Below are 71,530 nucleotides of genomic sequence, written 5' to 3'. Positions count from 1 at the left end.
TATCGGGCTTTATCACCTGAACATCTTTCGTATCAGGTCCTCCGTGGGTAGCTTTGGTGTTTCACGAGGTTTATTTCCCAGTTCCCCAAGGACATCCTTCCCTCCTTAACTGCTCTTTTCCCGTGCATGATTTGAAAGCATGGCTGCCGAGGGCTGAAAGTGCTGCTGAATGGCTCTTAGATGCTCAGGACACGAATTCCCAAGTTTCCCAGGCACAAGGCATTATGATACCAAGCAAGGCAGTACTTTAATGATCCAGATTTAAGTGACTTAGCTACATGTATATAAAAAAATCAGTGGTGGAGCATGAGACTGAAATAGGATCTATTAAAGCCCCTTTAGCCCCTGAACCACCTTCCCCTGGTCAAACTGGTGCTTTAGAGCTGAAGGAAAACGCCACAAGCTTAGTTCTAGGGTTCGCATTGGAGACACCTCTAAGTAGAAAGCAGACCTGATAGATATTTCGTGTCCCTTAAAGGGTACATTCTGCTTTTGCAGCACTTTCTGAAGGTCAGGAAATCAGCTGCTCAGAGCCTGTTCTGAACAGTTTGCAGACTGGGAGCTTCAGCGTCTTGGCCAGTGGGGCTGTGTTTCAAAGGGAAGTCGTGTGGAGGGAGGCCTATATCGCAAAATTAGGCTCCCAGTCTACATCCATGGGTACTTAGTGCCTATTATTGCAAATTGCTGTTGTATTTCCTACCAGAGTAACTGCTGAAACACTGCATCCAGCTGCTAACAGCTGGGGTGCTGGGGAATATAATGCATGTGCTAAGCCATTTTCTTGGAAACGTTTTAGCTATCTAAATACAGTCTGAAAAGGCAAATCATTTTCACTGAAGACACCTTCCTTTTGTTAGCTTCCTCTCCCAACAGTGTTCTTCTGATGTCTCGCTTTGTGGAAGGAAGCAGAAAGGCTGATTGCAAACAGTTAGGATACTGCTTTACCACAAAAGATCTGGCAAAATGTTCTGTGGGTTTAGTTTCATTGTGAGCGGTACAGGATCAAAAGACCAGCTTCTTTCTTTTCCTGAATCAAAATAAGGAAAGCAGAGGAAGCTAACTATTTCCATACCCATAAGGCTAGAGCTGAATGAACATAACAAAATCTTATCAAACAGAAAAGGTTAATTCACTCGGTTGTTATTGGCACGAGTAAGACCATTAATTGGCTGAGTACCGGAATGGTTGAACATTGATTTCCGGAAAAGTTTATGATTCCTCACGAAGTTACAAACAGTATTTTCTCAGAAAATTCACATAGGGAAAAAAGCATATTCCAATTCGCTCTTTCTGTATTCTAACACTTCGAAATGTATTCGAAAGGCATAGCGTAGAATCCGTTTGCCCCAAATATTGTAACGCAAATAGTGGAAATGAACATTTTCAGAAACTCATAGGCTGAACTTCGCCTTATAGTATTATTACTCTAACAATTATGTCGATATAAAACACAATCAACTGGCGAGCCAGACATTGACAGAAAAGGGAAAATATAACTAATATTGCTGGATAGTTTATTTTGTGTCTCACAGTCCTGTCGGCACCATTAAGGCTCGGTTAGCTTAGCATGGCTAATTTGTTTTTGAAAGAATCTCCATCTGTGTAACATGTTTTGTTAAATCTAAGCCAAATTTGGTAGAAAGGAATTGTATTTTTGCATGCCAGAAAAGCATGTATTTCCTGTTAATTTTGCAGACTTGCCTTTTAATTTTCTGCCCAGAGAACTGAGCTCAGATCCGTTAAAAGACAGTCAATTACTGAAACCTCCTCTAAGTCGTCAGTAAAGTGAGAAACAAAAGCTATTTATTAGAGGTGATCCTTCAATAAAAGGGAATTGAGAACTGGATGTAGCTGACTCAGGGGATACTTCTTAGTTCTTTCTTTTGCCAAGAGGTTACCAAAGAAGGAAAAGTTTTTATTGTATTTTGGTACTGTTTCACTAGCAATACATATCACAGGACAGTAAGAACAGGCAAAGAGGAGAAGGGTACTGGAACTGCTCCTTTATTTTTGTTGGCTCTACTCTTCCTTTGCACAGCTAACTGATAATCTTTGTGATGATATTTTTTACCGTTGAATAACCTAGAGTCGATAGGTTAAAATCAAGCTTTTCTTTTCGCAGTCATCCTTTCTTTTCTTTTGGCCGACAGCAGAAGCTTTGTTCAAAAGATGCCCCTATTTATTAAATCCTGTCTATCTTGCTGCTCTTGTCGAAGGTTGTGTGAAATTTGCTGTCTCTTGCTAAAACACTCTGAAAGCATTTCTAAAACAAACTAAAAGCATTCAATCTCTTCTCGGATATGTTTTCTCAAGTGCTGAGTAACGCGATAGAGTAAGAATTGCAAGGTAAGAAAAGCTAAAGTCTTCAGAAGCTAAATTTGTGAAGGGCAGGTCCTACCAGTCTAGATCATCTGGGAGACCTCTTGTATAGAAAACTGAAATACTTCATCATTTTTTGTTTTCAAGTGTGAGCTGAGAAGTGAGAGAAGGGCTCGTGGTTGGGACAGAGACATGACAGGGGCTCCATGCTCAGCATCACACACTGCCTCTGGCTTCTCCGGGGCCTTTGGCAAGTCCTTTACCCCATGAGCAGGAATAAGAGTATTTATCGCTTTATTTATCTCCTCTGCAGATGCTTTGCCCTGTTAAAACCAAATACAAATGTTGAATTGTAGGTGCTGTGAATAATCCCTCCTACATAAATCTCCGCACATGAAAAGCCACGTGCACAGATTTGAGATGACAGCCTATAAAGGACAGCCCTTGCCCCACGCTACGAAGCGTCCATACTGCCCCCAGCATTGCGCTTCTATGCTTTGAAGCTTCTAGCAATAAAAACTTGCTTTCTTAGGAATTTTACTAGCAGCTGATTGCCTATCTAAGGAAAATGGACAGATATGGGTGTAAAAAGATGCACAAGTACTGGATGCAAATTATCAGTGGGCAGGGACTCCCTGAGGCCAAGAGTTAAGTAAGTGACCACCTGGCTCGGAGCTGATAGGAAGAAATAAAACCCAAGAAAGGAAGAAATAGGCTCCAGCTTCACCCTCACCTGTTTTAACTCAAGGGACGATACGCAAGATAACCCTGGGGCAGATCCCACTGGCTGCAAAGCAAAACCAGGTGGTCGGTGCCACAGCATACAACATAGGCCACTGCTTATCTTGAACGTATCCATGAGAGCTGCTCAATTTTGAATCAGTTTACAGAAGGGTGGTTTTTGGACGAGCCTGATGGATGCAACGTTCACAAACATAACTCATGCTTCTGAAAGCTCAGCTCTCATCCTGAGTCCTTAAGCCATCTGTATGGAAAATGGAACTAAGGTTCCCAAAGCAGCTGTGTGTTTGGGTTTTTTTCCTTGAAAAGCTTATAGTCTCCATCTGTGAATTAACTCAGCTGCCCTCAGCTGGTGAAGATCATGTAAATTACTCTGTTATGGGGCTGAACTTTTACTCATGGGTGACCCTTGGCTATATTTAAGGGCTGTAGTCTTTACCAGTCATACCCCCTAAATTGTATCTGACTGGTTATGCTCACAAAGGAGAAGTGGTTTGATTGATTGATTGATTGATTGATTGATTGATTGATTGATTGATTGATTGTTTTTGTGTGGGTTTTTTTTGTTTGTTTGGTTGGTTTTTTTATCATTTGGATCTATCTATTTAAAGGATAAGGAGGAAACTTAAGTTGGTTTGGTATCAGCAGCCAAATGGGGACCTACAGGCTCAAGGCAATGGATAAGCTGTAGTTTACATCATTACCAGAGTAGGGAGAGGAAGACTAGGATTGGGTTTTGGATTTTGTTAGTCTGTAAAATAACTGAAGTAGTACTTATTCCTGTTCATGGAAACTTCTAGGAGCTCTGTCCTTGGGAGGAAAGATGTGCTCATCTTCAGCTGTGTTCTTCCGCAGCCTATCTGGAAAAAATACACGCAGGTAGGCTGGAACAATTGAAGCACAAACTATGCCTTGCTGGGTATTTCTGACTTGGGGTATTTGACAGGCTCTGTGTTAAATATGTGGTTTAGTTTCTAAATGCCTATCTCAATGTCTCTCTTTTTCCTGTGCCTGACTAAAAGAAAGACTGTAAGAAAGGAAGTGAGGAAACTTGAAAGTTAAAAAGCATTCTAGGGGGTTTCCCCAGAGAACAGAGGAGGATGTACGAAGCCTTCCAAAGAGTCAGCTCTCCTTGCCCTCTTATTAGTACATTGAAATTGCTATGTTAACTCTATTTATTAATTAGTTTGTGTTTCTTTAAAAAATTGTAAATGCACCTCGGACTTTTTAAGGAAGAAGTTGCACTTAGGGATAGAGCTTTCAAAGATACCAGAATCAGACTTTGCTAAAACTTTTTGTCTCACAATATTTGCCTCTACGGTTGTTTCCTGGGCTGAAGGTAAGAAGCAATCACTCCAACTGTATGCGTCCAAAGAAAGTTTTACTTAAAAACCACCTTCCAGAGGCAAAAGATAAGACACCTGTCCTGCTCAAGAAGAGCATCAGGCTGCCTGGGGTGATTTGCCATGGGAAGCCATGTGTTGCTGGTTCAGGCTGGTGTCTTTGCTGTCCTGTCTCAGTGCTGATGCCCTTGCCCTGAAACAATGCCCAATGTGTGACCGGGAACCCTGTGCTGCTGGAGCCGGTGTCTGTGGGTAAGGCATAGAAAGGTGGTCTTGATCCTCTCAAAGTGACTAAAGAGCCTATACTGTTTTTCAAAAGAGGAAAGGGTTTAGTGCTAGTGCTTTAATCATTAGGTTCTTTGCATCAAACGAGTGGGATGGGGGGTGATGGCTGCTGCCCTTGCAGAGGGTGCTCCATGGTGTCAGCAGCACATTCAGGTGAGCAAACCAACTGCACAGTGACAGTCATTAGCAGCCTGTAGATGGATGTCACTGGCAGCCTAAGAGCTAGACACAAGAATTCATCTGGTTGTTTGCAATGCTAATGCAATGATTTGGTTTGAGAGACGCCATAAGCTCAATGCATACTGCCTCTTTGGGAGCTGCTGGGCTGCCCAGGTACAACGGGAGAGACTGAGCTGTTAACATCGTTCATGTGCAGCATCCCAACTCCTGCTTCCCAGGTTGGATGTTAGACGCCCCGGTAGTGTGCTTTGCTGTCCACTGGTTCTTTCTCATAAGACTGTGGGAAACCAATGAAGATGGGCCAACCCATGTTACCTGTCTGCCCAGCGTGATCAGCGTAATATTGCTGGTTTCTGCAAAGGTAAAGGTAGCGATAAAGCCTTGCATTAAACCTATTGGCTTTCTCTAATGTACTTCAATCAGCCTGCAAGTTTGGGGGTGTAGAAACACAAGTAACTAATGTCTTGTTGCCCTTCATACAGCTGTGCTCGGTTGTTGACAACATGACTTGGGAGAAAGCAGATGGTTTTGCAGTCCAGAAGTCTGGAATTCATTAGTGGAAATTTTCAGGCGTGGGTTGGTTTTGGGTTGTGTGGTGGTGTTTTTGGTTTTTTTTGTGTGTGTGTTTGTTTTTTTTTTTTATTCCTTGGCTTCACTACAAGAAGTCAAAGCAAACAGAGCTGAAAATTCATAATGAGGGGTGTGAAAGAGTTTCTTTGCTCTCTTTCACCAAAGAAGTGACTAGGCAGAAAAATCAAACACTTGTGAATTTCTTTTTCCTAGTTTGTTTTATCTGTGAGAGCAAACCTTTACTGAGAAGAGGAGCTCTTAAGAGCTTCTCTGGAATTCAGGTTTATTTGGAGAACACCAACATGGTACTTGCTTCCAAAGACTGCAGTTGTGCTAACCTCATAAAGGAAAGGGGAGGAGACTGGAGAAGTGATGTTAATTTATTCACTGAAGAGTTCAAACTATGTCGTTTTTCTCTGCAAGGACCTCTTTCTCCTACCAAAAAGCACACAGGAACCTGCACAGAAATAAAAGCTGCACAAGGAATGCTAACCTGTGACATCCTGACTCCAGGCAGGAGCAAAGCTCTTCAATAAGGTGGTGCTGTGTCTTGGAAAAGTGCAGTTTTGTGCTTGCACACTTTTGGATGAGTTTGTTTTCTAGGTACTTAGCGAGAGTAGACTGCAGCATTTCAATAATGCCTGGAAGAAGTTGGAGGTGGAATTGGGGGGAGTGAAAAATTCTTTGCACGAGTAAAAGTCCAGGAGTGCTGCAGCCCTGCTGAGCCGGGCACCAGCCCCGCTGCCAGCCTGCCGCTGGGGCACAGGGCTTTTACTGGGTTCTGCTTCGGGGTCTCCCTTCACAGAGTCTCATACCTGTTTCTTCCACTTTGCAGGTTTTTCATCCATTCCCACCACCTAGATTTGTTGCTCCAGGCTCCCCCTGTTTGGGTGGGGGGGCAATGGTGTTGTCCCAGCTCCTGGCAACTTGTTTCTAGAGTGTTTTCCTTGAGGACCCATACCCCGAGGCTGCCCCAGGAGCCACCCTTCCCTGCCATGTTAATTCCCTGTGTCCTTTGGACAACAAATATTTCCTATCCTGTTACACTCCTCTGATGCTAAGCTGCAGGAGAGTCTGGGCTCTGCTCCAGGGCCAACAGCTTTCTGACAAGCACAAGCGACACAGTGACAAATAACCAGGCTTTGGAGAGCCGCCTTTTCACTAACTAATGGGAGGTGGAGAGAGAAAATGTGCATGTGAAACCTCTATGGCTGAATTTGTTCAGCATACGCTATGGATCTGCTACAAAGGACATTTCAACATGAGCTTCTGGAAGCGGTGTTGCTTGTGAATGACGAGGTGGTTTACGCTCACCTACAGTCTGGGAAATCCTTTAAGCCTTATGTAAATACAAGCTAACAAAACTACTTTGCCTGGGACTTTAAAAGTGTTAGGTAAACTTCTCTGGGATTGGGAGATTCGGTTGCTTGAAAAAAACCTCCCTGTTTCTGCTTTTCATTCTTAGTCCTCTTGGATTCCAAGCTGAATTAGGTTTTATCCTACTTTACAGACATGGAGGGAGCAGATTCAATGTGTAATAGCAGCCACAAAGCAGGAGTCCTGTCACAAGAAAGCTTTGGCCACATCCAGACAGGATGATGACTCTTACCAGTTGGGGCTCCGGACTAGCTAACCCCTCGGCAGCCCTCATCTCCCATCCATACTGCAGGGAAGGTGCTGTGGCTTCTTACTTCACTTAACATCTGTGCTCCTCGCTCCAAGGCAGCCAGTAAATGATGTGACTCAGAACGAAATTGGATTTTTTTTTCTGTAAACTGGAATGTGTAATTATGGCAGACGATAATCCTCCATTTCTTGGAAAAGGCGAAGACTCTTAGCTGGGATTTCCTTAGCATGACCCAGTTCAAAAAGCAAATGACGCTTCACAGGAATCACTGCAAAGCTAAAGTAATAAATTGCCGGTCCTTAGTGCCAAGGGTGCTGGTGCTTGCTCGGTGAGCTGACAGTCTTCCCTGAAGAGCATTGCCTTTGGTTCCCAGCATGGAAATTCTTGTTCAGACTCCAGTGGCAGATGCAAGACAGACTGTGAAGCTGTTCCTTCTGCCTTCTTTTGGTGCTGCTTGTTGTAAATGAACTGAGAAGTTACATGATCTAAAATAGAATGGTTCCTTATTTGAAAATTTCTCATGAACTTACCATGTTTTTAGCACATGTAAGGTAAAACAGCATTCATTTAGGTTGCTTAGAAGTGACTTCAATTTTTCATCCCAGGCGGATTTATAAATATGTATACTCCTGTTCAGTGTTGGCCATTTCATGCCTTTAATTCAACACCTATCTATGCTTAATTTGATGTAATCAAACTGTATTATTACATATCTGAGGCCAAGCTCTGAACCTGAATTGACTGTATTGCATTCAGATGCCCTCTTAGGCCACGGCAATGCCATGTGTATAGCTGCAGAGGCACCACTTTAAACATTGCTATGGTTAAAAGACTTTAGCACTACTTCCCTCAAAAACATGGGCAGACCCTTTGTAGCTTGTAAAGCCAGAAGAGACTTGTGATCATGCCGTCTCTCTGCTGCAGGACCCCACGTTAACTGTCCTGATGTGGAGCTGATGTCCTGCAGCACCATCATTTACAGGGGGTGGAGGAGAGTCTGGTGCACACAGCTGTACAAATAAGGGATTTGGCTGTTTTGGTTTCAAGTTTGCCAGGCAGTTTTGGTCAATTGAATGGAAAACTGCCTGCCTCTGTCAAAATGTACAGGTTAAATAAAAGCTTCTGGGTCTGACTTGAAATTAAATGTTATGATTGGAGGAGAATATTTTTCTGAGTGAACCCACTTAATTTTAAGATGTAACTAACATACAGAAAACCTAAAGATCTTCTCCTCTTTGGTTTCCTGGCAACTCTCTCCTCCCCCCCCCATCTCCCCAAATTCTTCTCTAATTGTTGTCCAGGTTATAGTGACCATCATTTTGTCTGCTACTTGCCCAGGTACAATGATGGGGTAAGTTGAGGATAAGCTTTTGCTTCAAAACTGAATTTCCTGCTTTTAGTCAACCTACAGCCTACCTCAGCTGGTATGTTCACACCAAAATAATCACAGCCCAACGACAATACCACAGGCAACTTTGATTGCCAAAGGCAACTTTAAGGTGCAACAGCATAAACATCCCCACGGGGATGTCATCCTTTCATGCATCTCATGGGACACCCTAAGCATGAGGTTCTAAATCCATCTAGTAACTGGAGCTATCAAGAGTAGATAGAGTCCAGCTGAGTGAGTGAACCCCAAAGCAGATTTTTAATTTTATTGTAATACAAAAAGCCTACGCTTAATAGGAGGGAAAGCTATATTTGGAAAAAAAAAAATAATAAAAAAAAGGAAAAATACAAGGAATTTTTACTGGCAGTAAAACAGTGCAATTCATACCTTAGTCATAACAGTTGTTTAACTGTGTAGTTTGCAGAAGTTGTCAGGGGACAGATTTACAGCTGGACATGAGCCTGCCTGAGGGGCAGTAGCGGCAGCGGTGGGTTGGTGCGGGACAGGCACTTGAGGTGGTGACACAGTGGGGGAGCTGCCATATCGCAGCACAACTTTTCCTACATTTTATGCCGACTTAAGGTTAACATCCTGCACGCTTGTTGTGGGTTGTAAAGCACTCTGTTTCTGTTAATTTATCAACACGTAACTTCTACTCAGCAGTCTCTATCGCCCTGTCCTAGAGCAATGCTATGTACGTAGTGAACACGCTGATGCCCTGCGTTATTTCTTCTTAGGTGCTTCCCAATCCCTGGTACAGAGGAACTGCCCGAGAACTGAACTGCTTTTGCATATGGCTGGTGATAGAAAATTTACCTTGAAACCCCCTATGTGCAATGTCTTTATTTCTAGCAATGCAAATGTGCCCCAAACTGATTTTGATGATTCTTATGTAGATTATGGCAAGCAGTTCTAATAACCCCAAATCTCTAGAAACAAAGATATAGAGGGGTCATTAATTGGCAGTGAAAGAAAATGAGTGCTTCTATTTAAGTATATTTGATGCCATTTTTCTTTGATTAAGCTGCCGAAAGAAAAAGATCATAGGCTGTTAGAAAAACAACTTTAAGAAGCTGTAGCTGTGATTTGTGTTAAGCATTCAAAAAGGAAAAATATAGAAATTGTAGGCAAGAACAGATAGTGGGGCAATAGCTGTGACTCCAGGACTGAAAATAACCCACCTGTGAGATGAGTTTCCTCCAATCATTTATCAGTTGCTAAACAAATAGCTTCGCCTATCTACCATAACTGTTAACGTATTTATTAAAGCTGGGGAATCTCTGGTCACCTATGGGCATTTAGTGGTGCTCAGGTATGAGGTGCTTTACTTTCAGCCTATTCTTAAATAAATAGTAACACAGCAGTGCAATGTTAAATACACTGGACCTAAAAATTACTGCTGTATCTTGCATCTGGCTCCCCCCATTTATTTACTTTAATCACAAATGGAAGAAAATGGGAAGAGGGGTAGTGTTTATGTTCCCAGTATGTAATCTTTTGATGCCTATCTACAATCGTAGAAGGAAGTGATAGGGACAGTAGATCTGAATGTGTGAGGTAAAGCCAGATGCATCTTGTTATATGGGGCTGCTTTTAGAACTGTGGAGTTGTTTGCTTTGAGTCTAGAACTGCTGATAACTGGAGTAGGGAAGCAAGTCGTAGTCCCAGCACCTTGCTTCCCTCCCGCTCCTTCCAGTTGCTGCTGTAGCAGCTTCTTGCTGGGCAGCGGTGGCACAAGCAATGTTGGGGGGTGAGATGGTGGAGAAACTTGGACTGTTATTTAGCATCCCCTTGCCTTGCTATGTGGATACTACAGGTATGTGTTCTGCAAAACAGCAGGTTTTGATTTGCAAAATCAGAAGCTTCTTGCCAGAGAACTGTCTAAAGGGCAAACTGGAGGGCAGCCAGCAGCAAAACTATTTTCTAGCTTCAAAGGTGTTCCTTTCGAAGGCCAGTTTAAATCCTTGAAGTATTAAAGCTGTGAAAACAAATCCAGAGAAGAATGGAATGAAATTGTTCTTACCAAAATAGCAAGCCAGGTTCATACGCTTAGAAAAAAAATTAACCAGAGCAGCGCAGAAGTTGCACTTCACCCTGCTCTGTGGTGTTGAGTGAGCCAGTGCAGCTTGGGAAGTGCCGAATTATTCCACATGGAGGGCGGCTGCTGCCAGGAGGGATCTACGGGGAACTGGGAAAGGACCGCAAGGCTTTCCTGTAGTGGAGAAGAAAGAGGTGATGCTGCGACCGGTCCCGTGGTGTGATATAGCTATATGAGCCGGATGGAGTAGCTGTGATACCTTTTTAATTTCATAATCAGCTCCTTGTTCAAACACTTTCAGTGAAGCCATAATTTGGTGTATACTGGAAATAATTAAGGATTTCTTTTAATGCTTTCTTTCTCTTTAGAATTTAGGCTTTTTGACTTCTTACATGGGCGTGCTTTCCCCAGCTATTATAAGTAACTACCTTTGCTCCCTCCAACCCCACGTAACCTGTGAGAATCTTGTATTTATGAAAAATACTGAGCGGATGGTCCTGATCCCCAGAAATGGGGCAAGGGAGGGCAGGTATACAGATATCTGTATTGCTCTGTCAGCATTTCTCACTCTGGACCTGAAGGACCACACAACAGGCTGAGAAAATTAATCCAGCAGCAAAAGCTAGCTTGCTTGAAAAAATCTACAGACTTTTCCAAACATTTCTTTTTCTCCCTGACACTTCCCATTAACTTATTTGCAGCTCCTGTTATGAGGAATTTACATCAAAAACTCAGGAAACCACTTAATGCTATTTAAAACATAATGCTGTAGATGAATTATTACTAAATGTGCCTTTGTGTTTTTAAAGTATTTCAAATCGAGTTAATTAGCCAGGTTGGTTTTACATTACATAGGCTCATCATGAAAATTCTGCTGAAAAGCCATCATTGAATTAAATCATGGTTACTTAATTCTCAATCACAGGTATGACGTTGATTCACATTTACACGTAACTCCTCCTGACACGCATAATTTTTAGCATTTCAAAGACAGCTGTCTGACAGTGTCGAATGATGATTCTCAAATGAAAAGCTGTTAATTACTATTACGCACTCTTAAACTGAAAATACCAACTCCTTAGTCCTCGGCAGATCCTAGGTGACTTGCTAGTTGACACCTCTGCTGAGAGAACCATCAATATAACAAACATGTTTTCCTCTCCTTTGAACTTCTCAGCAGAAGAAAGGTGTTGCTGTCTTCACTTCAAAGGCACTTGCCGATCACCTTCAAAACTGGCTGTGGAGCTGAGATGGATGCAGAGGGCCTTTCCTACATAGCTGTGTCCTGTCCTGAAGCACACGGGCATGACGCCGTGCACAGCCCAACCTCCTTCAAACGCCAGCCAGGTCAGCTCCTTACATTTGTTTTTTCTATCGGTGAAATTCAGCTTCACTGGAGTGACTCCTGGTTAATAGCAGCCACCGTTATCAGACTGGGAAGAAATGGGAGAGAAATCCAGATCAAGCTAGCAGCCCAAATATTCTTGAGAGCCCTGGTAGGGAATAAGTCTGTCCCATTTTTTAAAATTAAAGTGATGGTGATGGGAGTGCTGAGCTTTTCTCAGTGTTCTAAATATTGTTATTGGGAGTAATACATAAAAATTGCAGAAGTGCAGGAGTCTAGTTGAGGAGGAGGAGGAGGATCTGTAAGGTACAATAGCTGCTTTTGGTCTCTCAACTTTCACATTTTGAAGCAAGAGAAACTCTTCAAAGGAATCCTTCCTACTATTCCTTTTCTCCAGTTTGTGATATTCTTTCTTTTTTTATATATCTATATAAAACTGAAATAATGAATGGTCATTGTTAATATAAGGACTTGTGCTGTGTACTCTAGTATGAATCCAGCAACAGGCTATTACTTCTCAGAAAATGTAGTAGCCACTCAACCAGCAGTCCAAAAAGGGTCATTTAAAAGGAGTTTTATAACCCAGCTATAATCACAGAAGGTGCTGGAGTTGGAAGAGACTTCCATTTGGTCACCCACCACCCTTCGCACCGCACACTGATCATTCACACCAGTGACGCTCCAGCAGTGTCACCAGTGAAAGGGCCGTAACTCAGCCTTTGCAGCCAGTTCTACTGCGTAACTGCTCCTCCTGACTTTTTCCTGATATTTATCACAGCTCTTCCTTTTTGCAGTTCACATCCACTACTACTTTTTTCCTGCCCCTGTTTACTCATGAGAGTGAGTACTCCCTGGGACAACTGAATTGCCCAAAACTCCTCAATAGGAAAATCAGTCCCCTTTGGTGTCTAGCATGGAACAGAATGAGGTATTTAGATATGTATCGGAGTCTCTTGAACATGCAATTGCAGCTTGACATAGCTGTCCTTAAAATGCTGCTGACTGCTTTTCAGGGCAGATCATAAATACCGTAAGAACTAGTATCTGCATTAGGCTCAGAGAAAGCCTACGCATAAATCCCTCTTCTTTCCAACCACATCCTGAACGATTTTCATTGCTCCTCACCTTTGCCTAATGGGTTCCCCAGGCAACTTCCTTGTTACCTGATGCTAAAACAGTGATACAATATTCTCCATACTGTACCCTGCTATCCTCTACTCCTATTTTTGATCACTTGTGTGAAGGCAGAAAAAAGAAAGTAGCTGGGCAAAAATTCCTCATCCCTAGAGTATCACTCAGATTTGAGTTCAGGCTTCCACGGGAAGTTGCATCAGTTGATCTTCTTGTTGCTTCTTAGATTCCTGTCTCTATAGCATGAAAATGGCAAGCCTCAGTTTACAAACTCTTTGTCAAAAGTGCTATCTGTTTTGGTTTTGTTAATCATCTTCTGAGAAGAGCACTTCCAGACAACAGCTATATCCTTCTTGTGCTGAATATGGTAGATGATGTTTTCACGTATTTCGGCTTTTAGACTTCAATGAGTTTTAAGGTGCGGTGGGATCAGTTTGATCGACTCATCTGAGTGCTGTAAAATCTGCCCCTTCAAGCCAAATACACCCACCAGTAGATACAATTAGTGTATTCTCTAGTATAATTCTAAAAAGTCATGAAAAAGCCAAATGGCATCAGACAGATGACTCTGGGATGTGTTAAATGACAAGTTATCAAAGTGACATGTTAACCACTAATTAATTCAGTTCATACTTGCAGTTGAGTCTCATTTTTGTTTAGTTTTCTCCCTGGGAATGTCACATGGAAACATGAAATGTCTCGCATGAGTGAAATTTTGGGCTCTGACTCGTGATCTTTGGTGATTAGTGTTGCAGTGATGTTTAAAAAAAAACCAACAAACTGCTTTGTTCTCACTGTCTGCACCATTCATTAGTTAAAACTCGTGTTGCACGGGGAGAAAAAAAAAAAAATCTCTTCACTGTATGTAATTTAATATGAATAGCAGTGCTATTTACAAGCACAGGTGAGACTAGGAACCTGCCCCTTAGCTTGGGTTGGACCAGGGGGAAACAAGATCAGAGATTGCTTCAGAGGAGGAGCAAAGTAACCTAAACAGACAAGACAAACTGGAATGGTGTGTCCAAATTACTTGCCTGATGTCACACGGCAGGTCAGCGACAGAGCTGGGACAACAATGGTGACAAGTCACAGGCTTGTTCAGTCTTATTTTGGGGGATGGGGGGGAGGAAAACAAACCTGGGTTACACCCAGCACGGTGAGCATAGCTGTTTCACACAAGCAGTAAGAAATACACTTAATTTATTCCTTCTTATAAATTAATTTAAAGCAGAATTTCTAACACTATTTTCTTTAATGACTTGAAAATACTTTAAATCTAGCTTTTGCCTGAAAATTGAGACAGTTTCCCTTTCTTAAAGTGGCACAAAAATTTACAAAGAGAATTTTTTTTGTAGTTGAAATGCTGACCTTCCGATCTTTATCCTTCATTCAGCCTTCCTATCAAAAGCGACAAAGTTTAAAGGAACCACCACTTTTTATATAAAGTGAACTACAAGAAATGCAAGAGAAAGTGAGCCCTTAAGTTCTCGCGTAAATAAGATGCCTTGCACTTGAGTTTCAGTAACTCTGTGTATGAGATAACTAGGATCATCTCTGTGTAATATTTTGGTACTTTTTAATAAGGAAGAAGAAACTATAAGCAGGCTGAATCACCATGAAACTCTACGTATTTTTAAAAAAAAGACATTTGTTCAAATAACGGCTTGAGCTACTTCTCTGCATGCCTGCAGTCCCAAGCACGCCGCGAGGCACTCGCTTTAAAAGTCACCATTCCCACTGCTGGGAAGAGGCTCCCCGAGATACGCCATCACGGTTTTCTTCAGAAGATAAGTGCCAGGCCTGCAGGACTGGGCCTGCGCTGAGGGCGCCATGCAGGCGACGCCGGCCAGACCAGGGCCTGCGGCCGCCATCACCCTCCTGGTGTCTGCTCCCCAAAGAGCCCAGCCCGGGACGATGAGGCCGGTGGAGGCTCCCGGAGCCGATCTGCAGTTTCTTCCTTGGCAAATAAATGGAGGAAACCACACAGCCCGACCAGGAGTTCAGTCTGCTGCTGCAGGAAAAGGCTCTCCGCAGGCGGATGGCCCTCGCCTGTGGCCCTCCCTCAGCACCAACGCAGGTGTGCTCGGTCCTGCCTGCGCCCATGAAGTTGGCTGCTGAGAACGTGTCTCTAAGTGCGTGTGGCCGAAAAGGCTGCAAAACGGGGGCCACCGTCCCCTGGAGAGCTCGGAGAGGGGCTGCCCTGCCCCGCCGCCTCACGCACGGCCATGTTACCCTGACAGGACCGACTGCTTCGCCTCCCGCCCGGGCTTCTCCGTGTGCGGAGCCCGGCACACCACGCCGCTCGCCACGGCCCCAGGAAGGGTCGAGCTGAATAGACCCCACCGCTCGCCACAGCCCTCGGCGGCCCCGGGAGGGGTCGAGGCAGGCGGGCGGGCGTGCGGGGAAGGGGCAGGCACGAACAGCCGCTGCCCCCCCGCCCCCGGGCCGCCTCCGCGCCGGGGCTCTGCCCCCGCCGTGCAGCCGCTGGGGGCCCCGGGCGGAGCGGCCCCAGCGCCCGCTCCCCGGCCAATGAGCAGGGAGGCAGGGGCCGACCCGGCCGCGCTATAAGAGCCGGGGAGGCGGCGGCAGTCCCCCAGCCGGGCCGTCGGGCGGGAGCCGCGTTTCCTGTCAGCGGGGAGGATCGTGTGGCGCCACCATGTGCGGTGAGTGACGGGGCCGCTGCCGCCCCTCGCCGGCCGTCAGGGGCTGCCCGGGCGGGAACGGAGCCGGCGGCCTCCGCGGGCGTAGGAACGAGGTGCCCGCGGACAAAGCGGGCCGTGCCCGGGGCCGGCCGCCTCTTCTGCCGGGGTGCGGGACAAGGGCCGCTTTGTCCCTCAGCCGGGGGGGTGCGGGGCCGTCCCGCTCTGACAGCGGCGCCCGGGGTTGCGGCATCCCTCCCCCGCAGCGGGTTCGTTCGGGACTGCCCCCGTTTTGTGAGGGTGAGAAGGGGGAACGACGGGCTCCTGCGGTGATGGCAGGTAAAGGTGAAGTGGTGAAGTTCCTCCGTCCTTCCTCCCGAGGAAAGGAGATTTTCTTTCTGTGTCCCCGCAGCCTCGCCTCTCTGCGCCCGCCGTGCCCGGCGGGTGGTCCCTGGGGCTTGGGATGGGAGCACGTCCCGCTCCCGCCGCCGCGGGGGTGTCCCGGCCCCGGTGCTGCCCGCGACGCCCGGCCCTGCCCTTCCCCGACCGGCGGTAGGGGTTAGTCGCGACTCTCCTCCCGGCTGCGGCGATAGGAAGAGTCTGTGGTTTTCAAACAAAAGGCTGTGAAGGGGGTTAATTCAGAGCTGATGTGAGTTTGTTCACCTTCCTGGATCTAATCAAGATGAGGTGGTGAAGATAACGCCGACACGGCGTATACAACTGCTTAGATGTGCTTTGGGTCAGATTAAAGTCAGAGTGCGGGTTCAGAAGCTGCTAACGCAATGTGTTTCAGTTATGGAGGAAATTTTAGCGAAACTTTACCTATCGCTTCACTGAAACCTCCTCTGGGGTCTGGAAGGATACTTTTGTTGAAAGTAGGAAAATTTGTGCTTGTACTTCTTGGCCGTCATGAACAAAACTTCTTTTGTGAGAGACAGACTGAAAGTGACTTGAGTTACTGCTTCCAAAAATGTACTTTCTGAGATAGGTATCTTTTCCCTGCCTCCGCATCCTCTTTAGTTGTAACCCCAGAAAGAGCAAGGAGTCCAGTAAGCCTCTTTCACCTGAATGGAAACACGAGGTGATACTGTTTGAGCTCCTACGTGACTCTCGGGTCACCACCAATGGGGCAAACTCGGTATCTTCTAAACAAAACCCCTTCAGGTGAGAGACTTGGCTCAGTGCCTAAGCAAACCAAAGGTATTGGCAGCAAACAGTAAGCGGTCAGACATGTAGTGGTAATATCAAAAACTTAGCATATCTGGGCCGTATATTGGTTGGGAAATGAGGGTGTTAACAGTGTTAAATGAGTTTGGTGAAATATCTAGCTTGAGGTGGAGTAACTGACTCAGTATGAAATGGCAAAGAGAGCAGCAGCTCATGAAGTGCATTGAGAGTAGTGCTGGTTTTCTTCCCATCGACATTTTGAGACCTTTTACATGACATCTGTTATCATGAAAGGTGTCCCGTATCTTCCTTGCTATGCTGATCTGCTGTAGGAAGTGCAGGAGTCCTTGAGGTTGCAACCAACAGTTTCTCAATTACTTTTTTGCCGTTGTTCTTATTTTTGCATATCTTTCCAGGTTTAAGTGTTGAAAATATGTCCTGTTGTGTTTTCTCTGACACATGAAGACTTAAACCCATTGTTTTCTGTTTTGAAAATACATAGGTCATTAAATACTGCCACAAAGATATTCTTTAGGAAACAAAGTTGAGATGTTATCACACTTAAATCTAAGAAAACAGTATAGCAAAAGTATGCGGGGTTTCAAAACCAAGTAAGATGCTCTTAAACTGATGATCCATCAAAATTAGTTTCATCGGGACATGAAGTTGAGACTCTCAAAGCTAAATTTCTGGCATCAATGATGTGCTTACCCCAATAGAGACATTCTTTTATTTAAAAAAGTAATAATAATAATTTTATTCAAACTCCAAGTACAGACTGCCCCCTTCTTGATTTTGGTGAAGTCTTGCAATTACAAGAGTTCTTGTGGTTTTTTTCCTACAAAAAAAAAAAAAAACAAAACCAACTCAATGAACTTTCCATCTTCTTGATGCTCTGCTTGCAATCCTGAAAGGGAAAGGGGAAACTAAAGCCTTTATACGCTCGTAAAGGGAGATCCTTGCCTTCAGTGTCTGCCCCTGATTAAAGCTGGTTTTAGTAGTGTTTTAACAAGCTTCTGTTTCTGTTTTGAGTATCTGATTCTAAAGGTAAGCCGTACATGATTGACCTAGTTCATGGCTTTGTGCAAACTCTCTAACTATGGAAAGTTATAAACTAGATTTTGCATTCAGGTCAAGAGAGCAGTGCGCCAGTAAAACACTTCTTAAATGCTTTCATTGGATTCTGTGTTTGTGTGTATGACTTAGGAAAGTATTTCATTGCTTATGTTGTGCTGACAAATAAACATTATCTTACTTGATACATATCACTTCAGTATTGCATTAGCTTGGAGAGCACTTGTGTCTTCATTGGGGAGGAGAGATGTGAGCTCTGGAAATGGCATCTAATAGCTTGGGGAGGCCATTATAAAGTAACATGTGAGCATCACAAATCTCTCTTACCGTGACTATGATTCAGCTAAGGTTCACTCATATTGGTTTGCTTCCAGAAGGAATTAAGCTACAAGAAGTCTTTATCAAAAGTTGTTTCTACGCGAGTTGAGCAATGTGCTTTAAATCTAGCCAAAATGATGACTGAGTAGGGAAGAAAATATGCAAGTGGGTAAATCATGAAACAGAAAAGCACTAGAGAAACAGTACTGAGAGTAAGATTTATTTCCTTTAACTGAAAGAGTTTATAATATATTCCTTGAGAAGTCAGGCTGCAGCTATTGCTTTCATTGTAAATGGCCTCTGGTGACTTCTGCGTCTTCTAATTCACGTGTGTGGAAGCACAGCTAGAGTTCCCTGGAAACAAGGATCTTTTTAACAATCTCAGCACACTGGTAGCATTGTAAGGATGGTCCCGAAGGAGGATTTTTCCTGGAGCTCTGTGTAGTCAAAGATGCCACATGGAACACACAAGGCTGATGCGTCTTAAATACATTGTGAAATCTGGCCTAGAAAGTAGAGCTGGATCTGAAATGAGGTGTGTAGCAATGTTTTGGAATGATGTTGAGAAATTTGTATTGAAGAAATTGAAGAATTCTGCTCTTGAGGTTCGTGGTTAGTGCCAGAGAACGGTAAATATCTGTCTGGAAAAATGATCAACAAGCTCTCAGTCTAAGGTGACTGTATATAACTGGAGGCGTTATTTTTCAAAGTGTCCATGAAGAACAGTGTTTAGCTCTTCAAAATTCCCAAATACCTCTTTAAATGCAACTATTGTCTTAATATCTCCGTTAATGTTGGACGCTCTAGAAATAATTAGGCTGGGCTCCTCATAAATCTCACTTCTGTAGCAGAAAAGCATTTTCCACCCTTTAATCCTTCCAAGATAAATTCAGAGCGCAATGTAGTAGTCTCTTAGTCTCACTGTCAAATCAACAGTATTAATGGCTTAAAACCAGTGGAGTAACCGAATTCACAACAATATTTATAAGGGAGATTTATTGGTGTATCATTATAACAGCTTCTTCACTACAGCCATTTACAGTTCAAAAGCCTTAATTGAAGGGGAAGAGGGTGTTAAATTTCAAACAAAGGCTTTCTGTATTTAAAACATTTGCTTGTCTGAACTGCTTATCTATTGAGCTCTTAAAGTCTGGGTTTTGCTAACTGTGGTCTCCAGTCCTGACTTGTTGCTCAGAGAAATTGTTGAAACAGTGAAATTAGACATTCCTGTTTTATTGGGGAACGGATTTGGAAGAGTTAACAAAAAGGCCTAATGTATCCTTATAAATACAGAAGTCCCAGGAAGAGCGACAGAATGGTTGTGTTTTCCTTTGCAGGTGACCTTTTTAATACACCTTTTCTAAAGATAAAATGACACCCCCCAAACTCCTTTTAACGAAAAAATGCTTGTGTACTTTTGCCTTCCAAAAAAAACCCAAACTGTGCCGAGGGGGAGGACCAACCCAAAAACTAAAAAAAAAAAAAAGCCACTTTCTTGGTTGATGACTGGTCTATTCAAGAGAAGAGGGATCAGACTTGCAGACTCTTCCAGGCTCTGTTTGCCGAGTAGGCAAGGAGTGAGTCCACGTCTTTCCTATGACGCCTCTGTGAGAGTTGACCGGAGTAACACGGGGCAAGCAAACGGATCTTATGTCTCCGAGTTGGTTTTGGCAGGCAGCATTGTCCTGAGGCACTGCAAAGAGTGAATGCTTGTTTTTTGGGTGACCCTGTTTTTGTATCTTCTGTTTCTTTCCTTTGTTGTCCTATCCTTTTGACTTCTGCCCTTTCTTCATGTTTTCTTCTCTATTCTCTTCCTGCTGAAGTGACTGTTGTATACGGCATTAAGCTGGAGCCTTTCAGAAATAGATGTTGTGCCTAGTACCTACCCGTGGGTATTTAAGGCCATGACTTTGATTACAAAAGTCTCCTTGTGTTAGTACTGGTGAATATATTCCTTCTTTGAATGTCTAGTTTTAGATCTGGATATGAAATAGATCACAATGTTCCCATTTTCAGCTGCGGTTTTCATGAAAAGTAGAATTTTTTTTTAAGCTCTTTCAACTGTTTAACTCTTGGTGGGTAACCTGAGGCAAGTGAAACTGGCCAGAAAAGCATATGTGTTTGCGTGGTGAAAATGAGGGTCCTGATTCCTTTGTTGTGTTTGAAGTCTTTCCATTTAAAAATCCAATAGGAAGAATTGTACTAAATCAGAAGTGGGGTCCCCCTAGGACCTCTCTGGGATGCTAGTTTTAAAGGGTTTTGAATTGAATCCGAAGGGATGCAAACTCTAAAAAACCCCTTTACTTCTCCCCCCCTTTTCTCTTTAAACAGGAATTTTTGCTTATCTAAACTACAGAGTGCCTCGGACTCGGAAGGAAATATTTGAAACCCTGATAAAAGGATTACAGAGACTGGAATACAGAGGATATGACTCCGCAGGTATGTAAACTAACTCAACAAATGAATTTTAGCAACCAGTAGCTAGGTATGTGGCTTTTCGGTGTATTCAACTTCTGCTGGATTTTTTTTTTTTTTTTGTCATGCAGATTGAAAGATCAGAACTAATTACCTTGATTTTTCTTCTTCAGCTTTTCTCAGGACTTTAAATTGGGGTTTTAGCTCTGTAATCAGATGGTGGTTGAGGTTTAGTACACATAAGCAAAGCAAACAGGGTGTGAAGTAGACGACCTCCATACAGGGTCACGTAGTTTGTGCCTCAGACTTTTGTGTGTGTGTGTTCCAGTGAAAGGATAAAGAAGATTAAACTTGTCTTTAAATTTGAGTTGGCTGATTTAATTGGGCAAAATATATCAGTCTGTCCTCAAGCAAAATTTGAGATGGCTCATGTATATTTTCATCTATGCAGCGGATATAGGCTTCATCGAGTTTGACTTGAACATATACAGGTCTAGGGACAGACTTCAAGTATATCCCATTGCGTGATAATTTAAAATAATTGTTTTGCTAGTGTTTGCTTGTCTGTATTTTCTCAGCCTTTTTTCATTCAGTGTATTTCGTGTTTTAAATAATGCTTGTGACCGTGTCCTGTATTGTAGGAGTGGCCATTGATGGAAATAATAACGAAGATAAAGAAAGGTTCATCAAACTAGTTAAGAAAAGAGGAAAAGTAAAGGCCCTGGAAGAAGAGTTGTACAGTAGGTGTTTTAAAAATTTACCCCTTTGCTTTGGCCTCCCAGTCAGATATCTGCATCTCAGCAGACAGTCAGTCCATGAAATTAGGGTTATGATTTTGTACCAGAGATGACTGTATTGTGTAATCCACTGGCAGTTTGATTGTTTGTGCCCCCCAGATCTGCACTTGAAAAGCAAATTGATCTTTAGGTATAGTGCTGTGAAATTATCGGTCTACTCTCTTTTGGTTGCTTCTTTGTTCAAGACCTGGGCTCCCTTGGTGCTTTACTTGGATGATTTGTGTGTTCGGTAGCTGAAATGTTGGAACATGGACTCTGACAGAATTTACGAGTATTTAAGCATCTGGCTGTCATCGCAATCTGCTTTATGCAGTGCTTCCATCTGTGAAAAACTGAAGTTGTGTTTTAATACGTTTACATTATAATTTGTAGTAATGTGGTCTGTTAGCCTAGCTGTTAGTATCGGCTGAAAATGCTTGAGTCTTGGCAAACAAAGTTTTAATCACAGTAGCTTGAATTACCTGACGTGTAATGTCAAGAAAGCAAGTGGTTTAAAAGAAAGCCAGAAGATAACTTAGATTTTTGCCTGTAGGAATTCTCTTAGTGTTTTACTAGTGGGGTGTGTGTGTGTGTGAGAGAGAGACTCAGCTTTAGATATTCCATAAACTGAATTTCTTGTTTATAGAACAAGATGACCTGGATTCAAAAGCAGATTTTGAAACACATTTTGGAATTGCTCATACTCGCTGGGCGACCCATGGAGTACCAAGTGCAATAAACAGTCACCCTCAGAGATCAGATAAAAGGAATGGTATGTAATCTCTGCAGCATTCTGGAACTGTATGAATCTGAAATTGTTGAACCCACATGGTACATACATATGTACTCTCTCCTTACTAGTGTTATGGTATCTATTTTGTACACTAGGGCTAAAATGTTGCTATTCTATGTTAGACACCTTTACAATAAAATAACCTCTTTTAAGGCTAAAGTAACAATGTAAAAGATTAATGAGATCTGTTTTCTGAAAATCCATGCAAGTTAAACAAGGGAAAACATTCTTGTTTTAAAAAGTAAGATTCCTAAAATGTAACTGCATCATTATTGTCTGGGCTGGAAAAAGGAGATTTCATACTGTTTTTCACTTGAGACGGCTTGGTGCTATTCTATGGGATATAGTTTCAAACTGTCTTGATGATTTGGAACAACCTCCATATCACCTCAGAATTTATAAGCTTCTGCTTTCTGTTGTCCATGTTATGATAAACTCTGTCTGAAAGCTATAGCAGGTAGTTTCTAGTGTACTTCTAAGCATTTTTCCCCTCTCATTTTGAGATAAATATCTTAATTTTCCATTACTGATGTATATATATTTTTTCCTTCTAGAATTTGTTGTTATCCATAATGGAATCATTACAAATTATAAGGACCTGAGAAAATTTCTGGTGAGTCTATGGCGACATGATTCTAAAACTAGAAGTTGAATGCCCCACCAACTACTGTCAGATCTTTCATGACTTTGGTGGAATCTGAATACAAATTTCTTGATATCATCTATAAAATAGTAGTGTGAAGGAGTCTGTCTAATAAAGATATGCGGAAGTAAAATATGTCCTTGTAATCATAAATGCAAAGTACTTACGAGTAGAGCAGCAATTTGTGCTCAAACTGAGAGGGTGTGTGGCGTGGGCTCCTCCTGTCTCTTGTTGCTTGACAGATGCTAAGCAAGTCTTATTACGCGTCTTATTACAGTATTTCTGAAAGAGTAAGCTATGACAGGTTAAGTCTCTATATTTTGTCTCTATATATCCACTAGTCCAGTGTAGTGTTCCGAGCAGTCTCTCTTACTGTGCAGTTTTTGGTGGGAGACGGCTGAACGGCTCTTCAGTGTTTCTTTCCTGAGGATGAAAACACTGTTTTGCTCTTCTGTGTGATATTTCAGGAGAGCAAAGGCTATGAATTTGAATCTGAAACGGATACAGAAACGATCCCCAAATTGATCAAATACATGTATGACAACAGAGAGAGCGAGGACACCAGTTTTTCAGCCTTGGTGGAAAGAGTTATTCAACAGTTGGTAAGTGGGATGTTCCTTTTTTCCTGTACTACATTATAAGCCATTTGTGGGGTTCTTTAGTATTCTGCATTTATGCATTTAGATCCTCTGCAGGAGTCATCGAAGGTGCTGCAAATAATGCTTTTTAGCCTCTAAACAATGCTTAATAGCCCAAGAAATGAGATTAAAATTTTGGATGCTTCAAAGGCTTTTCAGTGGTAAATTTTTAAATGGCATTAGCAGTGGTTTTTGGTTCAGTTTGTTTTTATTTTTAAAGCAACAGGTTATCACTGTTTTCAATGAAGCAGCTTAATTAAAAAAAAAAAATGTAGGAACCTCTGGGGGTTACTGTTCATAAAGGACAGTATGTTCTTAAAGGCTATTCTGATCCTGTTAAAACACTGCTGTGATTCAGGTTTGTCTAATAGTATGTCTTGGCTCCAATATTTGGAAATAGATCTAACAAGCTGTACGGATTCATGGCGTAGCTGGTTCCCAAACTGTGAAGTGGGAATCTACTGTTACTTAGTATGTAAACTCTTAAAAACTTCGATAGATGCATTGCAAACTTGGAGAAAGCTTGCTTTGTTTCCTCCCTCTGGTCCCTGGGCAGATATTTTCCCTCCCCTTCCTGCAGTTTCTTACCCTTTTTTCACCTCCCCTTTCTCGTCTCTAAAGCAGCTCTGTAGGATTCCCCTAGAGCAGGGCTGGAATTCACATGGCCTGTATGGGTCAAGAGGGAATAGTGGTGCAGCACCTAGTTGAGGCAAAGGGTGGCTACACCTGACAGCAAAAGAAGAGCAGAATAGTCTCAGACTGGAGTCCCTGCCAGAGGAGTGAATGTTACCATCTCTCTTCTCTTTGCAAGGCGAGGGGGGGGGGGCGTTCTCCTGCTTTTGGAATACTCCTCAAGTTTGCAAGCTGTGTTAATACTATAGTGGTTGGCTTTGTGTTCCCGTTTTTGTTCTTGTGTTGTGGATTTCGATGTTTTCTTTTATTTTTAGTGGAGGGTTTTTTTTGAAAATACGTTAGTAGTGAGAATTTGCTGCTTAACCTAGAAGTAGTAACTCCAAAATTTTTGCTGGAAATGTGTGATAAAATGCAGCTACGTGCACATTCTTATTAAAAGTCTTATGAAAAGTAAATGCCTAACAGTCTTCATTTTCATTACAAGTAACATCTCGGAGATTTTTCTTAACCCTTGCATTAGAAGGTATTGTTTTTATTTATAAAGAGAGGCTAAGTGCTCACTTCCTGATGGTTCAGCTGCTGCCCTGTTACGTGCATGTTAGCTTGCTCTGCTCCACGACCAATTCCTTTAAAGGTGCGGTCTGCCCTCCAGGAAGAGATTCCTGATAGCAGTAAAGAGCTTTCCTTCAAAACCTCCTCAGGAAGAGGGGCCCCAGTTTAATGAGATGCAACTAATTGAGATAAGTTGTTCAGGATTTTTTTTTTTCTCTTCTGTTTCCATGGTTTCCAGGAAGGTGCTTTTGCATTGGTTTTCAAGAGCATCCATTACCCAGGTGAAGCTGTTGCTACCAGGTAAGTAAAAGTCCATTTTATACATACTTCATGCTTTTTTAGGTAAAAAAAAATGCTAACATCTCTTAAAAACAAAACCAGCCCCCCCTAGAATACTGATGTTTAGACTGCTTAATTAACCAAAACACAGGAGGTAGATAGCTGCTCTAGCGGAATCCTTGTGAAGTGCAGTAAAGCTCTGCTGAGTGTATCTTCAACTGACTATTAAATATAACTTAATTTGAGCTGTACTGACTGCAGGTCACATAATTTCCGGAGGCTTGTGTTGATTTCTCTATAATCTTTAATTTGATTTTGTTTGATAAATTAGCTGTGACCACTCACTTTTTGAGGATGCAAAGACAGTAGCGGGAAGTAATCAGATGATGTTTTGTTGCTTCCTGCAAATACGCTTTTGGTTGGAGATTGTCCAAATGACACACTCAGAAGAATGTACCACTGACAGACTCATTCCCATAGTCTGTCCTTTTATCCGTTACAGTGTGTCGCTAAAGAAGCTCAGTGTATCCTCCATTTCAGAAGCTATATGGAGTGTGCTAGCATTTCTCCTATATGTAAAAGTGGATGGAAAGGGTTCAATTTTCCTTCATACTGAATAGAGACTGAGAAGTATATTCAGGTTGGCCATCATACTAATAGGTTACATAAATAGTGTTCTATAGCTGTCACAGCATTTATGAGGTTTTTTCTGTATAAGTTCTACTTTTATTTATTACTTGGAAAACAACTTTCAGGAAATGTAAAGATACTAAAGTAGCAAGTGAAGTAGAAGTAGTACAAAACAGCCCTTATCCCCACAACTGAAAAAGCCCATTGCTTCTGCGGTCTAAAATAGGACTATATTAAAATTGTGAAAAAGCCTGCTGTACCATCACTCTAGCTGGAGAACTTCTTCTGAAACGAATACTTCTATATCTGGTTCAGGTTTGGGTTTCTAGGAGTGAGGGGATTAAGAGAAGCTAAATTTGTAATCTGAGGTGTTGGGTGGGGGTGCGTGAATTACTCTTTTATTCCTGTGATTTTTATTTTTTTTAATAAGCTCTTCAATATGGAACGTGACACATATAATTAAAAAAATGATTTTAATGTTCTACAGTTTCAGAGGTGCACTTGACATTTCTGAGTTTAAAAGGCTAAAGGGTAGAACAGTATTTCACTAGTAAAGAGCACTGAAGCTTACTGCTGGCTCACTTCAGAGGCTGAGTAAGCTTTGAAAAACGGTATTCAAATTGGTGCCTGTGCTAAGCTGTTTTGTTATTACTGGAAGAAAAACAATTAGTTCATATACATTTTCCTCTACCTGGGTGTAGTTCACAGGGAAAGAATCGCCAAGGCATATGGTGCTTATTCATATAATAACATTTGGCAAATCTTAAGGAAACAAAACACATTCATATAACTCCTGTCACATAATGGCTTTAGGATCAGGGTTGAGGAGGATCTTCCTATTTAGGAAGGTAGATGGGATACTGTCTTTCAACTTCATGGATGTCCTTTGACTTCTTTGTACGCACCTTTCTCTTTATAAACTTGTGTGTTTTCCTTTGTAGGAGAGGGAGTCCTTTGCTTATTGGGGTTAGAAGCAAGTACAAGCTCTCCACTGAACAGATTCCTGTTTTATATAGAACGTGTAAGTTGATAAGTCAAATTACATTATTTTAAGTGCCAAAATTGTTGTTACTTTATGATTAGAAATTAGGTTAATTGGACTTTGTACTATAAAACTACTAGCTGATGCCCCAAATAGCTTCTTAGCTGAGTATATTCTATTTTTATACTACTGAATGCGAAGTTCATGTAAAAGTCCCATCTCCCCAAAATATTTGTGTAACTGTGATACCTTGAACCTGTATAGTCTGAAATCTCTATTTTTAACAGATCTGGTTTTGCATTTGCATTTCTTTAATAGGCAACATTGAGAATGTGAAGAACATATGCAATTCACGAATGAAAAGACTGGACAGTTCTACCTGCCTTCATGCTGTTGGGGATAAGGCAGTAGAATTTTTCTTTGCTTCAGATGCAAGGTATTAAAAGTACCTAAACGCTTTTCAAAATACTGTTTTTGTTTATAAGGGAGATAGCTCTGGAAGTCTTACACTATCTTGCTTCTGTACAGTTGTTTTGTGATAGGATAGCTTCTAATCCAGGTAACTTCCTAAAGTCCACAGGCTAAGATACTTGAAAAATGCGGAGGCTTGACATCAGCATTTGAACTGTAAATATCTGCCAATTACTAACTTCTGTGTGAAATAAATCCAGAGTAGGAATGTAAGTTGGGTACAAATAGACACCATCAGCCGAGTATTTGGGCAGACTATAGGTTAGGCTGGGTTTTGGCATTTTAATCCAGCTATTACAGCAGGAAATAGTGGTGGTGTTCCAAATTTAGCAGGAACCTGGACATCGGGTGCACATTTGTCTCTCTCAGAAGCAAGGTCCAGACCTTCGGGGTCCATCAGAGACCCTGGAAGGCAAGATCAGATCAGCAGGAACTTGCTGATGTAAGATGCTGTGGTTCCTGAGCCTTCTGCTCCGGGTTCCTGTGAGAGTGCAGGAGGAGCAGCAGATGGAGCCATTTCCTTTAAGATGGCTCTATCTGCAGTTATGTCCAAAAGGAAGATAGAAGGGGGGCTAGAAGTGCTGTGTAGCATATTTCATTGCTTTGAGGAGTGCTGCTGCCAACTCTTACTGACATGTTTGTCTGCTTTTGTTTTCTTCTGTAGTGCTATCATTGAGCACACCAACAGAGTAATTTTTTTAGAAGATGATGACATTGCAGCAGTAACTGATGGGAAGCTTTCAATTCACCGTCTTGAGCGTTCAGCTAGTGATGATCCTTCCCGGGCCATCCAAACCTTGCAGATGGAATTGCAGCAAATCATGAAGGGTGAGTTGAAACATCTGTAAATGAGTATCATCAAAGATGGATAGTTACTAACTGTTTGTGTAGTAGATAAGGCAGAAAACTGCTAATTTGTTGTGAAAATAATCTGATAGTTAGGCTGTTTGTACTGGGAGCTGACAATTCCGAGCTTTAAGACCAAGGAAAGATGGGCGAGATGGAACCGTACCCATTTTTAGCCTTGGAAAAGTCCTAGATACTTCTAGTCATCTCAATATTGAGTGAAAATATAACTAATGTTAACATCTTGTTGTAGTTGTTGGCAAACTTGGACTGTAAACTAAGAACTGAAATGGAATATAGAAGTTTCCTTAAAAAGGAATTCTGTTACCTTGCCAGTGTTGGGAAATGAAACCAACCTAATAGAGGTTGGCTACTGACCAACAGAGGAAGGCTACCAAGCCTTCCTTTCTCCTTGCCTTTTCCTAAGCTTTTCTGTAAGCTAACACAATCAACTTAAGTTAGCTTGCTACCACAGCAAGTCTTAAAAGTCATCTCTCTGTAACTGTAATAGACTTCAAATAACAAACCTAAGCATTACCATGTAATTTTTTTCTGAACAGGTAACTTCAGTGCATTCATGCAAAAGGAAATTTTTGAACAACCGGAGTCAGTTGTCAATACGATGAGAGGCAGGGTGAATTTCGAAAGCAGCACAGGTAACTCAGGCTGTATTAAGCCTGCAGATTTTGAACATACTAACTAGAAAATAAACTACACCATTGATATATGCTTATTTGTTTGTTTACAGTTCTGCTGGGGGGCCTGAAGGATCATTTGAAAGAAATCAGAAGGTGTCGGAGACTGATCATTATTGGCTGTGGGACCAGTTATCACGCCGCAGTAGCTGTATGTTCAGCCTTAGCTGAAAGCATATATAGCTCCTAGTTGCTGGGTTTTTAGACAATAGCTCTTGATCTGCTTTTTCTTCTGTGTCTCAAACTTTGCCTTTCATTGAAGCGTCTTGCCCTTTTATTTAGTTTTTCTTTGTGCCACATTCTTTATTAATACTCCAACTCTGTTACCCACCATGCTAGAAATTAACGTTTTTCACCTTGGCTTTTAAAGCTCTGATGAGCTGTAATAATCAGTTTTTTGTAGTAAGAATGCATTTAGATTATCTCTAACTCTTAAGATGTCAAGACTTTCATGGGTGGCAATATTAACAAATATTGTGTGCTGCTTGACTACAGACTCGACAAGTATTGGAAGAATTAACTGAATTACCAGTGATGGTGGAACTTGCTAGTGACTTCCTGGATAGAAACACACCTGTATTCAGAGACGATGTGTGCTTTTTTATAAGTCAGTCAGGTGAGCTGCATTTACTGTTTGTTTTCAGTTGAGTGAAAACTAGAAAAATTTTAAAAAACCAGTGATTTACTACTTTCTGCACGTTGCAAAGGAGGGTGATGGCTAATGGGCCAGGTTTGTCTTGAATGAAAGTTTCTTTCAGACTTGGTTCAAATATATAGAAGAGTGAGTCCTGAAAGATTGTTTTCAGTTTCATTTTGCATTGTGTAGGCAGTTACTTAGATGGCATGTGTATAGAATTTTATGCTTTTCAGGAATCATTATGATCCTCTGTCAACCTGAAGTCAAGGTGTAAATGTTTTCCAGGTGAAACTGCAGATACGCTTATGGCCTTGAGGTATTGCAAAGAACGTCGTGCTCTAACAGTTGGCATCACAAACACAGTTGGAAGCTCAATATCGAGGGAGACTGACTGTGGTGTACATATCAATGCAGGGCCTGAGATAGGTGTGGCAAGTACAAAGGTAATTGCTGTTCCGTGTTTGACTTTCATACTTCTCCCCCCCCCCCGTGGAATCCAATTAAAATGTTAATTGTAGCACTTCAATCTGAGATCATACTAACTCTGCAGACCTAGCTGCTAAACGTTTTGTTTTGTCTGCAGGCTTATACCAGCCAATTCGTGTCTCTTGTAATGTTTGGCCTAATGATGTCTGAAGACAGAATTTCCTTGCAGAAAAGGAGACAGGAAATCATTAGTGGACTAAAATCATTGCCAGGTATATTGATATTTTGGGTTTGAGGAGGGATAGGGGATGTTGTTTAATGGGCAATATAAAATACTACTCAGGGATGTTTCTTATTTAAGTTTCACTCTCCCCCTCCTCCTGAAAGGTAGACAATATAAGAAAAATGGTTTCTACACTAATTGCCAGTTTTACAAGTACCCTTCCAAGAAACTTGGCAGGAAGATCAGAATTTTCGTGGGTTGGGTTTTTTAATTACAGTAAGGTAGTTTTGTATGAGAAATATTACTTGATCTGCTAAGTTGATGATTTGAAATTTGTAAAGCCTCTCACTTCACATCAGGATAGATAAAAGGAAACCAGTTCTAGGTGACTTTAGAACAGATGTTCACAACTTCCTTTAGAAATACAAATGGGATGGATGAGCGTTGTTTAAATCAATAGTTACTTTAAATTTGTTGCTGTACATAAGGCTGGAGAAAACATCCTTAAAGTGCTGTCAAAGTTGCAAAGATGCAAAGTTCTAACAGATCATTAGCACATCCTACTACAAGCAAGCTATTTTTTTCCAATTAAAAAATGTTTTATACGTGCTTTTTATGTGCCCCAATAGAGATGATTAAAGAAGTCCTGTCGTTGGATGAGAAGATACATGATTTGGCTCTTGAACTGTACAAACAAAGATCACTGCTGGTTATGGGTCGTGGATATAATTATGCCACTTGTCTGGAAGGAGCTCTGGTAGGAACCTCTCAGTGTTGTTGGATGTTACTTAAAATGAGCTTTTCTGTTTTCTGCAAAATAGTTTACTTCTAATATTTCATTACAACTTAATTTTGCTGCAGTAAACTGCTATCTATAATGAAGAGCATTTAGTCCTGTTGGATTGAACACATACTTAAGGTGAACCTGGATACATTATCAGTTTCTTGTTTCTTTCACATAATAAATGCAGTGTTTAATGAGTCTATTTAATAATAATAATAAAAAAAATGACAAAGCCAAACAATTTAAAATGCTAATCTGTTTGAAAATAACATCAAAAACCCACGATGGGCCGATGTTCAGATGAGATGCTGATGCAGGAAACTCAAATTGTTACGAACATTTTGGTGGAACGGACACATATCCATCCCACAGTAGTTTGAAATGTTAAAGGTAGACTGCAGCAGCCAAGGTTGTGCTGGGTGCCTGGTTCTTAAAGTTCCCATTGGTTACTCCATTTCTTTATCTGCAAATGCACGTGTGCAGGCAAGCTGTGCTTCTACCAGCAGCCTGCTAGAAATCCCAGCCGACATGCCTGTCTGTTTTCACCATTAACTGATCTTTGAAAATACCAACTTGATACCATATGTCTGTATTTAAGTGGCAGATGTACAGCCTTGGTGTTTTGCTGCTTGTGGCTTTTATTTCTCATCTGATTTACTAGTAACTCGATGGCATTTGCTTTTTTTAGAAAATAAAAGAAATCACCTATATGCATTCTGAAGGTATCCTGGCTGGCGAGCTGAAACACGGGCCATTAGCCCTAATTGATAAACAAATGCCTGTTATCATGGTGATAATGAAGGATCCTTGTTTCACCAAGTGCCAGAATGCTCTGCAACAGGTCACTGCTCGACAGGTAAGCTGTTTAACTAATACAATGTCATAGGGAAGGAGATAGTGCATGTTGTGTTACGGCTGAGTGTGCCTTAGAAAAAGGATGTATTGGTGATTTTTTTTTTTTAATTATTAAGTTATAAATAAGATGCTATATCTGCATTGTAGGCTGTGATTAGAGGTTAACATCACTAGTGAAAACTGGTTGCATGGGGGTCGTTTGTTTGAGTTTTTTGTTTGTTTTGAAGCAAATGTAATAACACTAAAACTCTACAGGGTGAACACATTCAAGTCTCACAAACCAGTGAATGACAAAAGTAATCTTCAGACTTACTACAGGCATGCTGTGAACCAATATTTCAAAGCAGTTCAAAGCCGACTCTTCACTTAACACTGAAAAAATTTATTTTCAGGGTCGTCCAATCATTCTGTGTTCTAAAGAAGACACGGAAAGCTCAAAATTTGCCTACAAAACCATTGAGCTGCCTCACACGGTTGACTGCCTTCAAGGAGTCTTGAGTGTTATTCCTCTCCAGTTGCTTTCATTCCACCTGGCTGTTCTCAGAGGATACGATGTAAGTGCTTTCTATATTTAGCACTCCAGTTAGTGCAGTTTTGAACTTCCTCCTACCAGTGTAACGTTAGTGGAACTTATCGTGACTGTGCTAGTAGAGGTGGCATTTCAGTGCCAATTCTTCAGACTTATATTTTTTTTAATATTAGTATCATTCTAAAAAAATAATTATAAAGATTGTTTGCTTAGTTTGATTCATTAAGGGCGCAGGTAGGACTTTTTTCAGAGAACTAGGTCTTAAAGTGTGATATTGCACTGTAACCTAAAATAGTTCAGTGCTTTGTACAGCTTAGTTTGTTGACGCTAGCTAGGTGTGTTGGTTTGAAAAGGTACCCTGCGCAAAACAAACATGTATTTGTTAGGAGGGTTTTGGAAGCAAGGATGAATTCAACAGTGAGTCATTATCTGCAGATCTATAGTTTCTTGTGTGTGTGTCTAGAATAAAGCAGAACTCATTAGGAAGTCTAAAAAAAGCACACTAAATGAACTGTCAAATGCAGAATGTCAGTATTACTCTGTCATATACTTATGAAAGTCTGTCTCTTCATTCTAGGTGGACTTTCCAAGAAATTTGGCCAAATCTGTTACTGTAGAATAACAGCCAAGAACAGCTGATGTTTTTGTCACCAGACCTCTGAGTTATACTTGTAGAAATGTGTTGTTCTGAATTGACAGGTACATATTTTTCTAGAGAGAATGACAGTGCTAACTGGAAAGTGTCAGAAGGATTTATCTTGCAGCTTTAAAAGCTTTTGATGTGCCTTGTACCCAAGTGCTTTTGCTCTCAGCAAATACTCCTCTAGGTCCTGAAATTGCCAAAGAAAAAAGTTGTTTACACATGGTATAATGAATGAACTTTTCTACTGTGCAATATATATATATGTACAGCTCTCTTCAGAGTAACTGTGAACGTTTTTTTAGCCTACATTACTTAACTAGTTTCAAAGATATAGTATTTATAACTACAATTGTATAGCTTTTTTTAAGTTATTTTTTTAGTACATTGCTTATCTGTAGCATTGGTGATGCTCAGAATGTAAATACTGAGCAAGTTGACACTTGTGTACAGTTGTTAGGGTTTTTTTCCTACTTCAGCCTCAAACTGGAAATTTGCCATCCCTCTTCCTCCCCAGCTTACCCTCCCACCCTTTGCATCTGTGTTTCGTATTTAACCAGTCATTTGCAAAGCTCTTCTGTGGCTGTAAATTCCCAGCTACGTTTTAAGTTTCTGCTTCTTTCAACTAATTATTTGAAAACCCAGAGTGACATTTTGGTTGTATGCCACCCCAGCTCTTATTTGTATAACACGTACAGTGCAACAAAATAAGGGAACCGGATGCCTTTCAAGTGATATTTCTGTTTGAAAGTGTACAATAAAATCACAATGCAATTAAAAGATTATATAATTCTTGTTTTGGGTTTGTTGTTGTTTTTTTTTTTTTTTAACTTGATGACTTCTCATCTCAGGTCTGAACACAGATACAACACGGCAGTACTCTGATATTAGTAGCAGAGACAGTGTTCTCCCCCAGCCTTGCTTAAATCCCGATAACAGAGTTCTTTCCTCTGTTTCTTGGGTTAGTTCTTTCTGCGTCACACAGGTCTCCCAGGTAGGCACATCTTACTTTTCCTTATCCAGCAGCTGTGTTTCAAAATAACATGTCAGGTTTGGGTAGCTTGTTCCGTACCACCATCTTTCTGAAGCACATGAGTACAAGAGAATTGAATTTAGTGACTGTTCATCAGTGTTTTGCCAGACACATCCTGGTACAGCAGTGTAGTCTCTGATTGTAGCTCCTACTGTAGTTCCCACCAGCTATTGATTAAACCTTTGTATTTTACCTTTCACTAAGGTAGATGAATGTGGGAAGAAATTTCCTGCAGGTGAAAATAGCAGCTTTGCCTGCATTCTTACATATGCTGTTTATGTTAAAGTTCCTTCCTTGGCCAACAAAAAATTGCCATGAACTTGCATTTAATATAGTATCTAAACTACAGAGACTGGAATATATTTAAAAAACCCCAACACCCTATAACAGCAAATAAGAGAATACTAAGTACATCTTCAAGCTAGGACTAAAGCCCTATTTTATTAATGTATATATTTGCAAAAGCACACTTTGCTAGTTGTGAACTAACTTGCAGTAGGAAGCATCTACAAACCTCAAAGAAATAAGGTAGATACATGCACGAAGTTCCCTGCTCATTTGTTATTTTGCAACAGTCAGAAATAATAATGTTTAATTTCTGCATTTTATTAACTAAATCCTTAACTAGTAAAGTTTTCTTTATGACATTCCTCTGCAGGCTTGCTTCTATGTTGAGAAGTTTGAATGCTTATGTGGGTTAATAACTTGAACGTGTTACACTAGCTTGATGTAATAGGAGCTTCTTACTGGAAGCTGCTCTAGTACTTTTTATAACCACATAAAATAACCCAAATTATAACGAAAAGCATAGTGATAATCTGACCTAGATGCCAAGAATATGTAACTTGGTATCCAACGTGTTATGGTAAATGATGCAAAGGCCCCTTTTACTGTCTGCCTAGAATTAGTATCCTCTTTGTATTAAAAAGTGGAACTATTAAAGGAAACTGGTGACATCTAGTCTATATAATACATTAAATTGATGTATGAAAAAAAATTACAGGAGTGTTTTTCTAAAATCATCTCTTTCTGTGATTTCTATTCTCATATGATGAATAGAAATCACAGAAATAGATGATTTTAGAGAAACAGAATAGATAATCACAGAAAAGAGAGCTGTCGTTAGTCCCAGGAGAGGTGGAAAATATATATCTAGTCAGCACCTGTTTTAAAAAACAAGCACTCCTAACAGCCAGGCAGGTGATATGGTAATGTATAGAAAGCTTATGGTTTTAGAGTGGCGTCAAAAATACCTGGGCCACCCGGGGAGGGACGAAATCCCTTCCCGTCCCTGCCCTTCCCAACCCTCTGCCCTGGCAAAGCTGCGAGTAGCCCGTGCCCCGCCGCTCGGGGCCAGCACGACCCGGCACTGTGGGGCTGGGCACGCCGTTGTCATCCCGAAGCACGGACGTGAGGTGACAGTGGCGTGTTGTGGCGCTGTGACAGGCTGCCAGTGTGTGATGTCATTTTGCTGTGGCCCTTCAAGGCCTTCCCAGGTACGGGAAGTGTTTACTTCAGGGAGCCCTTCTCCCTGGGCGGCTGTGAGGAACCCGCAGCGACGATGGGTGCCACAGCAACCCATGACGAGGCACTGCTGTGAGGTGACATCATAAGTATGGTGACAGGCTGACGTGCGATGATGACATCACAGGAGGGGCTGCGCCCGGATTGGCCTAAACCTCCCCCTCTCCGCTGCAGTCCTTCACCGCCCTCCCTTATATAGCGGCTATTAGGTCCCGCCTCCGGAGCTCGACTGGTTGGGTTTCGCTGGTGGGAGGGCGACGATTGGGCTGGGCGGCTGTCTGTCAGCGGGCTCAGGCCTGGCGCGGCCTGTGTGGAGCACCGGGAGGCCATTGTGGCTGGGGCAGCTTTGCGCGCCGGAGGAGGAGGAGGAGGTGGTGGTCGGGGCCCGCGAGCGCCGCGCCCCGTCCCGCCGAAGCCCGACCGAGGGAGGAGACGGTGAGGGAGGCCGCCGTGAGGTGGGGCCCTGCGAGCGGCGAGGCCGGAGCTGGAACGGGCCGAGCTCCCGGCCGCGGGGCCAGCCCTGTGGCGACCGGAGTCCCCGGCTTCTCCCGCGGGCCCCGCCCGCCGAGGCGCGGGCAGAGCCGGGGTTCCCCGCGTGCCGCTGCCCCGGGCCCGGCCGAGCGGGAGGGCGGCGGGGGGGAGCGACGCGGCGAGGCCGGGGGCCCCTTCCTCCTCCGCGCCTCTCCTGCGGGGCTGCCCCGGCCGAGCCCCCCGCCCTTCCCCGTGCCGCAGTGCCGCCACCGGCCCTGGCCCGCTCCGCTCCCGGCGGGAGCCGCGCCCGCTCCCGCTGCGGCGGGCGCCGTCTCTCCTCCGCTTTCTCCCCTCTTGCTTCGCGTCCGGCCGGGGTGCCGCCCCGACGGTGCGGCGGTGGGCGGCCGGGCCGGCGCTCGGCGGCCCCTGGAAGCGCCCCGGTCCCGAGAGGGTCGGGGGGAGCGCGGCCGGGCCGGGGCAGGGCCGGCGCTGCGCGCCCCGCTCGCGGCAGTCGGAGCGAACCGGAGCGCGCTCTTGAGCCGAAGCAGTTTCTCGGCGGAAGTTTCAGAAGAGATGCGAGGAGTGCTCTTGCTCACTTCTGTGGCTGCTACATAATTTTACAACAGCGTAACTGGTTACAGCAGATGCACGTTTAAACTTTTTGCCTCTTTCCACCGGCTTGCCCTAGCAGGGGCGCTGAGATGCATCCAGTGTTTGCTGTGTATGTTTAACAGCTCAATGATACTATAACAGGTAGTTGGTAAGATCTTTGGTCAATAATAGGTTGGGTTGCTTAAAGAAAAAAGTTGGCTTTTCAAAGAGCCGTACAGAGTACCTCTAAACTCTGCTTTAACTGACTGACATTACTCAGCTACTGCTTTGCTACGCTTTCCTTGTGTAACAGACTGTTCGAGGGTTGTGAGTAGAGGGGTAGGAGGTAACTCACTGTGATTTTGTAGTTGGACTCATACCTGTTGATATATATTTCTGTAAAGATAAAAAACAACCCTAGCACTCTTGGATAATAGTCCTTAAAAGAGCACAGCTGAATTTGAAGTGTATTTGCACGGGTGAATAAGAAAATGGGGGGAGATTTTCTGCACAAAACTTCCATATCTTTTCATAAATATATATGCATCTATGTTCATTGTCTATTCATTCTATCAGCAGTAGAATTTTGGCTTGAGGCTTAAAAATCAAGCTAAGTTTCTTGATGTTCTTAGGCTTCATTGTCAGTAATACCATTTCTGTAAACAAAACAACCATTGGAACATGTTCCCAGCTGCTGCAACCTGCTTGTTTCAGAAACGTTTGACTTTAAGATATCCAGAGGACAGATCTGGTTAATAATAAGTTGCCATTTTAATAAATGCCTTTTAGGGAAGTGACTTTAATACAGGATTTATGCTGTAGTACAGTTGCTTTCAACTTCTAAAATTTTCTTAGTGGAATTCTGTATAACAACTCATAAGCCTACTGATGGTAGGTTTGGCGTGTTGGTTATTTTTCTAGTTATCTTTCACAAACTACAGGTTGAAAACTACTCCTGTAAGTTTCCTTCGTGTGATGTACTCAGTCAGCTTTATGATTAAGTTTCCCCCAATTGTACAGGCAAGTTATATATATTAAAAAAAAAGAAACCACTCAGTTTATATGCATCTTGCGTATGCTCTAAAATAGGAAAACATCTTGAAACATTGTGATTCAGTAACATGCTATTATCAATGAGTAGAAGGATGTTTGCTGACTGTCCTGTGACTTTCACATTTATTTGCTGCTGGTCCTCTTTGGTGCAGCTGCAGCTAGGAAGCCATAAATGAAAACTTACACTTCAGAAATGGAAACTATGTCTAGTTCCAAAAAAATCCTGTATAGGAGAAGCATGGACTATGTTAGCTGGAGTGATGAATCATATTATTTCAGGTAGAGAGTAACAGCTCTGGACTAAAACTTATTTGCCAGATACGCTTTTCCCTTGAGCAATGGGAAATCTATTGTTGTTTGAGGGATCTTGCCCCCAAAATAGGTTGTCTGTCTGAAGTCCCAAGAACAGCTACAATCCCTTGGCACCTAATTTTACATTAATATGTCTGAAATAATGTATGTCCTGATGCATCCAAGCAGCTTGCAGCCCAAGTGAAAATTAGGCTCAGCTTATGAAGAAGCTGGGTACTTAGCACAGTGAATTGCAAAGGATGTCAGAATACATAAAACTTGTGCGTTGTGGTGCCTAATTCCCTCTTTGGGTCTTGCCTAAAGAGCTTATCTGGATCTCTAAATGATTTTTAAAACATGGCTTTGTGCAGACAAGGTTCCTTAAACAGAGGGTTTCTCTCGTTCAAGGTAACTTCCTTTTCCCCAGCTTCTTTATCTCCGTTATAGGAAAGTGTTTCATTAACCTGTGAAGAGGTGCAGCATAGTTCTTGTGTAACTAACAGGTCTTTAACTTGATGCCCAGCTTATGCAAAAGCTATACTTTTTTGTTGTGTAAGTCCTTTTCAGAGGTAGCATCTTGACCTTCCAGCCATACCTTTCTTCCAGTATATGATGATTCACTGAAAATACCATGGGCGCTCAGGGACTGTTAATCAGCAATTTTGCTACCTCAGAGTCCATAGTTGTGGAGTAATAAAAAGGGTTGGAAAGAAGAGCGGAGTTTTTGCTGGGATCTCGTAGGAAAGGCTGAGAGTACCTCTTAAGGTAGTGTTTTGGTCTCACGTTAGTGTGAGCTGAACGTGGAACTGCATCTGACTGCCCCTAAAAATATTATATAGGAGATGTAATTCTCTTCCTGCCCCCTGCCACTGCTGTGGCAGAGGCAGAAAGTTGGTAGCTCACACTTTCCCTTTGCTGATCCTTTCTCCTCTGCTTTTTTTTTTTTTTTCCCTAAGCTTTGAAGAAGAAATGTCAGGTAAACTTACTGTCTAAATTGCTGCCAGAGATGACCAAGTTGAATATCTACTTCTTAAAATGTTGCTTAGATTTTGGGAAACTAGAAGGTAAAAGGGACTCTAGACATTTCTTGAGGGTACCTTAAGACCAACCATTACCAGTTCAGCTTAAACCCAGTCTTTATTAAAATTTGCAGGTCTTCTGCTCATTTTACTTGCAGATTTCTTGGAGTTCATCTTGTGGCTTAAGCAATGGAGAACGCTGCTCCCTCCTACGTGCACCTAAGAAGAGAGAGGTCTGAATTCTAATTCTTGAAGCAACCAAAAGCTATTTGTGTGGCTGTGTGCCCTTCTAGGATGGGCTTCTGGGTTGCTCTCGAGGCTTTTCTGTTTCGCATTGGCTCAAAAATATTCTGTAGGCCAGCAAAGAGAGAGAATAGCTGCTCTTTCTTTAGCTGAAACAGACGTACAGGCCGGTGGTTAGGACAGCTGCTCTGGGGGAAGGTGATCTGCTTTCATTTCCCGTTTCAAGGAACACTTGACGGTGCAATTTACTCTGGGCTGTAGTGACACGATCTGTCATAGTGAATGTGAAATTAAAAATGGGAGAATTTTCGAGACATTTTCGGTAATTACTGAGGTAATTATCTTTTAAGGTTTGGAAGAGGGATGGAGGCCCAGGAAAACTGGAGGTCTGTGCTCGTTACTGTAGCGCTTCAGAGCTAAAGAGCTTTAGTCCATTACCTTGCTCTCCAATGTAATTACCTACCTCTTAATTCATTCTTGATAGTTGGATATAACTTACTCTCTATTACGGCATGCAAGTCTCTTTCAAACTATAGCACAAACCTCTAATTTTTGTAGGAGTGTAAGTACACTAACTGATAGTGTGGGACATTACGGTGTGTTTAAAATGGGAGGGAGGATGGGTTGCGATAGGTGTGGATCAGGGAAGGGTTGCCTGGCAGAGGTGAGCAGGCAGAGCCTTGCTTCAAATTTCCCACTGAACTAGGTTGAAAGGGATTTTGGAGAAATGGCAGCAGCCATGGGAATTTTGAGGAGCAGTTGTTTTGTTTCAGAGCTGTTTTGCAGTTGTAATAAAGTCTTTTAATAAAACCCTTTTAATAAATGAATTCTTTCTATGTTTGTGGACTCCATGGGTTTCTGCTGTTGCTTTCATCTGCAGTATCAGTGTTTGAAAGACCTAATTTGAGATTTTATTTCTGTAATACAGAACTTAATACAGAACTTAATACTTAATAGCATATAGTAGTAATCCGAAGTTAGGAAGTAGCTGTCAAGGAGTAGAGAGTTGTTGTATTTGGGTGGGTTTTTTTGTTTTGTTTTTAGTTGTTTACTTAGCTGCTTTTTATTGTAGGGATTGGAATAGAAACATGCATTTTCTTAAAGCTATGAAGGCTACAACTTTTTGCTGTCTGCCTGCAGGTATTTTTCATTAACAGGGGTAATACACGAAGTTGAAAGAATGCTTATTTAATGGTATACTATGGAAAAATTCATAGGTATTAAAATGTGTATAAAATATTTTCCATTTTTTTTCTGCCTGGAATTAGTGAGAGATTGAACATTTGTTTTCTTTCTTTTTCTTTAAGATCTTGAAAACTTTACCAGGTCCTTGCGAAAGAAAACTACATGACACTACACCATGAGTGACAGTAAATGTGATAGTCAGTTTTACAGTGTTCAAGTTGCAGATTCAACATTCACTGTACTAAAACGTTACCAGCAATTGAAGCCCATAGGATCAGGGGCACAGGGCATTGTTTGGTGAGTAATAAATACTTTATTTAAATATAAAAAGTTATAACTATAAAAGAAAATTTGAATGTATTCCTGATAGAGGTGCCAGAATGTCAAACACCGATGATAATTTCTATTCTCTTACTACAGGATTATGGACTAAATAAATTATAAAACAACTGCTTGCTGTAGCTCATGTGCAAACCTTTTTTTTTTTTTTTTCTTTTTAGGAGAAAATTAATATTTGGATAACTGCATAAATTAAAATGGTCAACAAATTTCCTTCTCATTAACCACTTTATCTCTGTTTCTAGTTCTCGCATTCCCCATGTAGTTATGATATTGCAGTGTAAGGTATGACAATGCGATGGTGAGAGATTCTGGGTTTTACTCGTTTCTTCATCATGGCCCCCTTTCTTCCCCCCCTTTTATTCCCGATCACTCCTGTCCATTTCTAGGAGCCATCAATGCAGTGCCTTGCCATTAACTGGCAGGATGAGGCAAATCAGTGTCATTGTCACTCCATGGATTAACCAGAAAGGGATGCTGTGTGAGGGGTTGGGCTGGCCGGCTCTTCCTTGGTGTGTCACCTCAGCTATGTGTCCAGCCTCCACTGGCCCAGGACGTGAGAGTCGTTAGTCTGATCCTGAACCTTAGTCTCTTGTATGGCACCACACCTCTGGGCCAGCTAAAGGTAAACACTTTAAAATGTTTTTCAGACTGCAGCAATCCATTCTACACGACTTAGTGCCAGCCCATATTTTGTTGGGCAAAACGTATTTGGTAACAGCAGGAATGTTTATTGATGCGATTTTATAATTCCATACACAGGGGAGCAAGCAGATATACTCAGGAACTCTCTAATATTAGACTTAATCACAACACATGGTGGGCTGTTCGTGTTTTAAATCCAGTCTGCAATTTTTCTTCATCTCTAAATTCTGCAGGATAGGTGTGATGAGTCATGTATTGTGAGTAACTCTTTATACAGCACCTGCCTGTGTCTTTTGGCCTTTTCATAACCATAATGGGTTATATATGTAGGAAAAGAGTACGTTCTTGTGAGAACAGGTCTTTATTTTAAAATTATTTAGATACCCCTATTGCCCTGCTAATAGGTGAAAAATAAAATGAGAACACCGTATTTCATTCTTTAGTGGAATGAGGGGGTAGGTGTACTAGATACTGGTTATTAGCGTTTGGGTAAGATTTGGTATCGTGCTAACATCTTCCAGGTATAAATATTCTTAAAGTTATGCTTGTTCTAGATGGCATGCAGGAATTTAGGGTGGTTTTAAGTGTTCTTCCTCTCATTAGAAGTGGTGCATTTTTAAACTTAAACTAGGGGTGTGCTTCAAAACGAAGTTAGGGTAGCGTTAAGGTCAACATTTTGCGAAAAAGGAGGAATGACCTGATTTATTGACTTGATTTATGGAATGGAGTGAAACATTGCATAGATTTTCATCTTCACGTGAAACATCTGAAAACTGCATCCAAGTTGAAGAAGGTGCAAAATCTTAATTTCTCCTAATATTCCTTATAGTACACAGAGGAAAGATACAAAAGATACAAAAAACTAGGATGTACAGTGTAGAAAATTCAGTGTAAGATGAGCACTGACATGTTTGGCTGGAAAGATTGTCAAGTCATTAGTGTGAGACACAGATGTGATGATTTTTTTTTTTAATCATCCAGTGTTTAAGATAAAAATTAGGAGAAGTATTTCTGGAGTTTTGTGTGTGGATTTTATTTTTTTTTTGGTGAGAACTTTTTAATACCACATGTGTCACCTCAGCTAGGAGAGGTCTGAAGTTTGCTATTTTTTTCTCAAAATATTAATGGGAAACTCCATTGGTGTTGCTTCTGCTTAGTTTTTTCTTTGATATTAAAAATTATGAAAAGAAGTAATTTTAAAAATACGTAGTTAAGAAAAATGATAAATGAATGCTCTGGGAAGATGAAAAAGGAACTCCGTTGTTATGTAGAGGATATTTTTAGCTCACACACTGAACAGACTAGGAGAGAGATTGGGTATACCTTTTGTATTTTATATATAAAGTACACTTTTATATGCAACTTCCTGCACTTTGTTCCTAAGTATTAATTCATTTGAAGTTTTATAATCTATTTAGTACTGAAGAATCTCTTACACAGAATTATTCTTTTGAAGTAATTTTTGTCTTTGACTTCCGACATCCTTTTTCCTTTCTTGTCCTTGATTTCTGAAATATTCTAGTGAATCTGGTTTTTCTATCTCAGCAAATCTCTTTTGGCCTGCAGTGCAGCAGAACCATGATCTTATAAATAGCATAGCTTTAGCTGTGGTGATATCCCGACTCATTCTTCAACTGCGAGTAAAGTTAAGTTTGTTACTATTTGCAAATGCCTGTTTAGACAGTAGAGAAAGAGCAAAGCGGAACTGGCAGAGCAAGAGTCCATAATAGCAGCACATTGCAGGCCAAAGCAAAGGTCATTTGCCTATAGAAATGAAGTGTGATTGCCTGCTATAATTTAGGTCATAATGTTTTGTAAATAATTTCGTCATGTGTCTGGCATCACTACTCTAACATTAAATGTTTGGTCAAGATGCAAAACTGTCACAAGTGCAGTGAAGACCCTACTACAGTTCACTATGATCAAATTGGAATGGCTGTTATACGGTGGGATAGACACTGAGATTCTTCCATGATATCAAATGTGGAAATAATTTATAGACATTCTGTTAGTAGTCAAGGTGATAACTGGGTAGACTGGCAGATCTGCTTTTTTCAAATCTGTGCCTGAAACAGTTGCCATGATGAAAAAGTCTCGAATTCAAATGAGCAGGCACGGGGAAAGGAATTTAACACCAATTACATTATGATTTTTTTTTTGTTCATTTATGTAAAGTTACATGATATTTAGAAGTGTAATCTTAGTGGTAATGGAGGTTATTCTTTTTTTTTTTTTTCCCTTGGTAAATTAAATAAATGCATGCTCACACAGTTTTTTACAATTTTTTTTCTTCTACCATTCTGTTGTTTTTAATTCTTTCCCTTGGATTGTGTAGGTAGCAGACAGATATTTTTTTTTTTCTTTGAGATGCAATATCAGTTACTCCCATGCAGATGAGCAAAATAAGAGGTTCACATGGTGTTCTTCATATGTGCTCAGACTGAGCCTTGACATATACCTGATGTGTCAGATCACAAAGGGACATTTCCCCTAAAATTGCTCCTTTGTCCGCTGCTGACCTGTGGTTGACTTGAACAGCTAATTCATGCAGATGCTAGTAGTTACTGTTTTTATACTAATTCCCTATACTAAGTTAGTCATTAACATATGCAAAACTCTTATTTTACATATAGCATCTTCTATTTGAGGTGAATACTGAAACATCAGTGCTTTCATGTTTGGGAGGAAAATAATTTCTCTAGTTGTCTGGCCAGTTGCCTTCCTCCCATTTTGTGTTTTGTTTAGCACAGGCATAAAGGCTTTTAATCTGAGAGTGATCATATCAATGAATTAACGATTTACGTATTTCACAGAACTAAGTTGACGTAAATGCTAGCAAGCCCTAAGTGCGAATGCACGTTGATTCAAATTTGGGACATGTAATTTGGGATGTGCCTGCAAGAAAACACATCATCTCATGGGTGAGCCCTCCTTTGTGGTGGTATTGCTTTTTCCACTAGGGAAAGCAGTGACTTATGTTGGTAAACTTCATGTAACTTGAGTATTTTTGTTATCACAGAGGAGCTGTATGTTTCTTAAAAGGACCATCATATTATAGTACTCCTAAGTCTAGTATTGTATCTATCTTGATGAGGTAGGGAAGGAGCTCACAAAGAGCTTCAATGGGCTTGGAAAATATATGTGAATGAGAATTGTTTTCTACCCTACGAATGTAACATTAAATGGAAATAGAATAATGTGGGAATCTTATTTAAGACTGGAACTGTTAAAGATTGGAACTCCTGAGTCGTTTGTGGTATGAATTCACAGGTATTTTACTGAATAGTCTGTGTGTTAGTAATGAAGAATATTCCCGCTTTAGTTTTTTTTCTGTATATACAGATAATTTAGCTTTAGATTTTGACAGCTATTAAATTAAATTTACATCTGTACTTCAAACTGCAGAGGGAAGGAACAGGCACAGCTGAAAAATAAGATAAAATTAATGGTCATGTTCACTCTTAAACTCTTGTCTTGCTCCCTGCAATCTGAGTTTTCCATATTACTCAATCCTATGGATTTATTTTTTTTTTCCAAAACCAGATGATGAATGTAATTTTCTGCTAGGCACTAAAATTGATTATAATTGTGAACTATCCACATACAGGAGACTGTTGATGCCTGCAGAATGGATCACGGAGACATGGTTGTGACTTTCCTTTAGGAAAGAGGCATTTCTATTGCAAATACTAAACGACTGCTAGTCAGCAGCAGTGTCCCAAAAAAACTGCCTCCAAATATACAGATTAGGCAACTGAAGTGCTTCTTGATTTCAAATAAGCTTAAAATATTTTTAGATCTTGCAGTTTTGAATATGAGTCTTGAGTCAGCAGATTTGGTCTTAAAACAGAAAGGAGGGCAGGAAGACTTCTGATGAGTGTCAGTGGCTTCTGTTTAACCTATTTGTACTTATTAACGGATGTATAGGTTTTAAAGGATGTTTGTTTTCTAAATGAAAATTAGTTGAAGTTAGTATAAACACCTTAGTGGATATGCTTTGTCTCAAATCTTGATTTCTTTGCTTGCTCCCATCTCCCTTTTGCCCCCTGCTTTCCCTCCGTCTTCAGCTTAAGTTGTTTGTCTTTGAAAACTTCTAGTGCTGCATTTGATACAGTCCTTGGAATAAATGTTGCTGTAAAGAAGCTGAGTCGTCCTTTTCAGAATCAAACCCACGCAAAAAGAGCTTACAGAGAGCTTGTTCTTTTAAAATGTGTCAATCACAAAAATGTAAGTTTGCTTTATATTTCTCTCCCTCATTACTGTAAGTTGTCTAAAATGCTCAGGATTTGCGCTTTTACTTGCTGTTAGTAACCGAAGTAATGGAAAAAACTGTGAGAGAGAGAGAGAGACTGGAAAGATTTGCTATGGGTAATGCAGTTCTCCACAATGTATGGTTATGTTCTTGGCTGAGCTGTTTGGAGTATGAAGTGCCAAGAGGAGGAGGGATTTGCTGCGTTGTTGGTATAGGCTTGCCATCAGCGTCAGCTTTATAGAGCTGGCCTTGCTGTATTGCCTTTGCCCTTTTAAGTTGTACTGCAGCAAAGCCTGTTTGGCAGTGGGTTTGTTTGTGGGCTTGGCTCTTGTAGCTGCACTGTAGTTAAATCTTCTGAGCTTAGGCAAGATTTTTATTAAATACAGCGTTTAACTGGTGGGGGGTGCAGCACTGTCTAACAATTTATTGGTAAACAGAAGTGAAATGCTATGGACAATACATACATATTTTTAAATCTTTGAACCTTCTAAAATAACCAACCTTAACATCAATACTTCAATGTTCAAGTACAAGACTATAAGGTTTATGTGACTGTTACATTCTGATACTACCATGAACTAGAAACATTGCTGATCATTGAAACTGTGCACTCAAGTCTCAAACTTCCTGGAGCCAATTAGACCTTTAGGATTATTTTTTTTTAAGTAAGCTTTTGGCGAAGTCCAAAAGTAGCAGAATAAAAACAAAGTGATTGTTAAAGGAGGCAGTACAGTAATTTTAGCAGTTCTTCTAGAAATAGTACATCATAATTTAATGGAATTGTGTGGGGCACCTCTGGGTACGTGTTGTTGGGCAGCCTTTGTTAAAATTCCTTGCATAGCATGTGACTTAAAATAAGAGATTGTTATTTATGGGGGAAAAAAATGGGATATATTTCAGGCACTGGGGAGGGAGATAGAAGGTGTCATATAACTTTAAAAAGAAAAAAGTGGTTTTGTCCTGTCACAGTTCCTTTGTCATACATGCTGCAGTTTGGAACTATTTCTGAATTGGCAATTTTTCAACACATGTGAATTAAGTGAAGCCAAGTTAACATTCAAATTGTGTATAGTAACAGTGTGCATTTGATTTTGAATAGTAACTTCTCCAGTAGTGGATTTTTATGTGAATTAAAGAGGAACTTTCTTCTAACGTTTATTTTTATTTTATAGATAATTAGTTTATTAAATGTATTTACACCACAGAAGTCACTAGAAGAATTTCAGGATGTGTAAGTACTAGATATTTGTTTTAATCTTCCTGAAAAATACTGGCCTATGCCCTAGAGCTGTATTTCTAGTATCCTACAGACTTCACACTTTTAAAACAAGGTAGTTAAAGGCATAATTTCACCTTTAATTAGTCTTTTTTTCTAAATTTCTTTAAGAAAGGCCAAGAAAGTTGTTTCACTATATGTGTAAGATGTAAGTGGAAAATGGGAAAGGTTATTTACCTTTTATTTATGTGTCTGCCATACTTTGCTGATTGCATATGCATCTGGTTTGTGTGCATTGTCGTTTAGTTAAATGGGTCACCTCAGGATAATAACTTGGTCTGGATAACCTCATATCACTTTTTCGCTATGCCAGTCACATCAGCACAACAGTATTTTTGGCCTCAATTAAGAACTGGATATATTTCTTTTTCACGCAAGCTATGTCAGTTGGTCTAGAAGATATTCACAGTGATTTAATTGGTGGGGTATTCATAGGTTCCAATGAATGTGCTGTTGTGGTTTGTGAATGGGCTTTTTGGGTAAACGGGGCAGTGTGTGTGTCTGAAGCAGGTAAGCAGATGATATTTTAACTTGAAAATAATTCATTCCTTCTTAGTTCTTACTGTGCTTTTCTTAATTTTCTTATTTAAAAAAAATATAATACAGTGAAAGGAATCATCATTTTTTGATACATTGCAATATCGGCAATTTCTGCATCAACTTCAGTCAGTCTTCATTTTTCATTCTGCATAAACTGGGAATTATTCTTCTGTATTACTGTTTGTAAAACTAGCAGAATTCTAATCTATTGTGATGGACTATGGCACACAAGTTTTAATAGTAAGACTATTTGAATAGATAATAATTTAATTTTGCAACTGGCCATGCATGTTTTTTTTTAATCATAAGCTTTTTGACAGTTATGTTAGCAAAGTAATTGACTTCTATTAAACATCTCTCATGCTAAGCTTAAACCTGATATGAATAGTAAGACTTGAGTTTTCTTAATGCTTTCTTTCTTGTGCTTTAGATATTTGGTTATGGAGCTGATGGATGCAAACTTGTGCCAGGTTATTCATATGGAATTGGATCATGAAAGAATGTCTTACCTTCTTTACCAAATGCTATGTGGTATCAAACATCTCCACTCAGCTGGTATCATCCACAGAGTAGGTAGTATTAGATCATCAACAATACTCTTTATGAACACAGATGTTCTTATGAAACGGGGAAGGCAAGGAGTTGCTATTTCATAAATTTATATTTCTTTTATTCATAAGAATATTATTAAACCTGAAGATTTTTTCTAGTTCAGAGATAAAGACTATATTGTAAACAGATCTTAAGTTGGGTTAGCTCTGTGGATTTAACTAATGCTGAACTGATTAAAAGATAAAACATGACTATCTGTGGACCTTTCAAATTACGAAGAAAGAGTCTTTAAAATGTAATGTTTACCTCTTAAATGTCTCTATCCTTGGAGATACTCAAAAGCTGTCTGGACGTGGTCCTGGGCAACTGGCTGTCGGTGGCCCTGTTTGAGCAGGGACCTTGAACCAGATGACTTCCAGAGCTCCCTTCCAACCTCAACCACTCTGTGATTCTGAAAAGTAAAATTTATAAATTGTCAGAATTTCAGAGTCCTGTGCAGACTTCATGTATTTCTCTGCTTCTGTTGTTCTGCTGCTGCTCTCTTTTATTTTTTTTTTATTTTTTTTTTTTTTTAATTTCATGACTACTCTGAGGATTCTGCTTGTCTTCTGTTCGTTTCCTTTTCTTCCCCTACTTACTGGACACGCTTTTAAATTCTTTTTTGCCTGATGGCTGAAAACTCTACTCAGTTCTAGCTTCATGTGCTTTTTTTCTTCACATTCAATCTATAAACATAATCGAGAAGCTGTATAAATTACAACAGATGTACTTCCTTTCCTTGTTGAAAAAAATCTACCATGAAAATTCTGTGGTATTAGCAAGGAAGTTATGTATAGTTAGCTTAAGTCTGTATCCAGAGTCTTGGTGCCGGGCTTTCCTAAAATTATGGAGTGAGGTGTGTATGAGACTGAAGTAGGGACACCTGGAACTCCACATGATATGTTGACTAAAGGGGAGCTAAAGGGGAGACACAGCATTTGCTGAGAATCTTGAGCTTGTAGGAGTGAACAGAGCGATCAGACAGAACTGATTCTGGGTGAACAAGAAAATGAGCACCAAGAGGAACTGCACTGTGAATAGCTAAAGAGAGGCGTGAAGTTAATCTGAATGGAGAAGCCAAAGTGGTGAGCATTAGGTTGGGTTAGTTCAGGACCAAAACAAAACTACCTTTCTGGAGTGGAAACTCTTCATTAGATTGAGAGATTTGGTTTTGCAAAGAAAGCTGGCTAGGAAAGGAACAGAGCTGGGATAGTTCAGAAGGAATGCACTAGCAGAAGTTACATCTAGAAATTACTCGGTCTGTGACCAAACAGTAAGTTCAATAACATTCTGCAGAAGACTTGTTGCCTTCCTAAAATGTGCAAAACCATGTGAACTATTTGCATGTCCCCATCTCCTTTAAGAAAAGGAAGTTCTGTACCTGAGAACATGGTTTGTGTGGTTGAAACCAAGTCAGACACAAGCAGAATTAAATATACTAGTACACGTGTAATTTGTTAACTTATACTTTGTGAATAAACCCCAATTATTTTAGTTTTCCCTAACTGTATTCTCTTGGGTGCAATAATGGCTGTTCCCATGAGGTATGTCTCCTAAAGTATGTTATTTTTCTTCTCACTCATTGGGTAGCTTTGTGTTTTCAGTATGTCCTAAATCTGTGAAATTTGCTAATCCCTGTAACCCATGTGGTTTATCTGTCACTAACAAATACACTTACTAATGTTGTGTGTGTTGGGATACTCCTTTTCCTACAGATACTTGACTAATGATGTCTTTAAGATCTGTGCCCTAGTAACGACTGTATTTAGAACAGTCTCCTTTACGTGCAACTGTTTGTACCTAACATAGGTCCACTTAATGTGTTAAAGGAAGCAGATCGATGTACACGTTGTGCATATATACAGACCATTATGTAACTGACTATACTGTCAGTGCACAACTGGATAAATTAAGACTCTGAATAACTTTGATTTTGGTTTTTCCTGATTTTTTTTTTTTTTTTGAGTACTTAGCTGTGCAGCATTTGACTTGTCTCTAGGCTGTGTATAAATAAGCAGACATGTGGGAGCAGGAATTTGTGGTTGTTACTGTGAAGTGAACTGGTGGCATATATTGACTGTGAAGGAGGGGTGTGTATCATTCTGTACGTTGATCCTTCCTTAACTGAAGTTATTTCTTGTTAGGATTTGAAACCCAGCAACATTGTAGTAAAATCAGATTGTACGCTCAAAATCCTTGATTTTGGACTGGCGAGAACAGCGTGTACTAACTTTATGATGACTCCGTATGTAGTAACGCGGTACTACAGAGCGCCAGAAGTTATCCTTGGAATGGGATATAAAGAGAATGGTAAGTTGCTGGAGGAACACTTTAAATCTTTTGTCTGAAGCATATCTGTCTTGGAACATAACAGCTTTAAAAGGGGGGGAGGGCTGTTTTCCCCCTACCATGTCTGTTGTTAAAGTACGCTAATCGTGGTATTGCAAATTACAAAAATTACACTGTAATAATTTTGGAGAATATAATTGTTTTCTGCTCTGTGTGCCTATCTCCATTTAACATATACTGCTCTCTCTTCCCTGCCATTGTTATTTTTTCATGTGTTGTCTTGTTGCCATTTGTTTTATCCTACAAAATAAACCTGTTGAGACACTTATGCTGGATGATGTCAAAAAAATTAACTACCATCAATCTATAAGTACTAAACCCTTTTATCAATGTGATTTTATTCTGAAGCATCTTCTTTCAACAATCTGTCCCCTTTTCTGTCTCTGATTACTTTATTAAAATCTGTTTCAGATCCTTATGATAAACCATGTCTTACACTCTCTTAAATCTGCATAGCACTCAAAGAGGCTGAGTGTTATGTTATTAAAAACGACACAGATATAATATTGTGAACATTCAGCCAACAAAATTTCTGGCAAGGAAATTGTCCTTGACTTGGCATTATTGGGGGTTTTACCTGCTGATTTTACTAGCTGTGGAGTGACATGCTGCCCCCTCTGGCCTTCTGTGCTAGGACATCTTTGTGCTTTATCACAGGGGCTTGGGGATACCATGCTTTTGTATACATGTCACTTTGGCTGTGTAAAACGAGGGACTCATGGCCTTGCTGGGCCACTGATAATGAAAAAAAAAAAACCACTTTCATTAATGTGCAAGGCAGCTTGTTGTACGGCAAGTGCTGATGTGGATCAGAACTAGACTCTATTCTGGATGAGACAAAACCATAAATTATCTGAAGGACTGTAGGAATACAGTGTGAGCATACAAATAACGTAATTGTGATATTTAAAAAAACCCTCTTTAATCTTTTGTCCTTGTTGCACCTAACATATGATAGTGGATATCTGGTCTGTTGGGTGCATTATGGCAGAAATGGTCCTCCATAAAGTCCTGTTCCCAGGAAGAGATTGTATCCTTCTTCATGGTTGTTTCAGAAATGTAAAAACTGATTGTATTTTACGAAATGCTAATAACAAAAATTTAGCAACAGTCAGTTGGTGTGGATATGATTGAAAATTCATGTTAGCAGTTTGGTTTTCCACATTGTTGTGTTTTATTGTAGATGCTAGATGTTTTTGTTTGTTTTCCTCACTTTTGTTCATGATACTTCATAATTTGATCATTTCATTTTTACTTTCAGTTGATATCTGGTCAGTTGGGTGCATCATGGGAGAATTGGTGAAAGGTTGTGTGATATTCCAAGGCACTGATCGTATCCTTCCCTAGTCATCCTTGAGTCCCATTCCACTTTCAACAGAAACACAATTATTTTGATCTGTATAAGTATGAAAGCATAAGCAATATTTTCAATAATATGTTTTAATAGATCTCCTGTACTATTTGAAATTAGTGTCATTAACCAAATTGTTGAGCTTACAATTTTATTTTCTTAGTAGGCTATATTTAATGTAATTTGTACTGGTTGAATCGATAGAATTTATATTAAGAGCTTCAGCTTTTGTAGCTTAAAACGGTTAGGTTTAAAAAATAAATAGCAATAAGTATATTTTCTTACTCTTGTTCTTTGTTGATAAGTCTTATAAGCAAAAGCCTACAAAGTTACTTTTTGCTATGCATGGGTTTTGCTTACTATTTGTTTGAACAGTAGACTAATTTTTTTATTGTACAATTTTTTGAGTTTCAGTCAGATTTTTTTCTTGCTTATTAGCACTTGCTGGACAGCACTGTCCTGATTGCAAGCACACTGCATGAGAAATGTTTTTTTATTACTATTATTTATTATAAAAGAAAAACCTTTTTGGAGTTTTTTTTTCATTCTATGAAAATGTTATTTTGGGCTTACTTTTTCTGTAAGATTGTTATTCCTCTATTCTTCCCTCCAATATTTTTGACCTAAATTTGTCTTCATAAAATTCTGCTTTATTGTACGTTAGCAATTGTAGGAAATTTTTCTGTATTAAAAACAAGCAAAACCTTCATATATATATTCTCATACCTTAGAGATTGGAAATCTCAAGAATGCATCCCTGGATCACAAAAAGTCTTTACGCTGTATTAAGTGAACAGAAGTGATCAGTTAATAACATAAATGTTCTTTGAAGATTTTGATGTGTTTCAAAATATTTCCCTAGAAACAAAATTTAAAACACTTGACTCATTATCAAGTTCCAGTTATAAAAATTGGAGCAAAACAGATTTCATCCTTTATAAATAATATCTTATGAAGTAGTAGTGTTGTGTAGAACTAGACTTTCAAAATTGATCAGTAAATAAGTAGAATCCACACAATGTAGTTAAACTCTTAATTACCAGTTATGGCTGTAGGTCATAAGAAGCCATCGCTACTTGTGGTCCAAGATTTTGAAGAAAGTATAATATTTTTGTTTGTCGGCAAGGAAAAGTTGAGTCCACCACTAAAAATATCAAGTACATGGCCACAGATACCTATGTATCTCATAGAGGAGGACTTCCAATTTTAATGCTAAATTTCATGACACTAATCTTCAGCAGTTGATCATGCTTTATTTAATGGTACAAATGATTAATTGTTAAATAAGTCTTTTTGTTTTCCACCTTTCTTCCTTTCTATACTTATTGTTTTACCTTTTGAAGCCTTCAGACCAACCTAACACAATTCTTCATGTATGTTCTGTGTCTTTCACCTGCATGTTAGCATGGACTATTTTGATTTATTCATGAATAAATGAAGGAAATTTTGTCCATACTTGTTGAATATGCAAGTTGTCATTTGTGGCTCTCTGGAGGTCACTGAAGCTCCACCAGTCTATGTTCTAAGGAGTCTCCTCCCTCGGTTTCTTATCAAAGGGCACAGCTATGCTTACAAGGTTTTTCCCTCATGCAAGACTAGCAGTTCTCTTTAACGTGAAATATGGATAACTGTGGTCTTGAAACTTTTCCTGACTGATAACTGCTTCAGTCAGATTGTTTTCTTTTATCTTCAGCTGCAGGATTGTTTTGAGAGTGTGTTTTATGGGGAGTGCTGGTGTGCGTGGCCATGAAGCGTTCAGTTTTACTGAGTGGGTTTTTTTTTGTTTACTTAATTTTAAAATGTCTTAGGATTTGGAGATTTAGAGCAGGGACCCAAGTTCAGCATGTTGCCTAATGATGTGTCCTTGACTATTTTCTGGAAAACCTACTCTTGTATTTCCATGTGTGGTCGATGGGGATTGCCAGGATACTTGCAGCAGTGCTCTGGCTGGACTGAGATGCTCTGCCTCGCCTGGGCGAGGGATGCACCGAGCCTGCTCCTGGCTGGTGCTGGGGAGGACGAACAGGACTCTTAACAGTTACTGGCATTTGCTGTTGTGCTGGAAATGAGAAATGTAGAAAAAAACCCAGGCAACATAGAGACCTGGGATGAAATAATGGAAAGCCTCGCAGCACCAGGGTGGTTTTAATGTTCTTTTTGCCCAGGTGGTGAAGGAAACTAATTGCCTGGCTGATGCAAAAAGCATGATGGGGTATTGATGCTTTCTTGGCAAAAATCATGCTTTGTTGTGATTATAAGACGACTCTATTTTCAGCTTCTCTTGCGGAGTCCCAAAAAGTAGGCAGGCATACTTGGCATGGACTGAACTGTTCTGGTTACTTTTGACCTTGAGGTCACTGGAACGGGAAGGGTAGTTTTGTCTGCGGGTTGCAAGGTTGTTCACATTGCATGCTCTGCATGCTTTACATTGAAATTAAGGTTTTCTCCCAGTTGGGTTTCTGATAACAGGCTTAGCTTATTTCAGGTCAACTCTATACTGGGGAATTTAACTTTCTTTTTTCTTCATTTTTCAGTACCTGTAAGGTACTTGGAGCAGTCCAACGGAGACATTGGGGTTTTTTTCCAGTTTCTGTTACTAAAATGGGATAGATCCCTAAGATTTCCTGCCCTCCCCTCAGGACCCTGAGACCACAGTAGACTGGACTCTAATTTCATTAGCTGAATAGCTGTTAACACAAAGAAAAAGCATCTTCTTGAATCTAGATTGGTGGAGATCTCAGAGAAATAAGTTTTCCAGCTAGGAACAAAATTTCCTGATGTATGTTAAAATTTTCTTTGTATGTGCTTTGTTTCAGCATGAGAGTTAACAATATTGACTTCTTAATTTTGATTTTAATACACTTTTTTCCACTGGAATGTATTCAGTAAGCAAATATAATTTTCAATCTTTGTATTAGAAGTCTAAAGTCTTAGCATGAACCAGTGACTATGCGTGTATTTCTAGTTGTATTCTTGGGACACTAACTGCAATAAAAGCACCTCAGTGGTTTTTTAAATACATGTTAATTCAAAGTGCAGCAGACTTGTTTTGTTACAAAATCTGTCTGAGAATGGATAGGTTGAAGTGCGAGGTTATGAATTTAGCTATGAATGTTTGCAAGGTCAATGGTTAGACTCTACTGGAATTGCACATTCTTTTTATCAGAAAATCTGTAAAGGGTAAATCTGAGTAAACTTAAGTATCAGGAATACTAATGCAGTGTCTTCTCTGTGTGATAAATGAGCTTTGTTATCCTGACTGGGCTCGTTCAGAGCGGACTCTGGTATCTCTATAACACGTGTCACCATGTCTAGGGCAAATGCCTTCACTTGGGAGAAGGAGGAACAACGCTCCAGAACAAACATGAGGCACAGTTTGAACTTGTGGCTTGTAAATGCAATTCCTATAAAATATTTAAATTCTGAATTTAATAACAGAGTACTCTGAATGTTACCACAGTTGATACTCAAACAAAAGAACCTGCTAAAAAAAATACAGGAATCTGGATTCATTGTTCAGAAGTCCTTTAAACCTCTTCTGAAATTGAAAATTAAAAAACAAAACAAATGAACAAAAAAAAAATCCCACACCCAAGCATGCAACCAACACACACCCCCCAAAACCCTGCAACCTGAAGCCTTATTTCCTTAGCAGACAGGAATAAAATTTTCTTACTTTGAATGGGACATAGATGTGCTTTAGGCTTTTTCATGTATTTTTTCTTATCTTCAGGAATCTTCACTGTAGGTGGTATTATGCTGTACTTCAGAAGATTCAACAGCAGCCGTTCTTTTCTGTCCCTATAGTAGTTTTGCTATGGATATAATTTCCAAATAAAGCTTCTTACAGACTCCAAAAAGTATTGCTTTCAATACTACCCAATAGATAGTAATTAGCAAAAGGCATTTAAGCATAATACACTGTGCAAGCACCTCTAGCCTGTCCTTAGGATTACCAAGTCTGAATCTTATTTTTATGTCAGTGTAGCTTTTTGCATGGCAGCTCAGAATACTGTTGATGCTAGAATGAAGTTCTTGTGTGTCCTTTGTTCAAGTTTTCATTAACTTTTCAGATTTCTGTAAGTGATGTTTTTGTATAGTGCAGACTTCAAATTCTTCAGCTGATTTTCCTAAAGATACGGTGCAGATATTGATCAATGGAATAAAGTTATTGAACAATTGGGAACACCATCAGCAGACTTCATGAAGAAATTACAGCCTACAGTGAGGAATTATGTAGAAAACAGGCCAAAATATCCCGGTATTAAATTTGAAGAGCTCTTCCCAGACTGGATATTTCCATCAGAATCGGATCGTGACAAGTTAAAAAGTAAGGCGAGTTTTTTCTCTTTTTTTAAAAGATGTTAATTGAAAATGTCTGCAATACACTTAATTTAAAAAAACAAAACAAAACACAAACCTAATATAAAATGTTTTTGGCTGTCAACGTTAGAAGCTGCATACCTTCTGTTCCTTCCATTCATGATATGTCCTGAAGTCTTAGTAGTAGTCATTAAATACAGAACTATTTTCCTGTTCCTAGTATTCTGTTTAATTCTCTGATTTCTAATCTATTGAATAATGTTTGTCACCTAAATGTTTTGTGAAAGTGATACTTGTTATGGAGGTTATTTGCAATTATCTTTTTCTAGTTGATATGTGCATATAGTTCATTTTGGCTATACTTTGACTTTAGATAATTACTGATAAAATGGAAAAAAAACCCACTTTATTGTATTCCCAAAATGGTCAAATATTTTTTTAAACATAAAATAACTTGTTACAGCCTATTGTATCATTACAGTGATCATTTAGACAAAAAAGAAATGTCAGTCAAGTGCTACTGCAACAATGGGTAGCCAGCTACTGTGCAGTAACACCTTTAAAAGAAAAACTAATTTGATGTTAGAGATATTAGGTTGTTACTGTACCGAGATGGGTCTTTTAAGTTTTTATTAATAAAGTTTAGTGTGTTTTATACTCAGTGCCAAATAAACTGTGACCCACGTGACAACAGAACTGTTAAAAATTGAGGTTGGCTGGTGTCAGCTGCAAGGTTTATTTTTTAGATAATAGTAAAATAACATTTACAGTAAAGGATTGTGACCTTTTTAAAAGAAAAAAAGTAACAGCTCAGGAAAGCTTGCATCTCTGGGCCTGCTCTGACAGTGCAGGCTAATGTTTCTGTGTATGTGGTAAGATGTGGAGCTTTAGTACTACACAGTTGATTTAAAATTGGTACACGGTGAGGCTTATCTAACCCTATAGGGTTAGAAGTTAAGTATTCTTCTGTCACCAATAAATGCAAGTTGTTGAAAGGCATAGATGCTTAAGAAATCTGCCGTGTGTGGTGTTTGTTCCCAGTACTTGTTTTGTGTCAGACATTAAACTCTACGGCTCTCTTACACATATGTTCTCTTCATTTTTACTTTCTAGCCAGTCAAGCTAGAGATTTATTATCAAAAATGCTTGTAGTAGATCCAGACAAGAGAATTTCTGTAGATGAAGCCTTACGTCATCCTTATATTACTGTCTGGTATGATCCAGCTGAAGCAGAAGCCGTAAGTTTGCATTTAAAATAATTAAGATATCAGTTCAATACCTTTAAAGACTACATTGTTTTAGTCAAGAACATGCTTTGAACTCATTCTTTGGCTGCTGTAGTGGAATTGATACAGTTTTGAATGTAGTTGTTGATAGTTCCCTTTACCTTATGGAAAGAGTTGCCTGTGTGGTGGTCACCTAGAGCTTTTTAAAAAGGGGACTTTCCCTAGAGCCCCGTAAAATCTTATGATGAGTTTCATCTTAGTTGATGCTTTTAAACAGCCTTTCAGTGGGAGGTGGGACTTAAAAGCGGATTCTGGAGTTGTAAAATTAATGTAATTTTGAGGTATAGGGAATAGACTGCCGAAGATAAAGGTAACAAAATGCTAAAAAAAAAGTCATTTCTAGTTGTGATTGGTTGTGTTAATCTCATGTAGTAAATACACTATAGGCTTGTTTTTCTTTGTAGCCTCCACCTCAAATTTATGACGCACAATTGGAAGAAAGAGAACATGCAATTGAAGAATGGAAAGGTAAAAAGTGAGCATGACAAATGATATTTATTGTAATAGCTTTTATTATTAATGCTTATGTGTGTGCTGCGTTGCGTAATTGACTGGAACCCACTATTCCAATTATGCAGTACTACTTTTGGCAATATAAAAAGAAATCAATAATGGAAAAATGTTGTATTTGGAGTTAATATATATGTGTGTGTATATGTACATATATATATACATGTAGCATTCTGAAGTCTGTTCAACAAAATGCCAAGGTTTTTTGTTTTTTTTTTTTTTTCTTGAGTATTTCCTGAGTGTTTGTAATCTCAATGGGTTTTTTCTTGGCAGAAAATTCCCCAATAGAAAAACATGTGCCCCTTCTAGTGTGCATTATTTAAGCCACGTCTCTTGACAATATTTACTAATTAATTTGTTTTAGAGGTCATAAATAGCAGAAAAGTTTTTTGGTATATTTTTTTCTTATCGTTGCTTATTTTTTGACCAAATAGGTTAAACTGTTGACCTAAACAAAACAATAAATGACATTCATTGTGGTGTTGGAATCAATTACACCTTGTAGTTTCAGCCAAAAACATTAAGTGATGAGGCTGTTCTTTTTTCCCTTTTTTTTTTTTTTTTTTTTTTTTTTTTTTTTTAAAACATTTACCATCACAGGACCAAGAGTGATAGACATCTTTGACTGCTTTGGAAGTTACTTATCTTTGTAAAGTAGCTTTATAAATTTCGAGTACCGGTTCTAGTTTATGTGTATGTGCTTTAGGGCATGTCCGCACAGGTACATTTCAAATTATTTTAGATTAATGCAAGGTGGAAGACTACAAATGGATTCAATTAGATTTAACTGATCCATCCTAAATGTTATTACTCAGAATTAAAGAGGTCTTAATCTATTTAAATATTATGTTATTCTTAGTTACGTTAAGACTGTGGGTTTGTACACAAGCTACTGTGTGTTAACTGAAGGTATAACTTGAAGTGCACCAGCTGCTCTGCAGCAGCGGTAATCCTTTTGCTCTAGAAGGGGCCAAGCTAAGCCATGTGGCGTCTACCATACTGCAGTCGTATGAAACGGAATAATGGATGCTCCCGTAAAGTTACAGCCCTGTGATTATTTTGTTGTTGTTGAGGTGCCTTTATCCTAAATCATCCTTGATTAGTAAATGAGGGGTTTTGTGCAATATTTTAATTGCTTTCTTAATCTACTTCAAAATGACCAGACTTTCCTCAATGTGTCTCTGGAGGTTGTTCTTTAAGAATAAAGACATTTGTGTATGGTTTTGTTATCAAAGTAAAATTTCCACAGGATTTATCTGTACATTTTTTAACTCCAAATCTGATGGTTTTTTACAGTTAATATTAGTGCATTGTAGGTATATATAAAGCTTTGGGGCGAGATGGTTGTTATTTTTAAATGGACAGCTATTCTATATAAAAAATATTTTTATTTGGGTACATGCTTAGTGTCTTTCTGTGACGCATAAAGAAAAACTGTAGAATTTTCTAATCATTGCCATAGGCTTTTAAAAAACAGAAAAGGAAAATAAATACCTATATAGTTGTACTTCCAGACTGACCCTTAACTGTTTCATTGTACCTTTATGCATATGTAAATTGCATCCTCTGTGATCTCACAATGTGCTTTTGCCTCTTCCCTCATTCCTCCCGCCTTTCTCTCTTAAGAATTAATATACAAAGAAGTAATGGATTGGGAAGAAAGGAGCAAGAATGGTGTGGTAAAAGATCAGCCCTCAGGTTAGTCATTGTTTCAGTAGTTCTCCTGTAACTGTGATACATAGTGCTGATCGTTGCACAGTGAATGAAGGCTTCCTGCTTTATAGCCCAGGTAGGCAAAAGTTTTGTTGTTCAAGACTCTTGATCCATGTGCAGTAGTTCTTCATTGTTATGGAGTAAGTTGTAGGACAATTTAAGAAGTCTTGTGTCTCCAACAGCCTGAGCTGCCTTCTCCCCGAAGGGCTCGGTCATCGAATGGAATGATCGCTGCTGTGTTACATCAGCTATTGCATAGATATCTTTTATGCTTATTCTGTGGCTCTGCATGAATTGAGTCCCTTTCATGCAGGGTTAAACATCATTAGGGCTCCTTGTTTTAAAATAGTTAATAGTGCAAAGTATTTATGTCGATGATTGATTGAATCCTTGATGTTTGCTGCTGTTTTCTTGGTTCAGTAATTGGAATATTGCACTGTCTTTTATTAACTATATCTGTTAGATCTCTTTATACTCAGGTTACTATTCACATTGTATATTGCGTTTTTTTTGCTTCCCTCCTCAGAGAGGGAGAAAAATCAAACTCTCTTCTCTTAATGTTCACCTTGGGTTTTGAGTGCTAGGGAACTTAGTGGTTGCTTTTCTACTGTTGATTAATTTCTTTTTCTAAGGATTTCTGTGGGGAAAGTGATGCTCAGAGCCTAGTAATGTGGTTATTTGTACCTGCAATATTGTCTTGCCTCAGATTTTATTATGTTTGGTTTACTTAGCACAGATGCAGCAGTGAATAGCAACACCAGTCCTTCCCAGTCATCATCTATCAATGACATTTCATCCATGTCAACAGAGCAAACATTGGCCTCAGATACAGACAGCAGCCTCGATGCCTTGACAGGACCCCTTGAAGGATGTCGATGATCAGTCAGGATTGCAGACTTGACTTTGGGAAAGAACTCTTGCTTCCATTGGGCCTCAATTGCTTGTAAGTTAATGGAACCAAGTAGAAAAACTCCATGTTCTGCATGTTCTGCTAAAGTAATGCCTGTTTTTTTTTACTCAGTTGTTATGAAATTGCCTGCTTAATGTTGTAGAATGAAAGCAAATCAATGTCTAAAGAACAAAAAAAAAAATAGACACTATTATAGGCTTTTCTTTGGTTCAGCCTATTTCAGGTGAGCAGTTATAATAGACTTTTAGCCAATAACTCCTCTTAAGTGGGTTCATGGTTCTTCAGTCTCAACTGGCAGGCTTCTGTGACACAATGGTTGTTTACATTTTAGTACAGTATTGCTCATTAGTAGGTTTTTTGAACGTATAGTCTCTATGAAGTTTGTTTTAACGTGTGACTGTGGCAGTTTGCTTTATCTAACGACTGGGGTGTTGTGTGTAAGTGTGAACTCACACGTTGAACGCTCTCAGTACTATGTTTAAGGGCAGTTATTCTTCCATGTAGCACTTTTTTTATTGAGCCCTTTCTATTTTCACTTTCCAATGAATCTGTCTTCTTGTAGAAGAGATAAATGTGAAGTTTGAAGAATATAGCCATTACTTTGTATTTCACCTATGAGTATGTGTCTCTAACTTTTAAAGTTTTTTAAACGTGGATGGAAGATACAGTGGCTTAATTAAATCTTAAGGATGAGTGACTTATCTGTGAAGCAGTGCCTGTCTAGAAGAGGAGAGAATGCTAAAATGTTCTGTATTTTCTAACTTGTGATTCTGGTCCTTTAACAAAAAAAATAGAAAAGGAAATTGTCGTCTGTGATGCTCTTCATTCCCTGCAACCTGATAAAAGGACAGATCAATTGGAGAGACTTGCAGCCTCAAAAAGAGCTGTGTAAATGTTTTCCATTTTTTTTAATGGCTCCGTTCTACCTAGCAAGTAATTAAAGAAATAAAAATACAATAGTTTTGAGTCACTTGTAAATTAAGTACTTAGTTAACAGAACTTAGCTCTATTATTGCATTAGGAAAACCTCTCTACTGGGGGAGGAAAACATACTTCATATATGTTTTCTAAATACAGTGTCAGAGAAGAGCAGTAGATTATCTGCCTCTTCAATACAGGCTTATCAATACAGTTTTCAGAATCAGATAATACGAACATTGCCTGTTACGTTGCTCAATATGTTGAATTAGAAAATGCATTTGCAGCAGAGTAGGGCTTAAATTGCTTTATACTACACACTTCTGAATTTGTGCGCATTCACTTTTGAGCGCACAGGTGTGGAATTTTGCTAAAGGATCTTGTGTGTGTGCATGCATGTGAGATTAAACTATGTAACTATAAGAGTAATAGAGATGTACAAGATGAGGTGAAACACCACTTTCTTAAAGGCACTATATTTAATTGTTGATCCAGATTCTCTCGACTTGAATATATAAATAGAACTTATGAAATATACTGGCCCAGCCAGCCACTGCATTACTGACATATTTCCCTTGTAAAAGAAAATTGTCCATTGTTTCTGACCTTACAATTTGAAAAGGAGCAATTTCTCTTTATGCAAGCGTTGCTTTTCTATTGGAATTGTATCCCTTTATAATAGCTTAATTTGCTGCAGCAAAAATATTAAGGTTTAAAAAATTGACAAAGTATGATGTTAACTTCAGAATTGTCACCTGGAATCTTGGATTTTTAAAATTCTGTTTAATTGAATTGCAGGATACTGGGGCTTGGGTTTTTTCTTGTTTGGTTTTAAACCTATGGGTACCTTAGTTTATCTTTTGGATACTGACGGTATATGTGAAATAATTTTAGTGCATTTTTGTCACTGGAAAAAACATGTAAAAATGCCTATTTACCATATAGCAGAACAGTACAGGTTACTGTGCTTTTGCATTTTTTAAATCCTTGTTATTTGTGTAAGCTAAAATTACTAAAGACACCTATTCCACAGTGAATCACTAATGTTCATTTTGAAGTAATCTACTGGATTTCATTTTTCAAGATTTTTATCATTGTCAAGCGAAGTTGCACTGTGCTGTGCTCATTTTAACAGTTACTGCTTTAGAAGACTTAATGCAACATTTTTTTTCTTTTTTCCTCCCATGTGTTTTGGATATTCGCGGAGTTGAATTTTTTTCCTATTGGACTTGGGCTGCTCAGAACAAGAGGGGGTTGGACCAAATGACCTCCAGGTCTCTTCCAACCTAAATTGTTCTGTGATTTAAATTGTCTTTTCATACACTTTTTTTTTTTTTTTTTAACACAAGTGCCCTATCTCCGCAATTTGAACTGGTATCTGACGTTCTCCTAGTACATACTGTTAGCTTGAATATGTACTCTTGGAACAAAAAAAACCCTGAGATAAACTGAGTATATTTGTAAATCTTGTTGTAGGAAAAGCTGTCTCATACTTACTTTTTCAGTGTCTTCTTGCTGTGGCATACATTGAAGCTTCAAAATTTTACAGAAATACTGCTTCCTTCAGAGCATGAATGAAATGTCTGTCAATATTGTGCATTTTGGTTCCAGTATAATTCAAACCCGAATTGCTATAATAACCTGAAGGAACGTTGGTCTCAAGAAGGCACATATGCAGATTGTATTCAGGAAAACGCATGCAGAATAGATGCATGCTAAAGTTCCCGTGCTATTTCAGTGTGCACATATAGACTATAAATACACCGCATGCAGATTATATACATATAGTCGTATTCCTGACTGCAGGTTAAGTTCAGTGCCACGTTTGTGAAATGGTTTTCAAAGCCCTGAGAACCTCATCATTGCTAGAAAACAAAATGCACATTTAATGTGACAGGGGCTTAAAAGTTTAGAGAGTTTGGTGTGCAATATAATCACTTTTATTCCTAATACTAAAATCATGTATGTAAAGTGATGCAATTGACCTTTTTTTTTTTGCACTTTGGCATTTATAAATATTTATATGTATTTAAAGATTAAGAATGTGTGTGTATACATATATATTAAAAAAACCTGCTCAGTTTTATAAACATGAATGTTACTTTTTCTTATGAAAGACTTTGTATAGTGTTAACACTACTGCAGTATACATAAAGAATTTATGAAATATGACTAAAAAGAAGTGGTAGTCAACATAAATACAATCTGTAATCTTAACTGCTCACCTGAAAAAAAAAAAAAAAGAGGGTTATATGGCTATCAATCAGATTATTTACCAGAAACATTATGTTAAATGTATGAACACTGAGTAGCTGAATGGCATTGCAGAAATGGAGTATGTTTTAAACAGTTCATTTCACCTGTGCTCATATCATTTTTCCTCAAAAGGAAAAGTTAGAGAAGCTTGGCATTTTGAAATCTGTATAAGCAGCCTATAAGTGTGCTTTGAGGAAATACTGTGAGATGACAAGTCTAGTTTTTATTGAAAAAAGATGAGAAATGAATGTCAAAATTAAGGCTTTGTCTGCATGGCTCGTACACAATAAACTGGTCTAATGGCTGGAAACTAGTGTTTGCAAACAGCCTTTGAAGTTTTGTGATGTTTCCGGTAAGGGTTTGCATTTCCTTGACAAAATAATGAAAAATAAAATCAACCTTAACTAGAAATTAACTGGTTGGTTGGCAAGTTTCAAAAACTGTGGGTAACCAGAGGGCTCTTGAGGTTTTCTTTATCTTTAAGTCATAACAGAGCATATGTCTATTCAAAATTAATTTTTTTAAAAAAAGAACTTGATTCTTTATGTTTAATTTTCCTTTCCTGAAGGAAGGACCTTAAATGCTAAATCAGTTTCCTTTTTAGATTTGATTGTATTTGGTTTAAAATTATAATTTTATGAATGAAGTGGGATTTAGACGTTCAAAATACGGCTGACACACGGGGTCTCCCATGAACTGAGTGGATGACCCTGCTTTTGGCAGACGTGCGGCCCTCTGGCTTTGGTGTGCGCTGGAGTTCAGATGGTGAAGTGCAGACAAATCTTTCCTGAACATAAATGCCGTTCCGGAGTCCGGGTTCAGTCTTGCAGCAATACAGTTTGTGTGGAGTGTTTCATTTGAATTGTGACACTTGAAATGGAAGTACTTTAAGCGTGGTGGGGGGTAAATGCTGAACAGCCTTTGTCTGTATATACTACATATGTCATATGGATTCTATCAGGGCTTGATGCTAAACTTAGTGTGATACCATATACTGGGAACCAAATTCTTTCCTGGGATGTGTATTGTGTAATTCCTGCTCAAAACTGGTTTTGATCCGGGGACGCTTGCACCCAGATGCAGAATTTGGACTTGAGTTCCTATAGATAAATCTAGTGATTTCTTTGCTTTTTCCAGAGTGTCTCTGATTATTTTTTTTTAACGTGTTGAAATATGACAGAAAAAGTGTATTCTGGGTCATTATTTTACATATATTTTAGATTGTTTATTACCTGAGTGATAGTGATGTTCTAAAAGCTTATTACACAACTTATCAGTTTTATGTTTTGCCCGCTCTGCATGCTAAAAATGTCTGGAGCTAAACTAATGTTTTAAGTAAACCATCTTTTCTCATATTAGTGTTGGAGGAAAGTGGAGAGATAACTATTGTTTCTGTTTGTGTTCTATAAAATGACTATTTTTGTAGCTAAAATTTTAGTTGTTGGATCTCAATCCCACAGTGTGGCTTTGTGGATATAAATTTACCTGGGTCCGCTATTTCAAACAGTATATGTATAACAAGTCCAGTATAAAATTAAATGAATAAAATGCACTCTTCTGCAATTTGTTATTGAAAATATGGCAAATTATTTTGGTCCAAGAATTCAAATCAAACTAGAGAAAATGTTTAATTATTTACATTTTTATTCCTTGATGCTGCTGCTTATTTTTTGAAAAGGTGCTTGCAGTTTTGCACAAAAGAAATCAACTTTATTAATTGCTGGGTTTGAAGCACTTTAGGATTCTTCTTCATACAACCAGTATATGGTGTAAAAAGGAATGACATAAAATACATTTAATGTTTTTAAATTTTGGTTGCAATCTTTACTATTCTGATAGATTTGATCAGTATGTTCCTTTTAAATAGAAACCTGTTTTCAGAGATTTTTAAATTACAATTTTTTTTTTTTTATGGGCTGAAATTTAACACATAGTAAGAGATCATTAGAGAAACATCTTGTACTCAAATGCCTGTCGGCTGACTTGAATAGCAGTGGGACTTCCTAGCCATCTATTATATAAATATAGAACAGAGATACATCAACGTTTGTTCCTATAGCGAGATCAGCTAGCTATGAGCACTAGCGTCCTTTTCCTTAAATTTCTAAACATTTTTATTAACTTTTGGCTATGCATCATGAGGTCGTTGTATACGTTATGGTGAGGCCAGAACGTCTGCTTATTGGGACTCCACTGCAATAGATGCTCTGTGAATAGCACAGGAAGACACTGTCCCTGCCCTAAAACATGAACCCGAAACCCTGAGACTTCCCCCGGTGCTCCTCAGCAAGTACGTGGGTCTGTGTTTCCCAGGCTGGGTCTGTAGTTCAGCACTCCGTAGTTTCTTAGGATAACAAAAGCAGAGAGAAAGTAGTGGGGTAAGGAGGATAACAAAAGCAGAGAGAAAGTAGTGGGGTAAGAACAACGTTTTACGTTCGCTACCTGAAACAGTAGTCGTATTTGTTACTGATAGCAAAACTAATTTAATACCCGTGAGCGTATGCTATTGTATTTTCTTCTAATGGGGAAAAACTTTTTTGAAAAACCCAGTGTGTCACTAGCTTTTCTATGAATCGAGATGCTTAAATTGGTGCTAATTTTTTAAAAGAAAATGTAACAGATGGTTAGCGGTGTATTTGTCTGATTTTGATACCTATATTTTCTTAAATGTTGGCAAGTCAAACTTTATAAAATGACTAATGTGCATTTTCAGCTTCATCAGACTCCCGGATTTTCCTAAAGTAAAGTGTTTATGCTTCCATGGTAGTTACTGCTACTTTGGAGCTGTTGCTTTCAGGTGTGTTATACACTAATAAAATGAACACAATTGGAAAAGAGAGCAATACATAACTATCTCTGTCTTTAAATTACATGTCATGTTGGTTTCCCCCGGTGGTTTTAGCAGTTTAGTGTAATCAAGGTACCTAATTAAGAGCAAATCACAGATACCTGTGTGCAGTTAACTCAGTACAGTGAAGCCTTACCTGGTCATTAAGATAGTTTATAAAGATTATACAAATTTTCATCTATTTTAGAGGGAATAACAAATAGAAATAAGTAACTGTTTTCATACAAATTCAAATGTTAATTCCAGAGACTATATTCTACAGTGTACTCCAGAACACACGCTTTTAAAGAGTATAGGAGGCTCCTTGAGTGATTTGTTATGAAATCCAGTTTTATCTAACGACTCAAAATAAAGCCCCTCCAAAAATTATTTCTCCGAGGATTTCTTTTGAAATGCCTTCAAGTTTTAACTCCCTTCAGAATGCTCTGCATGTCTTGCTTTGGCCCTCTTTCCCACCTTCTGTTTACCAGATGTCACAAAAAGTAGCATCAAGCCCTATCACTTGTTACAGTGTTCTGGTTTTATGGCCTTAATATTAGTTATAGTACCGTGTATAATTTCAGAAGAAAGATGTGCTTTGAAGTCTAATTATATAGATACATGTGGCCTCTTCTGCCTATGAAATTAGGCTTTGATTGTCATATCTCATTCTTGATGCTTGTGCAATAGGAACATGTTCCTTTCGATGCAGTGGCTATTTTGTCTGATGCTGGACTTTTTCAGGATGACTAGAAAGTTTTTTGGAATTTTTTTTTCTGACATGCTTCCTTGTTTGTTTTTTGGATTGATTTTCTTTAAGGAAGCTAGAATTTCAAAAGGAAAACTGTCAATAACTAGTTCTGAAATGCTAGTTAAAGCCTCGTTCCGAAGCTTTTTGTTTTCTTTTCCTCCAAAGATGATATTGTAAAACAGTACTAAAGCCACTGTAAAATTACAAATAAATATGTATACTTAAAAGATTTGAGCAGTCTGTCTTATTTACTGTAGCAGTGTTTTCTTTTTCTGGATTCTTCCTTTGTTGAGGTGGAATGTTCCATGTAACCGAAGCGATGTATGCTCTTAGTTATCTTAAAACATAAAGTTTCAGTTACCACTTTAGCTTCCACTTAACCAAAAAGTATGTATTGGTGTGAAAAATGAATGAACAACAGCTTTAAGAGACTGGTTGGAGCTGCTTTCTCCTGATTGACTGGGACATTTGGACACGTGAAAGGCACTTGGTTTTACTGCAAAGTGTATTTTGAAGTTTGGGGGTTTTAAATTGCAGAAACTTCCCTGGTAATACTGACAGATCTGTATTCCCACCCATGTGCTTAAACAGTATCATAATCAGATTGTCAGACTGACTGACAAGTTTCAGATAAGCTGCTGGCCATATACCTCTGTGTGTATATATGTACATCTATAAAAGGACTTGGAAAGTGTTTTCTCTTCACCTTGTGCTCAGTGTTGTGTTTCCTTTTGTTCCCACTGAACAAGATGGAGGTACAGCTAACTTGAAAAAACAGTTCCGTTGTGCTTATTTTGAGGAAGAAGTCAGTATTCTTGCGAAGGCAGTGATGAGGTTTCCAGGCACTTTGCAAAGCTGACTGCTCTAATTCTGGGGAAGGTGAAGTAAAACGTCATTGCTGCTTTGATCTAATTGCCTTTCATGAACTAATATTAAATGAAGGGTTAATATAGCTGCCGTGCTCAGTAGAGGGCTTGGGCTCTCGGCCAGACATTGGCGTAGTAAAAGCTTCGCCTATGACAGTCTGAAATAATTTTTGCAGCACTGTTGCTATTTCTTGTGTGGAGAACATGAAGTTTTATATCTTTTGTACGGGGCTTTGCCACAGAGTATCTGGCTAAAGCAGGGGTGCCCAGTACATCCCAGAGCTCCCCTGTATTTGATGATAGGGTATTTTTCAGGTTGGTTCTTGAGCTGCAGAGGAAGACATTCATTAAATAGAAAACAACAACAAAACAAAAAAGAAGCAGGACGATGCCATGTATGTAGGGAAGTGCTTTACAGAGCATTGCCCTCATACATTCCTTGCCTCATGCCAGACCTTTTATTTATTTTATTTTTATTTCCTGCAAGTTCTTGAAGCTGGCAGGACAGTTCTAGAAAGGTAAGGAGGGAACTGATTGAACAAGACCCAAATGATTTTTGAGGGAAGTGGGACTTCAGAAATGTTTGGGTTTTTTTTTTCATTGTAATGAGGTCTTGGAAGATGGGGGAAAAAAAGGAAAAAAAGAAACAAGCATGTAAGTGCATGGAATTTAAATTTTAAAAACTGCTCTGTTCAGGATTAGTTGGTGTGAAGGTAAGGCAGCAAAGAAACAAGTTACAGTTCAACAGTGCGCTGGTGGAGACCGGGCAGTGTGCGCAGGGGTTGGGCGGCCGGTGAATAGCGGGGCTGCAGCGTTGCCCCGGGCATGGGATAAGCAGGGCTGCTTCACGCCAGGAACCGTGTGGGATAAGGCACTGGTTTTTTGATTCGCTTGTATTTCATCTTAAAACAAGCTGCTCCCTGCTCTCTGGGAAAGAAGAAAAACAGCTGTGCAGTTTCTGCTTACGCATCATAAGCTGTTTTAGTGAGACACCGAGTTATCAAGTAGATGGTCACTCTTACATTTAATCTTGCTGAAAAGCAAATAAGGAACCACATGTTTTTCTTATATAAAGTATAATTTTAAATTCAGTACAGGTTTAAGTATACAGATGCCATTGTTTGTGTTAGAGTTCTGCAGTAGATTAAAAGAGCAGCAGTTATTTTCTTGATATTTAACTGTATATGTGTCATTAATTCTGGTATCAAAATAGGTAACGCATTTTTTGTGTGGGGAGAGAGGAAGCTCTGAAGAGATGCGAGTGATGGAGCTTACCAGTGACAGTCTTAAGACTAATGTGTTCTTGTGGGAGTCCTGTAGGGAGGTGAATTATAATCCTGAGGAGCAAATGGCTTTGTAAGAGACCTCCTCATCTTCCTCCATGACTGGATATCCCTTCAGCGAGGGGACGGGAATTGTGCTAAAGAGCTGGATCCCAGGCACGGGGCAAGGTGAGAGTGCTGGTGGGAACTACAGGAGATGTGTGTGGGCTCATTGTGTCTCTGTATTTGTCACTAACCGAAACAGCTGATTAGAGATACAAGCTCGGCACTCCTTAAAGCCCATATAACACCTATGTGACGTCTGGGGTGGCTGGTAAAACACGCTCCAACATGCATGACATCCCTGGATTAAAACCACTCAACCACTTAAGCATTAAGTGCATCAGTGCAAGACTCCGGGCCACCCAAAAAATCACAGGGTGCTTCCCCAGCACGCTGCGTGGGCTGGCTTGGGAGTCAGTCATGCAAAGCGTCCCTGGCGTTGGCAGGGTGGTGCAGAGCTCCTGACGTCCAGGGATGCCAACAAGTTTGTACCAACTGCTCACTTTGTAATGGACAAGCTGGTTTTTACTGTTCGGTTTCTTATTTCACCTCTGCAATGGGAGTTTGTGGTGAAATGAGAATGCAGCCTTCCTCTCTCCTATGGTTTAGCTCAATTTCAAACTGAACAAGCTCCTGTTTATTTCCACCTGTTAATTTCCCCAAAGGTTTCGAAAAATTCTTCCATTTCTTTTTGGAGCATTTCATTTCTTCTCTCTGCATCTTCTTTTGCTCTCTCTGCATTTTGCATTTTCATCTCCACAAGACTGTACTGCTTACGCTGCTGCCCCAGTTTTGACTGCATGTCCTTAATCTCCAACTGCAGCACTCTGTTCTGCTGCTCCAGGCTGTTGGAAAGACAGACATTGTAAATTAAGGATTTTTTTTTTTTACCCTTTCTCAATAAAGCTATAGGCTTTTTTTAAAGCCAACCTTTTTTTAACATAAAAGTAGTAGCTATAAATACTAGTATTGGCATCCCCAATACTTTTCTAATTTATGGTGTTATATATTAAATAAAAGCTGCAATTTTTAGTTACCCTAATTTACAATAAATATAAATAACCATATGGCCAAAGGAGTTAGTTTTGGGGTTGGGGTGTTTTTGTGATGGAATGCTACAGTAGTCTAACAGTAAATGGCAATACAAAATATTTTAGGAAACGCTCAGGGTTCTGCTTATATTGCATTTCCCTTGAACTGCAAGGGAAAACATAAGCAGAATGCAGCAAAGAGATTAAAAAAAAAAAAAAGCCAAAAATTTAAGAATGGCTTCTTTACTAAGGAGAAATTGTTGAATACTTCTTCAAGAAATTAAAAAGCTTTCTTTTTCTTTACACAATGCTCAAGGCAAAGCGTAATTCAGCGTTACCCCCTTGCTATCTGTTGCAATGATGCATGTTGAGGTGTTTCATGATTTAATTGAATAATCAATTTGCATGACATACCTATAACTGATAAACAACATTGTTTTTAAAATGTTTGTTACTTTTAACTACGCAGTAGAAAGCGGCACTTTTTGGAACGCAGAGCCTGCAAATGTTTCTGCCTTTTTTTTTTTTTTTTTTTTTCTCCTTGGTAACAAGCTATGGCTAAATCTCTATTCAATTTCTAATCTTAGAAATTGGGAAAATACTCATGAGCACTTTTCTCCAAGTTGTTAAAATTCATGACTTGCAATTTGTAAAGAATAATGACTTACTGCTTATGCTGCCGAGAAACCCGCGTGTTTTTTCCCTGGAGAAATGCTTAATATTGGATTAAGGCACAAGAGAAAAATACACAATAGACCAAGAGGCTTTGCAAGAGCTCTGCGCAGCCCTGCAAAAAATCTTACAGATGCTGTGGAGCTTCTCAAGCACCTCATATGAAAATGAATTCAAATAACTCTGAATAATTGCTAAGCTAATCCTGTAACGCCGGGTCCCGGGTGACACTCGCCGTGGCGCGCTGGAGGCGATGGCTGCAGCAGCATCCGTAGATAAGGGCCCTGCGGTAGCTGCGTAGGGGAGGAAGAGATGCCTTCCCGTGAAGCCTCAATAGTATGTAAAATCCTTTACCTTGCAATTTTGGCTTCGTACTCTGCCTTCTGCCGGGACATCAGCAGCTGCAGCTTCTCCGGGCGGTGCTGCGGGGCGGTTGGGTGGGCTGGCGAGTCGCCGGCGGGAGCAAAGCTGTCGCTGTTGTCCTCTGGGACGTGTCCCGTGTTTTCCTCGTCCCCCGAAACGTGACTTGCAGCTGTGCTGGTTTCTTGGGAGCCTTCTGGGTGGGGGAGCCTTGTCAAATATCTTGAAGGAGAGTTTTCCTCAAACATGCTGCCCCGCCAGCACCGCCCGCGGCCTGCGGGCCTTGTCAAAGGCTCAATGCTTGTTCTGTCCTGGGGGAGACCCTGTTTTCGGGTCCGTCTCGCTCTGCCTTGTCACGGGCTGTGAGAGTTTCCTTCCTCCCCGCAGCTGTCTGAGGCTTTTTCAAATACTTGGA

The 71,530-nt window shown here is 39.7% G+C and overlaps 2 protein-coding genes across 2 annotated transcripts; both read left to right on the top strand.

The window, feature by feature from the left end:
* Positions 1-15,578: 15,578 nt before the first annotated feature.
* On the top strand, positions 15,579-33,404 carry GFPT2 (glutamine-fructose-6-phosphate transaminase 2). The gene is made up of 19 exons (XM_082490030.1): positions 15,579-15,632; positions 20,499-20,606; positions 21,224-21,322; positions 22,005-22,130; positions 22,706-22,764; positions 23,262-23,396; positions 24,856-24,917; positions 26,468-26,547; positions 26,827-26,944; positions 27,644-27,807; positions 28,386-28,481; positions 28,574-28,671; positions 29,016-29,136; positions 29,443-29,600; positions 29,741-29,855; positions 30,436-30,563; positions 31,279-31,446; positions 31,838-31,999; positions 32,552-33,404. The coding sequence occupies exons 1-19, from the start codon at positions 15,626-15,628 to the stop codon at positions 32,594-32,596; spliced, it is 2,049 nt and encodes a 682-aa protein (XP_082346156.1). The 5' UTR covers positions 15,579-15,625; the 3' UTR covers positions 32,597-33,404.
* Positions 33,405-35,544: 2,140 nt separating this feature from the next.
* On the top strand, positions 35,545-60,190 carry MAPK9 (mitogen-activated protein kinase 9). The gene is made up of 12 exons (XM_082489846.1): positions 35,545-35,606; positions 40,147-40,321; positions 45,106-45,235; positions 46,433-46,491; positions 47,507-47,645; positions 49,812-49,977; positions 51,278-51,349; positions 55,515-55,697; positions 56,804-56,928; positions 57,381-57,444; positions 59,113-59,184; positions 59,936-60,190. The coding sequence occupies exons 2-12, from the start codon at positions 40,200-40,202 to the stop codon at positions 60,076-60,078; spliced, it is 1,275 nt and encodes a 424-aa protein (XP_082345972.1). The 5' UTR covers positions 35,545-35,606; positions 40,147-40,199; the 3' UTR covers positions 60,079-60,190.
* The last annotated feature ends 11,340 nt before the right edge of the window (positions 60,191-71,530 follow it).

The sequence above is a fragment of the Vanellus vanellus genome (genome assembly GCF_965231255.1).
Source record: "Vanellus vanellus genome assembly, chromosome: 13".
Taxonomy (NCBI): Eukaryota; Metazoa; Chordata; class Aves; order Charadriiformes; family Charadriidae; genus Vanellus; species Vanellus vanellus.
The sequence above is the reverse complement of the archived record's forward strand: the minus strand, read 5'-3'. Positions and strand labels throughout refer to the sequence as shown.

Coding starts and splice junctions, on each gene's coding strand:
- GFPT2 (XM_082490030.1), top strand. Junction 29,601..29,740: donor TAGGTGTGGCAAGTACAAAG/GTAATTGCTGTT, acceptor TTTTGTCTGCAG/GCTTATACCAGCCAATTCGT. Junction 31,447..31,837: donor AACAGGTCACTGCTCGACAG/GTAAGCTGTTTA, acceptor ATTTATTTTCAG/GGTCGTCCAATCATTCTGTG.
- MAPK9 (XM_082489846.1), top strand. CDS start 40,200: ATGAGTGACAGTAAATGTGATAGTCAGTTTTACAGTGTTCAAGTTGCA. Junction 46,492..47,506: donor CTAGAAGAATTTCAGGATGT/GTAAGTACTAGA, acceptor CTTGTGCTTTAG/ATATTTGGTTATGGAGCTGA. Junction 47,646..49,811: donor CAGCTGGTATCATCCACAGA/GTAGGTAGTATT, acceptor ATTTCTTGTTAG/GATTTGAAACCCAGCAACAT.